The following is a 52,050-nucleotide window of genomic DNA, read 5'->3' on the forward strand; positions in this document are numbered from 1 at the left end:
TTAGCACCGGCATTTACTGAGGATTGTGCTGGGGTGGGATTCAGGTCTGGGCGCTTGGCCTCACTCCTGCCTGCCTTTCCTCCAGTCAGCCAGCAGACATGCCTGAACTCCTGCTGCTGGGGCCCCATCGCATAATGAGACAGGGCAGAGATCTGTTGAGGGCACCGTGGACGGCAATAAGAAGCCCCCAAACTATCGAGAGGTTTCCAGAAAGGGGGACCAGAAGTGAATCTTAAAGGAATACAAACTGGTTAAGTGCAGAGGGGGCAAGCGAGGATAGAACCGCAGAGACACAGGCGGGACAGGAAAGGACATGGTTTGGGGCTGGGAGAGCCTGTGCCCGGGAGCTGTGTGCGGAGGTGTCGGGAGGAGGCAGGCATGAGAGGACAGCCCGAGCAGGAGGCAGGAGAGAGGCTGCTCTTTCCCCAACTTCAACCTGTTTCTTCCCTGCAATTAAGTACGTTACTTCTCACACCGATTCTCAAACCAGCGTTTTATGATGCATGACCATGTTTTCCAAGCCAAGGTAGGAGCCAGTGATCCAGAATAGCCTGCCCGGGGGGCCGAGGGGGGACAGCCTGACCGCGGGGTCATGGCCAGGATGAGGACAGGCCGTTGTGAAGCTGGGACCACCTTCTCCAAGTGCCACGCTGACCACCGAGCAGGTGCACCAGCGTGTGTGGCGCTGACCAGGCGAGTGGCCCAGACCCCCAGGCTGCGATGTTCTGACTGAACCGACAGCCGTGATGAAACACGCAGAAAGCGGCGATGTCCTGACCCGCAGGAAGCCACGGTCGGAAGGCAGAGACAAGAGGGATTCTTCGGCCAACAACTGCAGGCAAAACCAACACAGCGGCTCCTGTGCCAGTGCAGGTGGACACTTGGCGGCCCTCGGTGCCTCTGAGGAGAACAGCCGAGGAGCCGCCCCCGGGCGCCACGGGCCGCCAGGCGCCTCCACCCTCCCTGTCCGGCCTCCCCAGGCTGCTGCCCACAACCAACCCCAAACAGCCACCACTTCTCCCCGGGACTCTGCCCTCTCCCCAGCACTCCCCTGCGCCCCCCACCCCTCCTTCATCTGCAGCCAGTTCTTCCAAACAACTTACCTCCTCTCCCTGGAGCCCGGAGCGGGAGGGCCCGCGACTCCCGCCTCCGTCTGGCAGCTCTGGCTTAATGACCCCTTCCTCTGGGATCGCCCTCAGCTGTGAAGGCTGTTCTTTGTTGTTTAGTAGGAAAGGTTCTGGTTTGGGTTAAAACTACAACACGTGCTGAAGCTACTGATTGCCACCCTACAGGGCACCGGGCAGAGGCGGGCTCTCTGCACAGCTCCCGGCCGTTCCCTCTGCAGCCTCTGCCCTGGGGCTGCTCCGCCTGAACCGTGTGGGGCTCTGGGTGGAAGTGCCGTGGGAACAGGGAAATGCGCTGCTTCCTAACCTGAGGGAAGGCCTGACGTTGAAGGGCCGGGTGGGCCTGGACTAGCACGGGGAACAGAGGATTGGACTCGATCTCAGTGGCTCCAGGGCTCAGAACCACAGTGAATGAAGAGGCCACGTTTGAAGGAGACACCTGCAGTTGAGTCTGAGGAAGACGCTGTTTAGCACAGATGGCTTGGCACTGGGTTGCTTTCAAAATGGCAGGCTCTCTGTCCCTGAATTCAGTTGAGCACAAGTTTTCATGTCCCCCAACCCTGAGGACCCAGGATGGATGGTGCAGGCTGGGGCCAGTCCCACTCCCTTTTGGACTGGGAGGCGGTGCTCCTGGAGGGGAGAGGGGCCCCTAAGATTTGAGCGTCTCCTCTGATTCCTGATGCCTCCACCTGGCACCCTGCTCCCGTTAGACATGAGCCCATTTGTGTGTCTTACATTGGATGAGGCAGCGCCAGACCCGCCCCCCGGAGCTCCCTGCCAGGCCCCCTCGGCAAGCCAATGGGCATGAATACTAAGCTGGCGAGTGGACGCAAGGCTCTGCACTTTCACCAGAGCCTGGCCGTCACCCAGAGCCCCAAAATAGCAGTTCCGAACATCCACCAGGAAGGTTTCTTTTGCTGAGTCACTTTCCCCTCTGCTTCTCCTGCAAATCCTGGCTGCTCTCCTGAGTTTCATGTTGATCACAACATCTGATGCCCAGCAATGGAACATTCCTCCTCTGCAAAGGGAGCTGGGAGGAGGAGACAGGAGGGAGGGGTGTCCTCTTCGGCTACCTCCAGGCTCCTGGGAAGCAAGGTTTCCGGTGGACGGACGGCAGCCGGAGCCCCGAATGCCGGGAAGGTGGCTGTTCCTCAGGCCCAGGCAGCTGACGGTCACAGGCGTCTCATGCGCTGCTTCCAGGATGAGCACCAGCTGTTTACAACCAGCTCCTCCCCAGCCCTGCCCAGGGAGCGGCCCTGCCCTGACCCCAAACCCTGGTTGTCCTGGCAAAAAGCCTTGGGAGGGTCCTAGCTGGTTTGGCTCAGTGGCTGGAGCACCCACCTGGGACTGAGGGTCTTGGGGTCGATTCTGGTTAAGGGCACATACCTGGGTTGCCGGCTCGATCAGGAGACAGCCGGACATTGATTCTCTCTCATCATTGATGTTTCTCTCTCTCTCCCCCTCTCCTTTCCTCCCTGAAATCAATAAAATAAATATTTTTTTGGGAGGGAAATAACAATGATAAAAAGAGGCCTGAGCTTGAGCTGAGGGATGGAGGAGGATCACTGATACTCCAGAAAAGGCAGAGACCCAACTGGAACTTTTTGCTTTTTAATATTTTAGAATGGCTTCTTTTTGCTTCATATTATGTTTGTTGTCGCAACAAAGCAGTTGTACATTATTGAATGTAGCAGGATATTTTTTCCTGTATAGTATTCTTAAAAAAAAAAAAAAAAAAGGTGGCAGAAAAACACAAAACGAAATTTACCCTCCCAACCATTTCCAATGTACAGCACAGCACTGTCACCAACGAGCACACTGCTGAGCACTGGAGCCCCAGACCCCCACCCTGCCTCTGCACCCACCCAGCAACTCACACCTCCTCTGCCCCAGGCCCCTGCCAATCGCCACTCTACTTCCTGTTTCTGTGAGATTGATACGTCCTAGAAAGTTTAAATACCTCATGTAAATGGAATTGTGCAGTGCGTTTTTTGGGACTGGCTGATTTCACTTAGCATAATGTGTTCAATGGCCATCCATGCGTCAGAATGTCATAGCATGTCATAGCATGTGTCAGAATCTCTCCTTTTCAAGCATGAATACGATCCCATTGTATGTTCCTACCACATTTTCTTTATCCATGTACCTATTAATGGACACTTGGGCTGCTTCCCCCTCTTGGCTATAGCGAATGGTGCTGCAGCCAACGTGAACTCTTTAGGTGCTGACCCGAGTCAGCAAACCAATGGGCTGTGGGCCTCAAGGAGCTGTAGGGAGCCAGGTCCCTTCTGGGGCACCTCGGGTTCGGTTCAGCTTGGGTTGGGTGCCTCGGGGCTGAGGCGCAGCAAGACAGGTGCAGCCTGGTCCTGTCTGTCCCGGCACTGGCTGCGGCCCCTTCCCATTGCTCTGCATTGCAGGGCTGAGCGCTTTGGATTGTGGGGACAGTCTTGCATCTGCCCCAGTTTGTGTGCAACGGTAAGTCCCACGCCTAGACACGGTGTAGCAGAGGATGTGAGGCCTCCCCCGGGATTGCCAGGAAAAATACAGGATGTGGTATTTGGAACAGATTTATACGAAAGCATTATTCATTGTTTGTCTGAAATTCTAATTTCACTGCGTGTCCTGTGTTTTTATTTGCTAAATCTGGCAGCCCTGCCACCTAACCCACTGACGGCCTCGCTGACCAGCCAGCACCAGGGCCTCTGCGTCCCAACCCTGGTCCCTCAGAATGATGGCGTGCGTGCTCCTGAGCTCCAGGAGGTCCAGCTCAGAGCACTGCGTATTGAGCACCGCCCTGCTCCGTTCAGCCGGCCCCTTCAGTCACATTCCTGGCTCCCTCTGACTCTTGGCAATGAGTCTGCCTGAACTCCAAAGACTGCCCTAAAATTCATATTTTATTATCTCATTTTTTATTGGGCAACGTGGCGATCATGAAACCTTATGCGCCTCTGCCTGAATCTCTCATCAGGGGGAAGAAGAGTGCGTGGCTGGGCAGACTACACAGATGGGGGTTAGTGGGGGAGGGCTGGCTTAGCCCTCAGTGCGAAGGAGCTGGCCTCCGTGGAAGCCCGTAAGAGCCTGGCAGGCGAAGCGTGGGAGGCCTCCTGCGAAGGGGAGGGCAGCTGTGAGACCATTTTGAGCAACCTGCATTTCCTGCCTCATTCCTGAGCTAGTCTCCAAGGAAAGGGGCCGTGGCTGCCTCCTCTGGCATCTCTGGGCGAAGACACAGGTGCCATAGGACTGAGGCCAGCCCCGGGAGTATGACTGAGGCAGGACTCTCCAACGCACTGCTGAGTCCTGCCTTTCTTTGGCAGCTGCAGGAAGGCAGGGCCTGGGTCTCCTTGGCCTCCCCTTCCCCCCAGGGTGGGGACCCGGCAGGCCTCAGCCGCTGCCTTATTCTCCCAGGAGGCCTCGGGCCCGTGAGCTGCCTCTGTGCCTGTGGCTGGTGGAGAAGATTCTCTGCCCTGGGAGGCGGCGTGCAGGGGCCGGGAGAGGCTGGAGTCTGAGGCGGGAAGGCAGGGTTGGCTCCGGCCCTGTGGGCTTCAGGACTTGGAGCTGGAGATGGCAGGGCTGGGGCCCAGCGGGCGGTAGAGGGCGCCCCAGATCTTAGTTGCAGGAGTGGCCAGAGTAAAGGAAGTTCAGGGAGGGCAGACGTTCCACCCTGCAAGCCTCACAGCCACTTGCCACCCAGTCTCAGTGAGTGGCTGCACGTTGCTTTGGGATGATCTGATTAAAGTCCGTCTCCCACCCGGGCCTGGCCTCTCCACAGGGGCTGTGTCATCCTGGAGGCCCCAGGGCCCAGCGGCAGGTGCTCAGTGGGTGCTGAGTCAGGCAGGCACGGCGGAAATGTGGGTGCGTGGACACACCCCCGGGAGCTGCTGGCAGAGCCTCCACTGGAAGCCGCCAGGTCAGCCTACACTTGCCCAGCCCTCGGGGGCTCTCCGGCGCAGGGACGGCAGAGGCAGCGGCAGGAGTGCAGGCCTAGGAGCGCCGATCAGATAGGAGACCCGGGCAGTCCAGGCACAGCTGACCGGCTCTAGGGCTGCACTGCCATGGAGTCGCTGTGAGCCACGTGGCTACTGAGCTTGAAATGCGGCTCATCCAGATGGAGGTGTAAGTTAGAACACAGTACAAACAGAATGCAAATACTTCGTTAATAACTGTTTTATATTAATTACATGTTTATGTGACCATATATTGCATATAATGGATTAAATAAAATTATTAAAATTATTTTTTTCTGTGATTTTAAAAATGTGTAGCACCTACTATTACTTGTACTATTATTTCCATTGAACATGGCTGCTTCTGACCCTCAGGAGCCCACATCTGTCAGCTGGGTGTGCTGTCAGGGGGTCTCGCAGGGCTGTGGGGGGACCTCGCCAGGCTCTTTGGGTCACTGTGGCATCGGCTGGCCCCGGGCGGAGGGAGAGGCCGGGGAGCTGAGCCCAGGGCAGCTGGCCGAGGGCCGCTCCGAATCACAGCTCCTGGGGCCTCCCAGGAGCCCCGAGCTTATTTCCAACGCTGTGCACTCACAGAACAGTGAGTCTGGAGGTGCCTCTGGGGACCTGCCTCCTATCGCACTGGTCAGAAAATGGGGCAATTTGCTGTCCTAAACGACTAAGTCAGCGGCTCCAGAAGCTAGATTCCCAATTCAATCCTTCCACACAGCAACCTTGGGCTCTGAGGTGTAAGACACACTCCTGCAATGTTTGACCCCTTTGCCTGTGCCGAGTCCTCTACCAGGAATGTTTCCTGTCCCTTCCTTCTATCCAGCTCTCTTTGGGCAAGCAGCTGTCTATTCTTCAGGTCCCATTGCCTGGAAGCTCTGAGGGCAGCCCCTGGTGACAGGCACAGTATACAACCCAGAGCAGTGGCAGAACCAGGTGTGTCATCAAATGGATCTTTGTTGAATGAATGACTGAATGAATGGTGTTACTTCCTGTATGCCCCCTCCAGTCCCCCGCACCATCAGCCCAGGCCTCCATGACTCCCATCCCCTCATGTCTGTGTTCCTGCTGGACTGTGAGCTGCCCTGGGAGGGACGGTGACACTTCCCATGCTTTCCAGAGCTTGGAGCGGAGTCGGTGCTCAGAAAATAATGAATGAAACACAAACCTGAGCAAAATTCTTCCCTGATGACATTGCTAAGCTCCCTCCCAAACCTTCCCACTGTCCCAGCTCATGGGAGTAAGAATCCAACAACCTGCCTGTGATGAAGGACTTCTCCTCCTCCCAGAGGTGTGGCTTTGGGCATATCCCTCTTCCGCTCTGAATCCTAGGGGGCCACACCAGTGAGGGCAAAGGAAATTCAGCTCTAGGCACAGCGGCGGGCCCGTCGACACTGCTACGATTCCCGAGGGGGCAGCAGCAGCTCCGTGGCACATCCAGTCTGCGCACAGGGCTCGCAGGCCCCGGGGCCACTCAGTGCAACGAAGCCTCACGCCAGCCAGCACGGAAAACATTGCTTTATTAACTGCGTTTGCCAACACATGAGGAGTGCAAAGGGCTCCTTGAGACACAGGCCCTGGTGGCGGCCAGGCCCGGAGGCCCGGGAGTGAGCAGGACAGGATGGGACTGAAAGCTACGTAGCAGTGGCAACACACGTCATGCAGGGCGCGGTGGGCGCTGGCCACACCGGGGAGGCCGTACATTCTATTGCTCATCGAGGGTAGCGAACACGGACAATGTACAAAAAGGAGAAATAGGTCTTTGCGTTAATGAAAAATACATTTTTTCTCTACAAAGGAATCTTTTCTAATACAAGAAAATAAATATTGCAACATAAGCCAAAAATAATTTAAAATTGCTCTTTTCAATATATTTTCAATATTTCTCTTGTATATTAACAAATGGCACATCACTTTCTTTGAAACAAAGACAGAAGGTGTGTCCCCTCCTGTGACATTCATATCATCCCCCCACCCCGAGCCGATGTGGAGCACAGAGTGCTGTCAGCTGAGGGACAAGGTGGCAGGAAGTGCCCTAAAGAACAACCAAAGGTCCCAGGCTCCAGCCCTGGCTCTTTGGCCAATGTGGCCAGCTGGGCCAGGGGCATGGGAAGTGGCCTCCCACGGGCCTCGCTGCAGGGCATCCAGACCGTGCTGCAGGGCCTTGGGCGTGAGCAGAGGTTGGCCACACCCAGCGGTGAGCAAGGGAAGGCCAAGTCCAGCTGTTGCCAGTGTCTGTGAGAGCCGGGCAGCTGGTTCTCTAGGAATCGCCCCAGCAAGTCCCACAGTGTGCCCATCCACACACGGGACACATCCACGGCCCAGCCCCCGTGTGGAAACCTGGGGGGCGTCTCCCTTACAAGCGCTCACACACGGTCACCAAGTTGGTGCTCATTTAACAAAATAAACCCTTCTTCCTTTCTCCTCCTTTGTGGTAAAATACATTTATGATCCATAAAAATACTTCCCTTGCGCATTATCCTTTCTCACTGTGATGAGGGGGACGGGGAGGTGGGCGGCTGGGACTGGGGAATGAGGACGACAGCCAGGACGGGGGACAGAGCAGCTTCTCCCTCCCTGAGGGCCAGTGAGTGTGGGTGGTGAGGTCGAGGGCAAGATCGGCCCCAGCCTCTGGCCTGGGAAGGCCTCTTCTCGTCTGCCTCCCCCCTTGACCTTAATCAGGGGTGGCAGAGCCTTCCCCACGACGACAGAGGCTGGAAAAGTGCAAAGGGCTGTGGCTAACGGTGGAGAGAAGTGGACAGCGGCATAGTCACCCTCCTCACGGCAGGTGGACATCCTGAAGTGGGCAGCTGCCTGAGGTTAGGGCCTGGCCTGGCCTGGGAGGGCCCCCCCAGCCGGCCTAACAAGCCACCACGCCCCAGGGGTAATCTGCCCAAACAAAGCCAGAGCCGGGAGAGAAGAGGGCCAGCTGCCCCGCCTGGGCCAGACCCACTGTGCTCCCTCCCAGGTCCTCTCCTGCCTCCAGGGGGCCCAGACTCTGCCTCAGGATGGATGACGGGGTCAGGGGGCGAGCACTGAGTTTCCCGGACCTAAGCCATTCCAGGCACGCCGGTCCCCGCACCCCGGGGGACAGTTGGTTGTTCTTTAAGCTCATCCCTTTGCTTCCTGTGAGGTCAGACTGAGCAATCCAGCACAGACAGGGCTGTGACGTGAAGCACGGCGGGGGTGGGGGTGGGGGAGGGGGGAGGAGGTCTGTTCAAAGGCAGTAAACAGAGAACGGGGCTGGGACGCTGCTGCTGACGCCGCGCTGGCCACCGCCACCCAGGTGGCAGGCAGGCTAAACTACGCGGTGGCTCCTGCCATCCCAGCGCCCGGAGTCCTGACGCCTGCTGGGTCCGTCCCCTGAACTTCGTCATCGTCCTCGTTTCCTGTTTCGCTAAGATTCACATGAAGCTGAGAGTCAATGACAGCGCCACTGTCGTACCTTGGTAGTTTTTGGACTTGGGGGCCAGTGGTCAAGCCGCTCCCCGTCCCGCCGATCCGGTTCGCGCTGTGTGCTGGTTCGCGGGCGGGAACCTCGCGGTTTCCCGCCGGTGTTCCTCCCCTCGGAGGCGGCGGCGAGGCTGGAGGCTCCGGCGGGCCCAGCCCAGGGTTTGAAACCCAACACCTGGTTCCGGTTTCCACAGTGGAGCAGCCGAACAGCATCCTCTTTCCAAGAGCTCGGGCTGGTCTCCTTGGGTGTGTGCGAGGAGCGTGTTTCTGCAAGTTGTCGCTAAAGAACGCCGTTGCAAAAGTCCAAGAGACAAGTTGGTAGGTCCCAGGCTGTGCTGTGTTGTGGTCAAAATATTCTTTGGCATCCACAGAATGATTCGACTGTCACTGGACTTCTGCACGGTTCTGGTTGGAGAAGTTCTGGCTTTGCCAGTGGCGGGAGTGACCCAGGAGTAATTCACAAATGAAAAAACACACACACGGTGTTCACTGAATTCCTGTTTGTTTGTTCCCTGAGCTATCACCCTGGGGCCACTCCACTAAAACCCTTCAGAACAGCTACCTGGACCTGGAGGGGAGGGGAGGCGGGAGAATGGGCAGGGGGGGGGGGGGAGGGCACAGCGGGGGGGGGGGGGGTGTTAAGGCTGGAGGGAGAGGAACCAGGAGCCTCCAGCAAGACTTCAAACAGCCCAGCAGCCGAGCCGGCCGCCTGGGCCCCGGGATCCCACTGCCAGTTGGAAGGAGTTTCCAGAAGGAAACCGAGGAAGCAGCTCGTCTCTTAGCAGGACTGGGAAACCTGAAAAGGCGATCGGCCTGGTCAGCGACCTGGGAGAGACCGGACTTGGGCCGAGACTGGCTCCTACGGAAGGAAGGAAGGTGGAGCCCGGAGCGACTCTCTGCCGCGGGCGGGTCTGAGCGCCCGCCCCCGCCTGGGCACTGGCCCTCCTGGCAGCCCTCGGCCGGCCTGGCGGGCTGCCCGGGGTCCCCTGAGTAAGTGGCACAGCTCAGGAAGGATTGTGGAAGCCCTTCCCGGGGCTGCAGGGCTGGGCGCTGGCACGGGCCGAGCAGCAGGGAGCGGAGGGCCGGGGCGGGCCGGCCGGCCCTGGGTGCGGGTTGACGGGAGCGGCTGCGGGTCCCCTGGAACCAGCGGGGCCCTCGGCGCCCCCTCAGTGCTTTCTCAGAGAAGCTCGTTGTGCTTGTGACAGTGAGTAGACTCTGGCTGGGGACCACGCATCAGAGGCTTCCTTGGGGATCAGTGGAGTGCAGCAGGACCCCCCGAATGGACTCCAGTGGAAGTGGAGGACAGGGTGGGCAGGCCGGGGGCTGGCCCGCCTGCCGTGAGATAATGCCCAAACGACATTCTGCGTCACCCGGTGGCAGCGGGCTGGCGTCCTGAACTCTCCTTCACCCGGTCTGCAGCTGGCCAGGAGCCCGTGGACCGGGCGGGCGCTGCCGCCACGGGGTGCTGCATGGGACGTGGCCGGTCCCTGCGGCCAGGGCTGTGGGAGGGGTCTAATGTCCTGGGCCAGCACGGAGGAAAGACAACAGTGTAGTGAGAATTCGGAACTCTCTCTGTATTAAAAATAAAACCACAGCGGAGTGGCAGCGTTGAGGGTCTGGGACACTCAGCGGATTGGAAATGGCAGTTGTGACTGGGCTGAGGCCTCGTGGGGTGGGGGGGGGGGCGCCTCGGGCAGGGCCTGAGACAGGGATGGGGGGCTTAGGAGGCCAGAACCCCCATGCGGACCACCTCCTCAGCCCCTGCTTCGCGGGGGCCCCGCTGTACCCCGCTGTCCTCGGCCTCCGCGTCGGAGTCGCTCATCTCCCTATCAGAGAAGAAACCAGCAGTCTCAGGGTCCAAGTGTGAGCTGACCTGCGGCCTCTCGGCCGCCGCGGAAGGGGGTCCCGTCCCGGCATCAGGCCCGGCGCCCGCCGGTCTCCGGGCGGCCTTGCTCTCGCGGGGCGGCCGCAGCCGGCCGGAGGGCTTGGGGCTCGCCGCCGGGCCGGGCACTTGGACGCTCGCGTCGGCGGCCGTGGGGGCCGCCTCGTCGGGGGTGCCGGGGGCCAGCGGCGCGGGGCTCCTGGGAGCCGCGGGGACCGGGCAGTCCCCGGCTGTCGGGCTGGACGGCAGGTGCGAAGGTGCTCGCCGTGGTGGTTTCCGGGTGGGTGGCCCTTGACCTGGACCCCCCTTGCCGCCGCCTGCATCCTGGCCCCAGGGCTTCTTGGGGGGCTTGTCCGGAGCCGTCCGTGCGCCGGGCCCGCCCTGCGGCGGCTTCTTCTTGGCAGGCGGGCGGGCGGCGCGGCCGCGGGCCTTCCTGGCGGGGTCGCCGGGCCGCAGCGAGGGGTCCCGCATGAAGCTCAGCAGCGTCTCCTCGTCTTGCAGCAGCTCCTCCGACAGCAGCCCGGGCGCCGGGTCCTCGCGGTGCCCGTTATTGAGCGACCATTCGCTCATGGCCATGTTCTCCGCTGTGATCTGCACCGACTGCGCCAGCCAGCTGTTGAAGAAGGTGCCGTCGATGGGGAACGAGGTGGACAGGCCTGGCAGCGGGGAGAGACGAGGGATGGTGAGATGCCAGCAGGTGCAAGTCCCACCCTCTCTGGAATCCCTTTCTGGGCCTCCCCAGCAAGCTCTGCAGGCTCCCCGTTCAAAGATTACTATTGGGAATTTTAAGGTGGCCACAGCAGAACATTAAAACAAGCAAGGGCCTTTGACCCTGCACCCCCATGAGGTGCAGGGAGCGGAGGAATGGAGAAAAATGCCCTCAGGGCACCAGGGGGCGCTGGATTTCTATGCACCTTGTCTCCCAGAGCTTCCAAAACAAGGAAGTTGGATAAGGGTGTCAGGCGTGAAGAAGGTGGCAATGTATCAGGGTATGAGGCCCCTCTTGGATGTCAGTGCCTGCTCTAGCTGTAGGCCATCCCTTCTTTACTCAGGTCTCGGGACAGCTAGCCTCCCATTAGACACCCAACTTGTCCCCTTTCTGAAACTGAGGGGAAAACTGATGACGTGGGGCTTCTGTGCTGGAAGTGAGGTCTTGAAGGGGACTCTGCCTCCACCCCTGGGAAGTGCTCCAGGGGAAGCACACAACCTCCTGGGAGAGGAAGCCCAGTGCTGAGTCCCCTCAAGGGCAGCTTGGCTTAAGGGGGTAGCAGTAAGGAGGTCTGTGACAGCGGAGGTGGGTTGGGCCGGTGTCTTTGGCCACTCCGTTGGGTCTCTGCCATGAAGGTTCACTGGTACTGTGAGGGCCCATGTGGAAAGGTTCTGGCAGAGTGGGACAAGAATGGAGAATCCCGGGACCCACACCTACCTTCAGGGCCTCCAGAACCCTGGCCAGTGGACTGAGCAGTCAGTTCCTGAGCTGCTGGACACAGCCTCCAGGTCTACAAAAGGGGGACTTCTCGGGATGGCAGCCCGGGCTCTGAAACCCTAGTCTCTTTTATGACCAGGAGGTGTGAGTGCCTGGGCAGAGAAGGGCCCCCACTCTGGGTAGGTGGGAGCTGATGGTCCCAGCCGGCCTTCTATGGGGCTGCAAGTGGAGTGTGAGCCTTGCCAGTCTGCCCGGCCAGCGTGGCCACTTACCCAGCTGCCCCAGGACTGAGTCGGGCCCTGCCTTCATTTTCTCTTTCTTCTCAGGGCTGCCCTTTGGGCCTTCACGGCTCTTCCTTTTCGAGTCGCTTTTCTTGCCCTTTGGTCTCCTCCCAGACCGCTCTGCGCCAGGAAAGAGAGCAGGTGGTTATCCTGACTGCCTCAGCCAGAACCAGAATCCCTGCCACCCCAAATCCCTCCTCACCGCCCTGGTGCCTCACCCTGCTCTGTACCCCAGCTCAGGGCCTTGGGGGCTTGGACAGCGGAGGCACCTGTGAGTTCAGGGCCAGGAGGTGTGGGAGAGTGTGGTCACTGCCCACTGCCGCTCTGGCGGGGTTTGGGGTGGGCACAGGGCCTTGAAGTGGGTGGAGGGCCACCTTGCAGCATCTGGACTGCAGCCTGACCTGCATGGCCTGCAGGTCCTGGGAGAGGCCTGGTGTGTGGGAGGCTGGCTGGAGGTGAGTGGGCAGGGCAGGGCCTTGAATGCCAGGCCAAGGAGCTGGACATGAAGGTGGACAGAACACTATCTGAGGCGTCGAGAGGTTTTGGTTAGTCCCCTGGAGCCGGTCTCCTGCCTTGGTCTGCTGGTCTGCTTTTGAGGTCAGACAGGAGATGGGAGACCTGGCTGCACAACTGGCCTTCATACCCCTTCAGTCCACGGCCATACAGGTGCAGGGAGCCACAGAGAGCACATGGGCAGGGAGGGACCTACGGAGGGGGAGGCCCAGTTGCCAGGAAGATTCTCCCAGCTTCTCAGCTGCAGGCCGAGGGCTTCCTGAGTAAGGATTTAAGAAAATGCTGGGGGGTGTGGGCCCAGCTCTATAACCTTCCCAACTTGGCTGCTGATTCCCTGTGCACCTCCTGCTGGGCCTCAGTCTCCACATCTGTAACATGGGACCAGGGCCCATGTACTTTGAAGGCAGGCTTCTGAGGCCCCACCGTCCTCAGCGAACCTGCACTCCTTCTGAGGGTCACAAGGCCTTGCATGGCCAACCTTGGCACCCCCTCAGCCTCACTGTGGACATCATCCTTCCGCTCTAATCCCACTGATGCCAGCAGCTCCCTTCCTGTTTCTTTAACAATAAGCTCTGGTCTCTGGGTCTCCAAAAATGCCCTTTCCTTGGCCTGATCTTTACCTGGTTCAGCTCCAGCCTAAATACCTATCTCTGCCAGGGGAAGCCTTCTCAAGCCTCTGGCCAGACAGGCCTTGGCAATGTGCCTGTAGCCCATGTCCCACGCCGGGGTCAAGCACACAACACCCAGGGCAAAGCTTTGGGCAGAGGAAAACCAGACTTCTGCCCTGAACAAGGGTTGCCTGTTGTAGCCACTCAGCTCTGGGAGCTGCAAACATTGCGAGTCTTAAACGTGTTTCCGGAATCCCGTGCCTCGGGCACTGCAGGTCCTGCCACTCTGCGGCCTCGGCTGCCTGTCCTGCAGCTGGACGTGCTCACAGTGCGGTCCTCGGAAGCGGGAGCTTCTGCAGAATCACTGCCGCCGCGAAGCCTCCCTCGCCTCTCTCCCTGCACCAGCACCGCCGCGGTCCCCTGGCCACCGCTTCCCTTTGTCCTTCCAGATGGTGAGCTCCATCAGGGCAGGACCTTGTCGGTTCAGCCCGCAGGCCCAGCATGGGGCCCGGCCTCCGTCCACGCTCAGTTAGTGCTCACGGAACCAATCACAGCTCAGTTAGTGCTCACGGAACCAATCACAGCTCAGTTAGTGCTCACGGAACCAATCACAGCTCAGTTAGTGCTCACGGAACCAATCACAGCGGAGAGGGAGCTGGGAACACTCCGGAGCCAGGAAGCTGTCTCAGTCTTGAGGGTGCACGGCGAGCTCCGAGCTCTGCACGGCTGGGACCCACGGTCGTTACTTGGCACCCCTGGCTTCCTGGGCCAGATAGGGTGGCGACCCCAAAGTGCAGACGAGGCAGCTTGGCTCTCAGGCAGGGGTGGCCGGTCCTCAGTCATCAGCTCTCGTCTCTGTCCACTCCAGGCCCCGCCTGACCCAGAGCTGAGCTGGCAGGGGCAGCCCCTGGCTCAAATCCCTTTCCATCCGGCTATTCCTGCTGCAGGGAACCCAACACGAGCGCGCCATTTGGGGGTCAAGCACTGCCCTCCTACACATGTGAAGACTCCAGGAAGAGCCCCATGTCCACACAACTAACGGATAAAAGCAATGCCAGAGCTTCCTGGGCCTTTGATTTCCAAGTCTGTTACATGCATGCGAAGCAGGAGAGTAAGAAGAAGTAAGAATAGCTTCTGGCACAGGGCCCGAGTCTTCGGAGCTCAGAGAAAAGGGCCTCTTCCATCACTGGGCGGCCGCTCTCTTCCGGTTCAGCACTCAGGCACACGAGTCAGGGAAGCTCGCTGGCTCTGGCCCTTCCTGCCCCAGCGCCAGCCTGGAGCTGCTAGGATCTGGTCCGCACCTGTGCACATGCAGTTCACTACTTCCCACTGTGGCCCTGGCGCTACCTGGGTGTCCCTAGTGGATCAGAACGCTCTCAGAGGGCAGGCCTGATGCCCGCACTCCCGTCTCTGGCTCCTTGCCTGACAATACAGACCCGGGACCCTGGGGAGGTCCCTTCTTGGCTCAGGTGCTGAGTGACGGAGGGTAGGGGTGGGGGCCAGTGGCCCCGGGCCCCATGCACATGCCCCAAACCAGGCTCCATAGACACCCTTCCTGGAACCCAACCCCTTGGGTGTGTGCCCACTGAGGCGGCTGGTGTTGGGCAGGGAAGGCGCCTACCTCGACACAGATCCTGTTCAATAAGTTTCATCTGCAGGTGGAATATCTGCTCCTGGAGTTTGCAGAGGGCGTGCTTCGTTCTCTCGCGCCTTGTCACCATGTAGCACAGATTTCTAACCTGAGGAAACACAAGGGACATGTTCCGCCTTACCCAAGGGTGACGACCCCTGACCTTCCAGCCCTGGGGGCCACCACTGCCTAACCTGCCCAGGACATCCGGGAATCGATTCCCAGACCACGAGTGTCCTTAGCCCTAAGCCACAATTCCCTGATACAAAACATGGGCCGAGAACAGCCTTGACCCGAGACGCTGGCTGAGCCAGTGAACAAAGAGCATCTGGGTGCCCAGGCTGGTGACTCTGCCCTCCTGGCTGAGTCAGCCACACTGCTGCCCAAGGCCCTTCTAACACAGTTGCCCTCCCCTATATCCACAGTGCGCCAAGCCTCACCGGGCCTCGCGAGGTCACCAAGTCCATCCCTCTGCCTCCTGTCCAAGGTCTCTTTCCCACCAAAGAAACTCTTCAGCCATAGCAAAAGCCACCGCCTATCCTGAGTCGTGAAAGGCCATGGTGCATGGAGCGAGAGAACCCCAGCAAACAGGCAGTCTCCAACCCACCTGCGCCTACTTGCTGCCCTAGGATCTGAGCCAGGCCCACACCTGCACATGCCAAGGCCCCTCGTCCTCATGGCACGTGCATGTGCTCAACATGAGGCAGAACTCCTGGAGGGCAGGGCGGGGCCCTGGCCTCCTAGGGCCAGAGAGGAACAGCCTCCTGCCCTGCTCTGGAAGCGCCTGAAGGACGGGCCATTTTTGCTCTGTTTACGTTACGGCTTTCTCCAGGGTGTCCACCCTCACAAGCTGCTCTCTGAGCCAGGACCAGGCCCCTCCCCGAAACACTTCCTTGTCATCTTCAGTTTAGGTGAGAACTTCCAGTGGCAGGGACTGGCCAGGGGCTGCTGAGCTGAAATTCTGGGTCCCACCAGGGTCTTTCCAGCTAACACTAGTTCTCTATCTCCAGTGGGGTTCCATCTTCAAGTTCAGGCTGCATGTCCTTAAACTGCAGGTCCTTAAGCTGCCTGGGATGATCTCTTGGTTTTGGCGCCCCTGGCCTGTTGTCATGGGCACCATTCTCCGGACCTGGGGGTGGCCGTGATCAGTCCTCGCTGTAGGCACCAGCATCCTCATCTCCCTCCCGGGCCTAGGTGTGAAGGAGGATCCAGAACGCCTGCTTCCGTCCTGGCCTTGCAGGAAGACTCTCAGTGGCACTCACACTGGTGAGCGCACCAGGATAGACGGGGAGCACCAGGCCACCCTAGCGGCCAGTACCTCCAAAGAGGGCAGCAGGGGCCCAGTCTGAGCACTCTTGCTCTGGCACACTGGCCTGTCTGACCTCCTCAGGGTCTCTCTCCAACCCATCTCCTCCACATGTCCCTGAGCACAGGCCGTAGCTCCGGAAACTCCCGTGGTGCTGGGTCCTGGGCTCAGCAGTGAGCAATGCCTTATGGGTCCCTTTCTTCTCAGGATTTGTAGCCCCGGTGGGCAGACAGATGCTGACCAAGTACTAACAGGACTGGGCTTCCTGGAGAAAAGGGCAGCTGGGCGGGAGGGGGCTGATCACAGAGAGGGAGACAGGCTCGTATCCAGAGAAAGGCCAGCCCGGGGAGAGGCAGAGTGAGGCCTCATGGCTAGAGAGTGAGGCTGTGAGGCCTCGCTGAGGCAGGCCAAGCAGAGCTGTGCAGAGATTTTGATGGTGGTGTGTAAGTCCTTAATGACCCAGCTCCTCCTCCTCTGCCCCATCGCTGATTTGTCAGCATGCCCATCAGTCCTTCCCGGGGATGCGACTCCTTGCCTCAGTCCCCTCGCCGCTCAGTCACCCCCATCATCTTCAGCTGGACCCCTCTGCCATCCTAGAGCAATCCTATGAAAATCCAAATCCTCCGTCGGCGTCTGTATGGAACCTCAGGTGTAATTAGTTAAGATGAGGTCATAGTGGATACGAGAGCCCTAACACCACCAAGTCCTTGTGAAAGGCCATGTGATGGCACGCACAGGGAGAATGCCATAGGACAGCAAGGCAGAGAGCTAGGAGAGAGGCACGGAACAGATCCCCCTCGGAGCCTGTGGAGGAAAAAGCCTCGGTGACCTCTGGCCTCTAGTTTGTAGTACTTTGTTACAGTTGCCCCAGGTAACAAATATAGCTTCCTTCTATCACAGAGAAAAAACACAGCCGAGAGCCTGTTGAGTCTGATCCCGCCTGATCTCCTGTTCACTCTGATCCAGTCACCTCAGGGCCCTGTCCCAACGGGCCTCCAGGCCTGCCCCACCTCCCGTCACTTTCTGCCTGTGTGCAGCCCACTTCTGCCACGGAGCCTTGGTGTACATCCTACTCTTCCCCCAAAGCTGGACCCATATCACATCCAGAAGGCCTTCCTGTCTATGGCAGTCCAACACTATCTCCTTGTATCCCAGTCTGTCTTCTTCCTGGCGGTCACATGATCTGACATGTGTGGGATCAGTGAAGATGAAAAGAAGTGGATGGATTCATGGCTACTTTGGAGGCTTTAAAACAAACCAGTCGATATAACTGACTTCAAAACAGATCAGTCAAGGTCCTGCTTTTGGAAATTTTCTAAAACATTCCATTCTGGAGTTTTCTCACACTTAAACCTAACCCCTTAAGGTAAGAAGCCAGATGAGGTGAGGCTCAGAGTTATAGATTTCCCCCCAAAGTATACTTAAATACTTCCTATAAAAATCTACCAGTAGTTTTGTTTCTTGTCTTTCATCCGAAACTCTGGAGGCGTGTCCAGAGAATTACTAGCATCAAACACCTAGGCCAGCTGATTAAAAACACAGGCGCCGGGCCTGGGGGCCTAACATACTCTCTGGGGGCAGGGGTCCTCAAATCTACCTCTCATAAGCCACCGTGAAGCCAGAAGGACTGCTGTTGGCCAGCGGCCTCAGGGTGAGCTGCCCAGGCTGTTGCATAGATGGTTCATTACAGGACAGGAAGAGACCAGTAGTAGAACTTCTACTGGCATATTTTTTTTATCCTATTAGAAATCCTGAATATGTTTGTTTTATAATAAACAGTGGTAGATATGAAAAGATATAAAAAATACAGGATATTACAGATAAATGCTCAATTTCCCCCCCTGATCTGGCCACAGTACACAATCAATAATGTCTGGACCACAGAAAACAGGACACTTCCTTCTGAGAATCCCAACTATGCCAACATTCTTTGGTTGGTACCCTAACCCTTAACCCTATTCCCACTTCACCCTGGAATCATCAACTACTTCTCTAGTTTCTCCCAAGATGCTCGCTCGGTACAACAGCCACCTGTGGCGGAATGCCGTAGGATTCCTCTCCCGGGATGGCTTTGGGGGACAAAAGTATTGAGGCCACTTTAGAAGCTCAGCCAGGCTGTCAGGCTCCTCATACTGTCCTTATTGCTTTTTTCTGGTTATAAAGATAAAATTCTCTCTTAAAAAACAATCAAGGAACAAAGTCCTCCAAAACTAGGGCAGAGATTGGTAATAAAGGCAGGTTTTACATTTTGATGAAATTGTTTTGATGTCAGCAAATTTTGCAGAGAGAACCTGGATGTGGGCTGAGGAGAAAGGAAGAGCAGGAAACTAGAATGGACCAGGGCTGGAGGAATTCATGGAGATGGAGGCAGCGGGAGGAGCAGCCTTGGACCTGTGGGCATGCTGGGCATGAGGTGCTGGAGCTCAGGAGGAGGGGTGGGCTGGAGTCCTTCCGATGGGGAGCAAAGCTGTGGAGCTAATGCAGCCTTGAGAGCCCAGGCCGAGTGTGGCGGATGCTCACTAGGACCAAGGAGAACTCAGAGAGGGAGAGCGAACTGGGGTGTTAAGGGGGGAGGGGAGATCTGGTCAGAGCATCAACAAGAAGTCACTCAAGAACAAGGGCATGATTGACTGTGGCGACCACTGCCGAGAGAGCTGGGGACAGGATGGAGAAGGGACTGTGGGACCTTGGGAGACGGAGGAGGCTGGAAGGTTCTGCAGTGTGGTGGTGGCAGGAGCATGGTCAGACTGGGAAGCAAGGAAGTGAGAACAGTGAGGAATGATGGGAAAGGAGAGAAGGATGTGATGGAGAAACCCACGACTAGAGGGAGGTGGGAGGGAAAGATTTGCTTTTGAAATTGGGAGAAGGTAAAATAGATTCAAATGCTGGTGGAATCCTGGAGACAAAGAGGGGGGAAGAGAAGAGAGACTTCTGTGCTGCAGGGCGGGGGCTAGAAAGGGACTCTTGGGGATGGGAGGAGAGCAGGCGAAGGGGCACAGAGGATCGCCTGGCACAAAGGTGGAGGGTTCTGGTCTGAGGAACAGGAAGTGAGGTTGTCTGCGATCAGATGGGGGGCCCTGAGTGAGTTGGATAGGGGTAGAGATTGGTGGATTGGGGAGCCCAGAACGTTGCTTGCCCAGACTGGGGGCAGGCATCTTGGGGGACCCACCTTCTCACTGCTATGGGATCGATCCCGGTGGGCAGAGTGTGGCTCCTACTGGCGGGGGCTCTGGCAGGGGGGTGGCCTTCATACAGGGGCAAGAGTACAGGCAGCGAGCTAATGCCAATGAAGAAAATAAGGGACAGTGAAGGGTAGAAGGCCCAGGAGGCAACTGAGCAGGGAGAACAGGAGGCTGTGGGTGAGGGGAATGTGGGGATTTGGAGGTGGTGACAGGGTTTGAGTGGGACGGGGGCACGGATGGGTTGGAAAGTCCAGAGATGGAAGATGCAGGGATTGAGGAGCCAGAGTGCGGGAGGCCACGGCTGCTTTGGTGGGCAGCCAAGCAGACGGCAGTCCAGGCACTGAGGACACAGAGAAAAGGAAGCAGGTGTGGGGTCTGCCTCTCGGGGGAGAGCCGTGGGAAATGAGGCCTGAGGAAGGGGTTCCTCACTATTATCCTCCGCTGGGGTGTGTCTGAGAGCCGCCCCTGCCCGCTAAGCACCGCTCAGGCCAGGCCAGGCTCTGGAGTAAACCCCTGGTAACCAGATCCAGGCCCACAGCAGCAAAGCCCTGCGCAGCCGGAACTGCCTGCACGGTTGCTAGGGGACACGCGAGCGGCGCGGCGCACTTGCTGTGGGTGCTGCAATGCTTTTGTCAGCTGTGAATAACTCTGGGCGGCGGCGGTGGCCACGCCTTCCCGAGCAGCCTACCAGGGCGGAGGCCCACGGCTACAATGTTAGAAAAGCACATCTTCCATGGCGGCAGCACGGCCCCAGCTCTTGCTTCTCTGAGCAAAACTCCTGCCTGGCCGTGGGGACAAATCAATCAGGGAGGATGCCCTGCGATCCCAGGCACTCGGCCAGCCTTTCAATTGTCCATGGAGCCCCCCACCCCCTGGGAGCCGGCCACCCTTCTACAAGCCAGAGCGGCAAGGATAACCACCACTAGCGGGAGGGCACTGTGCTAGGTTCTGTCCCCAGTCTTCACCCGGACCCTGTGGTTAGTGCGAGCCTTATCCCCTTCTACAGACAGGGGAACTAGAACGCAGAGGAGTGGAAACTGAAACCCAGAAGGCCCAGAGCTGGGAAGTGATGGTCTGGGTGCAAACCCTGGCTACCCAAGGTCTCGATCTCTTGGTGGGTCCAACCCAAGCTGGCCTGTGCACAGTCACAGGCTGGATACACTGTCCCATCGGCACTGGGCCCTGGGCAGAGGCTGGACCTGCTGGCCATGCCATTCATGGGTCTTTCCAGAAAGCCTCCCTGTGGCACAGTTCTCGGCTTTATCACTCACTCACTCACCCACGCGTGGCTGTGAGAGGCCCCGAGGCTGGACCTGGAGGGGCATGGCTTGCACACCCTCACTTTGCTCCCAGCTGGAGACGCAGCGTTTTGCCAGCCTCCTGGGCCTAAGAAGCCGCACAGATTGGAGCCGGGCCTGCCTCCTTCTCCTGGAGGAAGGGTGGGCTCACTCTGCAGGACTCTGTTCCCCGGCCAGAGGGATCCGGGTGGCAGCTCTTGTTGCCCCAGGACTGGCATCCTAACCCTTGGCAAGGCTGACCCTCGGAGCACCTGTACCAGCTAACAAGGGGGTGGGGGAGTTCGGGGACTGACAAGAGGATGCTTTTGCCCAGGACATGTACAGAAGAGAAAATGAGCCAACAACCCTCTTTCTGACAAACCCCTCCACAATTCAGGTCTAAATCCAACTCTTGGAACACACGGTCCTCTGAGGCTGCCTGTCACTTCACCTCTCTGAGCCCCAGGCTCCTCCCCTGCTCATTGGGGCTGAGAGCGCTGATGATGAAATCAGCGAGCCCACCCGCTGGCCTCCCCACACAGCCTCCCCACACAGGGCCCCCAGCACAGACCAGAGAGCGCAGATCGGATGGAACCGTAGGAGTGAAAGCGGTGTGTCTGCACCGGGGCAGCTCTGGCAGTAGCTCTGAAGGGTTGGTACCTGATGGCCCTGCCACAAGAGACAGGAGGCGAGGCTGCCCAGGAAGTGGTGACTGCAATGTGGGTGGCCTTGCCCTCTGCTCTGCTGGAGCCAGGGACGTTTGGTGCCACCCCCTGCACTCCTCTCCCCTCTGACCTGGTGGCAGACTGGCTGTCAGGCAGTAAGCTCCCTCCCTCCACACGGTTCCCTTGGACCACATGGAAGGACAGATGAGTGGGCCGAAGGTGGAGAAGTCCAGCTTCAGAGCGTCCGCCTCATGCCCGCTCCCGCCTCCCCCACAGCACACCAGCTGTGGAGCTGCTCTACCCATTTTATAGACTTGCCAACGGAGCCACTGCCTCAGGCCACACAGGCCCTCTAGAGTAGGGGTGTCGAACTCAATCAGAGAAGGGGCCAAAATCTAAAATCCAGCCTAAATCGTGGGCCGAATGGTTTACTGAACAGTCATAAACTGTCATTGTGATGGAAACGCAGCGGAGTGCAGTGATGACAGCGCGGTGCGGGCCACATTGCAAGGCCTGGTGGGACGGATTTGGCCCGCGGGCCTTGTGTTTGACACATGTGCTCTAGAGTCTAGATGCTTGCACCAGGGGTGTTTCCTCACACGACCTAGGGAAAGGTGGGCAAGTGTGTCTGCTGTGCAGGACACCGGGCCACCATCCCACATGGCCTGGAACCCTGAACTGAATGTCCCACACAGGGCACCAGACCAGCAGCTGGGATTCAGAGGACTGACCCAGGACCAGGACATCCCGTTTCCTCCTTGGGCTGCCCCCCGCTCGGGGTGGCCCTTCGTTAGCTGGAGGTGGAAGGGAAGGCGTTCCAGAAAGGCCATGTTCCAGGACCCCTCACTTTCTCTCTGGGGGTTTAGGGTCCTCCAGGCTCTTTCTGCTCCCCAACCTCTATAGCTCAGCCCCAAACCACAGAGTCTATACCCCTCTGTCATCTCACTGGGTCCCCAACGCTACCACCCTGGACTAAGCCAAGGACACCAGTCTCTCAGCTCACAGCTGTGGGTGTGTGGGGGGGTGGGGAGGGGTTTAGCCAACCCGCCCACTCCCTCCAGGCCCTTAGATCCCCCCTCGGGGTGAGTGTTTGGAAGTGGAAGTCACAGCAGGGCAGTGTCTGCTTAAAATCCTTCTGTAACTTCTAGGCCACTTTAGCCCACCACCACCCTTTCACTCCACAGAGGTGAGCCCACTCTCACCCTCTGCTCACTCCATTCCTCTGTCCGGCATCCCGGGGCACCATGGTCACACCCGTCTTCCTTGCCCTGGCTCAGCACATACTTGTTGGGCTGCTTTAGCTCACTCGGCATTCCCAGTTCCTCCCCGGCCTCTGACTCTAAGCAGGAGCTTGTGTGCTGCCCCCAGGCAGGACTCAGAGGCCACAAATGGGGCGGGAGCCAGGGGAGCTGGACGCCTGGGTCCTTGCCCCAGCTCCAGTATCTCCAGCCTCAGGACCCTTCACCGGGCCTTCCAAAGGGTTGGGACCTGAGGGACTCAGACCCAAGAGCTGGATCCTTCCCAGTTCCACCAAGTCAGTAACCTCCTCCGTGTCTGAGACCTGGAGGCCCTCAACCCCTGGGCGAGAGGTCACAGGGGGAGTCCTAGTGAGCCACAGCTGCTCAGGGCAGTGGGCAGTGGCCTGCAGGCAGGGGGGCGGCAGGAGCACTCACCCGCTCCAGGTCCTGCCGCAGGTGTGTGAAGAGCTTCAGGCGGCGGTACAGGACGTCCTGCTCCTGCTGGGCCAGGTTGTCCACCTCGTCGGTCTTGGGGGTGAGCAGCGGCTGGTTGGCATTGGCTTTCCTCTTCAGCTTCCAGTACTGGTAGATGAAGTCGACCAGCGCCTCGGCCAGGTCCAGGCGCTCGGCCACCTCGGCCGGCTCCACCAGCTCGTAGAAGTCCTCCTCCAGCTGCTGCAGCCGCTGCTTGCGCAGCGTCACCTTCTCCAGGTCCTCGCCGGCCGGGCTGGGCTCCACCGGCTCCGATGTGGGCTCCACCCTCGGGCCCCCGTCGCTGTGCTCCTGGCAGAACGACTTGAACTTGACCTCGTCGTTGTCTGCTAATATAGTCCGCATTTCTAGGCCATGGTCAAAGGCGCATGTGACGTGGAATGCCGTGATGCAGGAAGGCATGGAACACTGGAGGGACAGCAAGCGCAGTGTCAGACATGGAGGGAGCCCTAATGGGAGGTGAGAAAGATGTGGGCACCCCCAGGGTTCCAAGAACGAAGAATGCGGTGAGACCCTAAGTAGAATGGCATGGCTCCTAACACCCTGTAGGGCAGTGTTTTTCAACCTTTTTTGGGCAAAGGCACACTTGTTTCATGAAAAAAATCACGAGGCACACCACCATTAGAAAATGTTAAAAAATTTAACTCTGTGCCTATATTGACTATATATAAAGTAATTCTCTTGAATAGGAATCAAATAAACACAAAGAAAGTATTTTATAATTACTTTATTATGAAATATTAAGTAAACAAAATAGTGAAAAATTATAAAATTCTTGTCTTGTCTGCACCTACGGCATACCAGGCAACACTAGTGTGCCGCGGAACAGCGGTTGAAAAACACTGCTGTAGGGTATGGAGGGAGCTCTGGCAGTTGGGAAGGGGGTGCTAGGAAGGAAACAGGGTTCGGCACCTTAGACCTGGGAAAGACAACGAGCAGATGACTGGACAACCCCTCCGTGGGCAAGCTGCATGCCTGTGTGGGCCAAATGACTTTAGAGTCAGAGGCATCGAAAGAGACTGGTGAGGGGTCACTGCCTTCTCTGCTCCTGCAATGTCAGGGGAGCTGTACCCGCTTTGACCTCTGGGAAGAGGGATTGGACTTGGACCCTTTCCTTCTCTTGCCCAGGCAGCACCTGCCCCTCCCTCCCAGCCTTGGATGGTCGTGGGCAGCTGATCACTGTCTCAGCAATAACCCATCCAACTCTTAGTGGCCGTCTCCGCTGCACTCACAAGCCTTTCTGAAAGCCGTACAAATGGGCAGAGGCACAGCTAGTGTTTGCAATGACAACTGTTCCTGGAGAGACGCGGGAGAAACAGGATATCCCTACCTCCCAGCCTATAGACCAGGAGCAGTAGTATCACCTGGAACTTGCTAGAAATGCAAATTCTCAGCCCCACCCCAGCCATCTGTGTTTTAACAAGCCCTCAGGTAACGAAGATCACACTAGGATTTGGAACGGCTGCCATCAATGGACTCCTGCAGCCCTGCCTTGTGCAGTAAGAGCCTAACTTTGATTCCCACGCCTGCTACATAGAATGCTTGATGCCAGAAGCCAGGCCAATGTACTTACTGAGCACAAAAAAACCTGGTCATGAGCTTAATAAGTCAAAGTCCTCAGCACTCTAATGGGATGGTAAGCCTTGGCTCCCAGACCTGCCCCCCCCCCGCCCCAAGTGGGGTTCTGACTGTCCCAGTCTCAGCTTCCTTGGCCCATTAGTGGCTCTGTGTGTAGCACCACAGGGTGGGTGGAGGGGGTGGCACCTGGCTCCTGCATGGGCTCCCAGGCAGCAGCGAGGTGAAGGGGCCATGTACCTGGATGCAGGTGCCCGTGCACTCCTTGCACAGGCTGCAGGACAGAGCCCAGCGGCTGGCTGGGATGTGGGAGATCTTGGTGATGGGCTCCATCTTCTCGGGGCAGCCGATGCTGACCTGGGCAGGACACAGGGAGCTACATCAGGCCTTTTGTCCTCATCCTGCCCCAGGGACCCCCACATGGGGGGGCTGACTGCTGACACCAGCTGGGAGGCAGACAGGACAATGGGAGAACCCCAGAATCCCAAGTCCTCCCTGACTGTCCCAAGGTGACCACTGGGTGAGAGTGGGCTCACCTGTGACAAGCCTTACGTTGTTTGTGACTGTGAGACAGTGCACATCAGTAGTGCAACTGAGTGTGTGTGCCTACAGTGTGTGTCCCTCAAGACAGAGATATGTGTGTCTAAATGAGTACATGCAAGGTCCCCTCTCTTCTGCACCCCAGCCCTGTGTCAATAGCACCTTCCGAGTTATCATCATCATTTGTGTTTATTTTATTATTTTTCTGGGCAACAAGTAATGGTCTCGGGGTCAGGGTAGCATCTCTTCTTGGAGGCCTCCAGGGCCTTTGCTTAGGCCCTCCTGGGTCTCCTGTGGGGACTATACCCATGTCCGCATCTCCTGGGCACTGCCCCTCTCACTCCCCCTTGCCCATGCCTAAGGATGGCAGAGCCCCTGCCCAGAAGTCCTAAACCGAAGGGCCCCCACTGTCGCAGGTGAGCCCACACTCACTCCGTGGTCAGCTTGGGACAGTCAGGGGTCCTTGCTGGTGCTCTCTGTCCCAGGGCATACTCAGTGGGAGCAAGTGACCACTGCTGACACAAGCACCATTATCACAGAAGCCTGCAACGCGGGTCTCAGCAAGGACCTTCAGACTTGGAGCCCAGGAAGGTGAGGGCTACCTGGCTTGCTCCCGGGCATGGCAGCATTGGAGTGAGGCCTCATTCCGGGTCATGGCACATAACAGGGCTGGGGCTGAAAGGCCAGATCTCAGCATTTCCCATTTTAATTAAAATGGGAGCCCAGGGCCTCTGTGACCTCACTGTGGATCTAGTCTGTAAACCCACGGTCCCTCCCCACCTAGACTCAGACCCAGGCCACCCCTCTAGCTAGCCACAGGCCCAGTAGCAGGCCCACTATCCGACTTTCATTTAGGCTTGCCACCCAATTTCCTTTCAGGACAGCTGGCTGACTTCTGTTTTAACAAGGCAGCTTGACTTTGGTTGGAAACACTGCCTCGATGGGGTGGACCCCCAGCCTGCTTTCCCCGGTCAGCTGCCTGACTTTTGTCCAGCTCTCAGACCTACAACTGGATTCCCAGGGTCCATTTCCCCTGGACACCACCACATGAGTTCTGACCACGTCCATAGCAAAGTTCCCAGGGGCTCCAGTGCTCTCCAGCTCAACACCTGAGATCCCATGTTATGTGAACCACCTCCCTCCTTTTCCTGAGCTCTGTCCCCGGAGTTCTGAGCTCCACACAAACCCACTTCCCCCAGCTCCTCCCCCGCCCCCACCTGCCCACCTCAGGAATCCACAGAGCGCAGCTGACGTGCACCCACTTGGTCCCACTTCTGGTCGGCTTCAAGGCTCCTCCTCGCTTGGGGCAGAGCAGGCACTTTGGCTGGACACCCAGGGCACACGTCCGGCACAGCCAGCTGCCTGTGGGCACCTTGAGGATTCCATAGCAGGCCTGGGAAGAGAGCAGGGTGGTCACAGTCGGAGGCATTGGTCAATGTGCATCTGGTCAGGAGTCAGCTGTGACTGTCCTAGGCCTACCCGGGCTAGGAGCTACAAAACTACCCTACTACCAGGCTCTGGCAAGGAGGACTCGTCTGTGTGGTGTGCCAGAAATGTCACCATTTCAAGCCTCTGTGAAAGGGCTCAGGTCTGCCCTCTGCTGGGAGGACTGTCACTTTAGCCCGAGGGTTCTAATCAGTGAGGGGCCTCAGAAGTGTCCATGCAGCCACTGGTTGAGTGTGTTTTGGTGTGCATACTGCCTGAGGACAAGGAGCAGACCTTCCATCATTTTCACAGGCGTCTGTGAAGGGGGTCCTCCTAGTCATGCGAGGTTCGTGAAACTAAGAGCTGCTGAGTATAAGGGGTGTGGACCAATGGGGTGTACTGCCTCCCCCCACCGGCCAGGGGAGGCCTCTCTGAGCTCCAGGAGACAGTCCAGCAGCGGTGTGTGTGTGTGTGTGGAGGACAGACGGGTGTCAAAGTCAGAGCCAGAGTGGGTCCATTATGTTCTAGTCAGGTCTGCAAACACGGCCCAGGGGTGCCCAAGGTCCAAGGGGTGGGTCCGGTCAGGCCAGACGCAGTTTATATCAACAACGGTAACAAACACTTCGAGCCCTTATGATACTGTTCGAAGCCAAAAACTCTGACCTTACTGCCACTTAATCTGATGTACCGCTGAGGAGAGAGAGGTCCAGAGGACTTAAGAAACTCACTCTAGACAATAGAGCTTGTAAAGGGCAGAGCCACAATTTGAAACTAGGCAGCCTGGCTCCAGGCTCTGCTCTCGATCACTGCACTGAACTGCCTCTTTGTGGTACAGGATGGTGAGAGGCAGAGGAGGGAGGCAGGGGCAGTGTGCTCGGTGGGGAGTCTGCCAGGGGAGGACAGAAAGATCACCAGACGGGCCTTTACTCAGGTCTGGCTGATGGAGCTGGCCCAGCACCACTGGACAACCATGGCAGTCCCTTCCTCCCAGCTTGCCCTTCCGAGGAGCCTGTGCCCACAGTGCTGCTACGCTCCCAGCCAGGACGACCAGCTCCAGGCTGCGTGCGAGGACCCCGTGTGGATAGGGGCCTCTGGGGGGCTGGCCACCTGGTGCACGCAGACGTTGCATTTGTCACAGAAGACCATCTCGTTGCCGTCTTCGCCCTCGGGGGAGCGGCACACGTCACAGACGACGTCCTCGTCGTACTCGATGCCCAGCCCCTCCTGCGTCTCAATGGCCCGCGCCATGTTCTGGTGGCACAGGGTCTCCAGCTCCTCCAGCACACGCTCCAGGGTCAGCTCGTCCAGCGCTGGCCTCTCTGTGAGGACGACAGGGGAGGGGGTGAGCAGTGTGGCTTTTCAGGGCAGAGGGATGGGAGGGTTTCCACGCATCTGGCGTGACCTAGGAAAACAGGTGGGCGGTCGTGGGCCTCAGCTCCATTGTCTGAGAACTGAATGGGCTGGACCATCCGAGCTCAAAGGCCCTGGGCCCTGTGGTGGTGCTCTGACACTAGACAGCCTGCCTGCAACCACACACATGACGTGTCCATGCAGACAGCATCTCCGGGATGCGACTGGCTCTGTGAGGAATCCACTGCTTGAGCTGTGTGTAGGGGGGACCTCTGAAGGTGGCCGGATATGACAGAGCTGGCCCTGCTACATGCTAGTGGACTCCAGCCGGGAAGTCCATGCTCACTCTTCATGTAACAGTCACGTTGACTAACTCTGTTCCCAAGAACTGTCAATTACATGCTAGTATCACCCTCACCTGACAGTTACAGAAACTGAGGCACAGAGACACCTGTAAATTCTCCAATCAGTAATGCTGCAGGGACTGTCACCCAGATCCATTCAGTGCAAAAGCCCAGATGTGGCTGCTGTCCTTCGGAGGGTGAGGACGCTGGGATTCAGAAGAAAGTCCTGCCTGGCCTGCCCCGATCCCATGCTCGGCCTGGCAGGTCACCTACCCATCTCCTTGAGCTCCAAGTTGATGAGCTCCAGCCAGTAGGCGTCAATCTCGTCCAGGTCATAGCGGCTGCCCCCTGGCCAATCAGGCTGGGAGCCCTCGCCAAGTTCGGAGCTGCTAGGGGACACCTGGGAAGGGGGGCCTTCCAGCGGCGGGAGGATCCTAGGAAATCAAGAGGGGGTGGTGTCACGAGGGGAAGGACCCTCCGCCTGCCACCCTTGCTAGGTCTGGAGGCATCTGGTGAGCTGGCCAGCCCAGCTGAGGACCTAGTGAGACTTTGATCCCAGCAGTGCCCACACTTCACTCCCTTCTTATACTTCCATCTCCCCCCTGCCCACCCTGCAGTCTCAGATGACTACGAGCAAGCAGGGAGGAAAACAGGGCTGTGGGCAAAGTGGAGGATGAGAGTGGGGGCTGACCCACAGCCATCCCTCCATACACATCCATTCTGCTCAGAGCGGGCACCTGGGCCTTAGCTAAAGCCCCACAACCTGGATCTGCTCTGCCCCTGCCCATAGGAGACATTCCAAGTGCTGTCCTAGGCAACTTCCCGTGCCTGCCACCCTGGGACACGTGGAACAGAGCCAGGCGGGCTCCAGACCCTTCAGCACCGCCCTCGAGGCTGCGGAGAGGCCAGGATTGCCCTCACCGGCCCTGGTTCCTCCTTCACCACCAACCCGAGAAGAAATGAGGCTGTGTTTCCTCTGGGCGGAGCGGAGCGGAGTCCTCTCCGGCTACATTCTTGCAGCCCAGAGAGCAGTGCTGTCCACACACCTCGCCCTTCCCCCTCGACAGAATGTCACCTGAGCAGCGAGTCTGTCCACAGGGCTCCCCTCACCCCAAGGGGACACTGCCTCCCCTAAATACTAAGAGGCACCTAGACTTGGATCAGTCCCAGATCACACTCCGGGAAACCCTCCCGCAGGCATGGTGCTGCCTCTGAGGCAGCTTGGAAGGGCCCTGGCTGCAGAGTGGGGACTCAGCCCTGCTGCCCCACTCAGTGGGTACTTCTGGGCAAGCCACTTAACTTCTCTGTGACCTCATCCAAACAGCGGGCTGATAAGAACAGTATTTACTTTCCATGGTTGATGTGAAGAGGAAATGCATGAAAACCTGTAAAGCCCCTAGAACAGTGCCTGGCACACAGTACGCCCTCCACGTGTCTTTTAAGACCTCTGGACATCACTGCGCTCCTTCTGAAATGGAGCAGAGCGCTTTTGGCCTTGGGAGGGCACATGCCCCGTCTTGGTTCAGCAGTGTGCTGCCCCTCAGTTCCTGATACCAGTTCAAAATGCCAGCTTTCCCCCTCTCCACTGCCCCCTCCACACTGGTTGCCATGGTTATGGCTGTGGAGCCTGGCCTCTGTCTGGCCAGCCCTGCCTGCGGGGCTGAGAGGCCTCTCACTTGCCCAGGAGGCCTCCTGGGGTTGGAGACAGGGCTGCCAGGGGCTGTGACTCAGAGCAGACAGGAGAAGAGGGCAGGGCCCTGGACTCCAGGAAATGCCCTGGTGTCAGCAAGAGGCAGGAAGGATGAAGGAGGCAGAAGCTGGAATGGCCTCCAGTCCAGGGGGGAAGCCCAGAGGCAGTTGAGGGGGCAAGGAGAAATGAAAGGAATGGTGCCACCTTTCCACACAGAGGCCCAGATTAAAGAAGGCTGTGGGTGATGATGATGATGCTGGCACAACTCCCCCAATTCCCCTAAAAGGTCATTTAAAAATATATATATTTTCATTGGTTTCAGAGACAGAAACATCAATGATGAAAGAGAATCATTGATTGGCTCCATCCTGCACGCCCCACACTGGGGATCGAGCCCATAACCTGGGCATGTGCCCTGACCGGGAATCAAACCTGTGACCTCTGGGTTCATAGATCAATGCTCAACCCCTGAGCCACGCCGGCCGGGCCCCCACAATAGAAGCAAGATGAACACTCTGTCCTATAAAATTACGCCTTTCCTAATGAGGCTCTTATCTGAATTAATACATTCTTTTAAAAGCACAGACTGATTTCTGTCATGACCCTGCTTTTTTGTGCCCACAGCATATGCTTAGTTGGGGTTTTGGATAACTTTTGCCCAAATGCCCACCCCCTACCGGCATAACTGTCCACGCCTTATACCCAGGCAGTTGCCACCTGGCCAGAGCTCTTGGGGCCGATATCACATTCCTTTCTCTGGGAAGCTGGGATAAGAGGCTCATCAGAAAGGCATTTCCTGTGCTTCCTGGGCCTCACCTTCATCCGTTTGGCCTCTTCTGGCTCTGGCTAAGGAGAAAGCTCTCACACCAGGCATGGACCAGCCTGACCCTAGGCCAAGGTCTCAGTCTCAGCTGCAGCCAGCTGTACTGAGGTCAGCTGGGAGGAGATGGGCGGCTGGTTTGGGATCTGGGAACGGGGAGGGGTCTCTGCTCCAAAAGACCAAACAGACACCAGAGGTTGGTTCAGCCTGGGGCTGAATCTTTTGGACACATCGAGGGAGCTGAGTAAACCTTCACTCAATTCATGATCTGGGGCCATGACAGATTCTCATTACCCAGATACATTTCAGACCATGAGGTGAGCAGACCTGCCCAAGGGCCAGGGAAGATGGGGGAAGGAGGCAGAGACAGAGGGGCCTAGGGGAGCAGCCAGGGAGGGCGGTCAGAACCTACATGCAGGGTGACCAGGGCGCAGGCTCTCTCTGGGCCTCACAGAGGTAACTCAGGGCTCGTTCCCAGGGCCTGTGATTTCCTGGCCCAGCCCTCTAGGCCCTGACAGTCATGCAGGGAATTCCCCAGAATTTCCCAACTTCCTCTTCTATAAAATGGGGACAGTAATATGTACTTTATAGGGCTAATATGATAATTAAGTGAGAAGATGAAGATAACAGGCTCAGCAGAGCTAGTTCTCAGGAGGAGAGTTCCTGTGAGAATTTTGCCTGTAGTGGCTGCCCGCTGGCCTCCAGGCGAGGGCTGTGCAGTAGGAGGTGCTGAAGAAGGTGGAGGGAGGCAGGGGAAGAAGGGGCATGGAGATCTCTCCAAGAGCGCACCTTCCCCTGCCTGCAGTCTATCCTCTTCAAAGAGCATGGCCAGGCCAGGCTGCCTGGCTCCTGTCAGCTTACAGCACATGCATATGTGGGGAATGCACCCAGCAGAGCCAGAGCTGCCTGAACACGTGCTCTCCCTCTTGATGTCAACAGATAAGGCAGGCTGAAGCCAAGCTACTGGTGTGGAAGCATCTGCAGTTAATTACCCAGGCCAGCGATGCTTCCCGAACCACCTGACACTGACATCAAGGAGAGGGGACAGACTGCTGGGCTGAGCCTAATCAGGACTCACCTCTTTCCTCCCAGCTGGTGCCCCCAGCTCATTACCCTGGGCTTCTGGTCCATGTTTTCTCATTCAGCCCTCACCAGCACACCATAGGGCAGGTACCGTTCTTAGCTCCATTTGACAGAGGAGAAACGGGCTCAAAAGGGCAGTAGCATTCTTGTCTGCAGAGGGGCGGGTGTGGAACTGGCTAGGAGCTTGCCCCACATTTTTGGCCCTGGGCAGGGGATGTGGAGAGGAAGTTCTTCCTCCAAGTTCTCACGTGTTTTTCCCAGAGACTCTGAAGCCCCCTGATTCTCAAAGGCCCCAGACCAGACTGGTAGGCACTCAGCCCTCGGGAGCCACAGGAGGATGAGCCCTGCGCAGCACCCAATCCTGACTGAGCACCTGCACGGGGATTAGCTTTGCCTCTATAATCCATGCCCAGCACAGGCCTGGCACCAAGAGGGCACTGGGTGTCTGTGAGCCAGTCATGGGTGTGGCTGCCAGGAAGCAGCAGTGCCAATGTCATGGGAGGTGGCAGCTGTGATCTTTGCCCCAGGCCCAGTCAAATGGGCCTGAGCAAGAGCTCTGGGGCTGCCAAGGCCAGGAGTGGACTGCTAAAACACAAGCTGTCCAACCCTGGCGAGCTGGTGGGCGGGGGAGGGCGGGACAGAGGGCCTCTCTGCCCCAAGACATGACTTGGAGGGTTTCCCAGGAAACAGAAAGAAGCACTTGGCTGAACTTTGTTGCTGGAGGCATGGCCCAGGGCCACGAGGCCACCTCCTGACAAGAGCACCAGGGGTCTCTCTGACCCACAAGCCCAGCGGACTCAGCCCTGGCAGGGGGCCTCCCAGGCGGCTGGTCACAGCAGCTGCTTCCTGAGCATCCCTCCCACTAAGAACTCCTTACAGAGGTTTAAGAAGTCAAGAGCATGGCTTATCCCTGTCTTAAGGAGTCATTATAAGACTGCCGATTTCCCTGATTAAGACGTGCTTGTGGGACCCAGTTTGGCTCGACATCAGGCTAATCCGGGCCAGTTTTTACTGAATACTTGTGTGCCAGACCCTGTGCCAAGTGCCTTTCAGGCATCATTTCCCTACATCAACTCCACCACCATAGGAGGTAAATAGTATTGTCACCATTCCCATTTCACAGACAAGGAAACCTGAGGCCCAGGGAGATTATATTTCTGGCCCAACATCATCCTGACGGTGAATGGCTATTTGAACCCTAGGCTGTCTGGCCCCACAGCTGAGCCCAAGCCCAAGAGGTTAGTCTCAAAGGTAAACTGCTAGTATTTCTGGAATGTTTCAATGATTATGGGCTCAAAAAAAAAATCTAAAACAAAATAAAGCTAGGCTAGCAAGGAATCCCAGGACTGGTGGATCCCATGTGGGGTCCTAGGCCCTTCCCCCCCCACCCCTTCTTCCCCTGCCTGAGCCCCTAGCCTGGGCTGCACGGCTCACCTCACCACGGGTTCTGGAATGGCCTCTGCCCCGGCGGGCACCTGCACACCTTTCTCCCATTCCTGTCGCCACGGATCCGCCAGGATGTAGTAGTCATCCGGGCTGAGCTGGTATGAGTCTGGGATCTTCATCGCTGTGATCAAGTCTGTCCGGAAGACCTGTGGGGAGCAAGGATGGCGGGAGTGGCTTCAGACTGCTCCCCAGGCAAAGGGAAGAAGCGGCAAATACAACTCAAGTGGGCTTTCTGCCCACTCCTTTAAGGTCAGAAGCCAACACAAATGCACTAAGTGCAATAATGCATCTTCTCTAAACAGTGCTTTGCACACAGCAGGTATTCAATAAAATGTGTTAAGTTGAATTCATATGTGTTCTGACCTGCTAAAGGACAGTGATGGATGGGAGTGGACTTCAGAGGGAACGGGAAAGGATGGGAAAGAGAGAAAAAAAAGAAAAGAAAAAAAAAAAGAAGCCTCTGTGAATGCAATACTGCCATTAAGAGACTGGGGAATTTCTGTCAAATGCTTAAAATGATGCTTGTAGTTGCAAACACAGTGCTACAGCACAGTGGAGATGTAAAGACTGCAGGGCACCGACCAGGGCAAACAAAATGCCAGGACCTTATGCGAACAGCTGAGGGGAGGTGGGGTTTGGGGCAACCCCAAAGGAACACTTCCCCCGGGTCAGGGTCTCTAAGGTCAAGGACGCCAGGTCCCTGTTCAGCAGAGGCTCCCCAGTCCCATCCTGTGTGTGTGATGGGGTAGGAGGATGGGATTGGATTCCTTCTCAGTCAAGCCCACCCAAGGCCCCTCAGAGCCAGGCCATTGAGTGGACACAGCCTCATGCTTTGGTTTTCTCTGGTCACTCAGGAAGTTGTTCTTCCCAGCCTTCTGCCTGCTGTGCCCAATCTCCCCAACAGTCTCTAAGCCCAGCCCGTGGCACTGGCAGTGACTCTTGTGCCCTGGTTACCTGACCTCCGGTGGCCTCCCGGGAAGGGCTGCTGAGGGACTTGGTAGGCAGCTCCAAACGAGGTGACTTACATAGGTACCAGCTTTCCCAGCGATCATCACATGAGAATCACAAGTTAAAGAAGTGATTGCGTCGAGACAAGAGAAACCACTTCAAGGAGTGCTCGAGGCCTCTGACCAAACTTCAAAACCACCCCTCCCTGGAAAAGTCAGCATCTGCTGGCCTTTCGGAGGCTCATGACAAGCTCATTCACGGCAACCTCTGCCTGCTGGGGGCCCACGTCGCTGGTTGTGAGTGTCTCATTTGAATCGAGGGCCAGAACAGCAAGAAAACAACTGAAATGGGTGCACCAAGGGGGTTTGAGGCAGCGTCTTGCCGAAATCTAATTAACATCTGCATCCAGCTAGTGAGGGCCCTGGCTTGAAAAAGGTCAAGTTTCTTGAAGATTCTATTTGCCAATATAAGTTAATTGTTAAGAAGAATACCCTAACATTTAATTAGTGTGAAAAAATTAAAATGAGATTACAATTAAATGCTAATTAAACAGAAGATGGAATGTGGTGAAGATTTTACAGCCCTGGTGATTTGCATATCTTATTAGCAAGCAGTAAGCCAGCTGATCCAAGAACACAAACTCAGGTACTCAGTGCTTTTGTGGGAGCCCTTCCTAGCTGTGGCCTCAGCCGAGCCCAGCAGGGCTGGGGCTGCAAGACCTGGTGGGCGAACTGAACCCACAGTGGACTCATCACTGCCTCAGAGCTCTCCCAACCCAGGCAAGCCATGGGGCAGGAGGAAGCCCTGCTGTCTGGAGCCAAGGGGGCTGCCCACCTGGACAGTCCATCTTCCTGTCCCAGAGAGCAACCCTTCAGGAACCCAGTGTCCCTGTGAGCCCCTCCAAAGAGGCATGGGTGTGTTTAAAATCTCTTGCTGTTCCTTCATCCTGTGGAATAGTTTAAATGCCACCTCCTCCGGATTCCTTCCTTGATCATCCCGACTCAGGGAGCACCAAGTGCCCGACAGAACCACTTTCTACCCCAGCATCCTGCCTCACTTCCCAGTACTTCCAACTCTGAAGATGAGCTGGTGCGTTCATGCTGCCTGTTTCACATCCTCTCCCCTAACACACTGTTCTGGTCTCTGCTGCATTCTCGGTGCATGGCGACTGGCACGTAATAGGTGACAGAGCAAATGAATGAAAGGGCTTCTCTGAGGGATTATCTGATGAATCTGAGGCTCTCAGCAGTGCTTTTTGAACCCACAGTAACAGGGTGAGACATCTTGTAGAAACACCCAAAGTTGAACCTGAACAAAGCAACACAGGGTTCAAAGCCAAAGGACCCGGGTGCTGCCCGAGCTGGAGGCCAGAGTGCGAAGCCACACCAGCGGGGGAGAAGTGACTCTGACCTAGGAATTCTGAGTGTTGAGAATTCCGAGCAGGAAGGGGTCCCGGGCTCAACTCGGCGAGGGAGATTCAGGAGAGAGGAGTCTGATCTCGAGAGAGTTCTGTTTCGTTCTGGGTCCCTCAGGGAGCAGGTGGCAGACTGGACACCAGTGGCCCTTTCGGGCAGAGGACTCATGTAAGCACGGTAAAGCAGCACTATCATAATGGTAAAGAGTACTGTGTGCCCAGTACCATGTAAGGGCTGTTCTTGAGTTAATTTATTATCAGGCCCTATACCAACTCTGAGATGGGAGCTACCAACATTCCTATTTTACAGCTGAGAAACCTGAGACTCGGTCTAGTTAAAGAACCTTTACAAGGTCCCACGTGTTGGAAGTGGCAAAAGTACCCCGCACCAAGACCATTCCGACATCATCCGCACTCCCCCACAGCCCCTTTTGGCCACAGGGCTCACTGTCAATTCCCTTGAGTTAACCTGAAGTCAAATCAAGTGGCTTCTGCTAGGACTCGACTATGCAAATCAGGTGGAGGCTTTTGCAAGTTGCAGCTGCCCTCAGACTGAGCTGCAAGGCCTACCAGGCCCCGTGCCCGTCCAGATGCAGTATCCAGAGCACTTTTCACTTTCTCCCTGGGCACATGGGAGGACCCACGGGACACACGTCTCCCTTGCCAAGGCCGGGCTGGCCTGCTTCATCCTTCAGGTCTCAGTGCAGCCCACATCTGCCTGGGAAGCCTTCCCCAGTCCCAGGCTGGGTCCTGGGCTTCCTCTGCACTCCCACAGCCCCAACAGGGGAATCTCCTGGTTTCTTGCCATGTCTCCCCATAAGGTGATCTCAGTGAGGTCTGGCCGGGCAGGAGGTTGGAGCCCAACAGTGGACAGGGCCTGGCACATGCTAGGTGCTAACCAAAGTTGAAGGACTCAAGAACCTCCCATGGACTTGCCACCACCTTGCTGCCCAAGGCTACCTGCAGCTGAGCCCTCTACCTTTCAGAGAAACTTCTGTACATTCACATAAAACCTGGCCAGTGCGGCTCAGTGACTGAGCGTCAACCTATGAACAGTAGGTTATGGTTCGATTCGTGGTCAGAGCACATGCCCAAGGTGCAGGCTCTATTCCCAATGTGGGGCATGCAGGAGGCGGCTGATCAATGATTCTCTCACCATTGATGATTGGTATTTCTCTCTCTCTCCCTTCCTCTCTGAAATCAATAAAAAATATTAAAAACAACAACAAAAAACCCGTCCACAAACATGGCAACCGAGCTGTAAACCAAATACCTTGCTTTGAGTTGGCAGAGGTTAGGTTTGAAAAAAAGGCTCAATTATTCTCTTAAACTGCTTCTGAATTATTTATGAAAACTAAATAAAGAATAAAATGGCCACCGATGAACTGGAAGCTTTGCCGTGGCAGGAAAGTTAGAAGCCGGAAAACAAGTGATTTTCTAAGAATGTGAATGTTTACTATTTTTCTCTCTTTTGGCAGAAATTGACAAATTGTTAAAGGTCTGCTGCCTAGCAACCAAGTTCTGCTGAGCTGCTTAGGAGATGTGAATTGCAGTTTCTCCAAGCAGTATGAAGAAAGTTGAAAGGTCTAAGATTTTAATTTAATAACCAATCTGAGTGCCAGAGGTACCGATGCAACTCCGGAGGGAGCCGAAGACCCCGCTCTGCCTGGAAGTAGGGGCGGTTCATGACCTTGCCTTTCACAACCATCTGGCTTTCTACACCTGTTTCTCCAGGGAGAACCAAAATCAGGCTCTGCCAGAAAACATCAGCGGAGTCTGATGTGACCTCCAAAAGCAAATAAAGCAATGACAAAGGGCAGCTTACCCAGAGCCATCCAGTGAGTTCTCATGTATGGCCACAGACTTGTGGAAGTTATTTGGGTATTTTGTCCCAGGTCCTGGGACCCTGTACTTCCTCTTCTCAAGGTGAATTATTGTATCATAGTCTATTTCAGACCAAGAGGCACCAAGGGGAAGTTTAGTTACTTAAGGAAAGGCTCCAGCACTTACCACAATTACAAAATAAGATTATTGGGGTAATGATTTGTTTAATGTCCATCTCCTCTAATAATCAAGCTGAGAGCCCTAACAGGTTTGGCTCAGTAGATAGAGCATCAGCCTGCGGTCTGAAAGGTTCCAGGTTCGATTCCGGTCAAGGGCATGTAACTTGGTTGTAGACACATCCCCAGTAGGAGGTGTGCAAGAGGCAGCTGATTGATGTTCCTCTCTCATGGATGTTTCTAGCTCTCTGTCCCTCTCCCTTCCTTTCTGTGAAAGAATCAATAAAACATATTTAAAAAAAATAATCAAGCTAAGCGAGGCAGAGGCTACATGTGTACCGTTTTATCACTATACCTGTTTACGGCACAGTGCCTGGCACACAACAGGTGTTCAAGGAATGTGTGTGGTACAAGTGAGTGAATGAACCTCAGGATTTATCTGAAGTTTGGTAAACCCTGAAACTTCCTGTCCTGCTTGGCAGGGGTTGGTCAAAAGATTCTTCAGGGGACTTGGGTAACTGGTCTTGGTCACTCTCTCAAAGTCAGTGAGAATGGCTCTGGCCAGGACTGCCTCTCCATGACCTCTGTCCACGTGAGGAGTCCCAATGCAAAGCTGGGAGTGGCACCCTCCCCGCCACCCTCCTAAGGATATTTGAGGGTATGTCCTGAAAGGGCCAAGTGAAAGATACCTAATTTTTTTGTTTTAATTTTTAAATGTATTTTTATTGATTTTCGAGAGAGGAAAGGAGAGGGAGAGAGAGAAACATTGATGAGAGAGAATTTTGACACCCTCCTCTCTCCGAGGATCAAGCCCACAACCTAGGCATGTTCCCTGACTGGGAACTGAACTGTTCATAAGTCGATGCTCAACGAATGAGCCACACTGGCCTGGCCCAGATGCCTCATTTAATGCATTTTTTCCTGAGCACTTCTCAATTGCTAGTAGTGAAAAGTAATTGTCCTGTTGTGACATGGCAGGTGCTATGCTAAATGCCTTGCATATATAATTTCACTTAATTCATATCCCCCCATCCTACAGATGTGCAGACTGAGACGCAGAGAGGTTAAACCACTTGTTTGAGGTCTGCATTGCCTTTTAACCACTGCAATACTATTTGCAAACCAGTCATATATTTCTTCTTTAAAAAAAAAATATCTTTTCACCCTGGCCGGTAGCTCAGATGACTGGAGCATCGCCCCAATACAGCAAGGTTATGGAACCAACCCCCAGTCAGGGCACATAAAGGCAGCAATGGCTGAATGTATGAATAAGTGGGACAACCGCCCTGGCTGGCATGGCTCAGTTAGCTGAATGTCGTCCCATGCACCAAGAGGTTGCCAGTTGGATTCCCAGTCATGGTACATGCCCAGGTTGTGGGCTCGATCCCCAGCAGGGGTTGGCAGGAGGCAGCCAATCAGTGTTTTTCTCTCTCTCTCCCTCTCACTTCCTCTCTTCAAATCAACAAAAACATTAAAAAAAAAAAAAGTGAAACAACAAGTTGATGTTTCTCTCTCCCTCTTTTTCCCCCTCCCCTCTCCCCCTCCAATCAATAAATAAAAATTAAAAAGAAATCTCTTTCCTGAGCTGGAACCTGATAAAAAGTATCACATACAAGAGCAGAGTTAGATACTTAAAATTAGGCATAAAACACCAGAGAAAGGCTCTGCCTAGTCCCATTCAAACTACCACATTTGGTCGCACGTTTAAAACACAGACACACACTCCCTCTCTCTCAACATCTTTCTCTTTCACAAGGATAACAGCACTTCCTGCTCTTAAAGAGAATTTATTACACACATTTCTTTTGCAAGACAAGTCCCAGAGGCCAGGAGGCCTTTCCAGCTGGCGGGAGCAGTGCTGCTTCTGACTATACGAGGCCCAGAGGAAGGCAGCGGGAGGCTCAGCAAGCAGGCGTGTAGCCCCGGAAAGGGCTCTCCTCCCGCTCACTGCCTGCTCCCGGAGAGCAAAGGAACTGCTGGCTAGAATCAGGGCTCAGAGCCACTGGGGCAAACTCAAAAACTCTTTTTAGGATTCTCCTGCTTTACCTCTCAGGTCTGTGGGTATGTTACTGCAATATATGTCACCATTTTTTTAAATATAAAATAGACTGTGTTGCCCAGCCAGTGTGGCTCAGTGGTTAAGCATCAACCCACGAACAAGGGAAGTCACAGTTCGATTCCTAGTCAGGCACATGGCCCAGGTTGTGGGCTTGATCCCCAATAGGGAGTATGCAAAAGAGAGCTAATCAATGTCTCTCTCTCATCGAAGTTTCTATCTCTCACTCTAAAAGGAATTTTTAAAGGTAGTTAAAAATAAGTTATGTCAAACATCGGGGTAGCACCTCTGCTCCTCTAGGAAGGCGTCGTATTGATCCTGTGGTTTTGCACCCCAACACAATCTGGCCACCCCCGCCTTCACCCAAGGTAGAAGGGTCTCGTTTTTAAAAGCAGTGGGTCAAACCAATGAACTGCCTCCTTTCTCTGCACTTGTTGAATTCTCACTAACACTGGTCTTGGGGACACCCCAATGGGGGGAGAAGCTGTCCATAAGGGTCACCTCTTCCTCCTAGGCCTTGTCCCCAGGGGCAAGAGGCTGAGCACTGGCGAAGGGCCTCTGTGGAGCTGTAAATAGGCCCCATTCCCTCCTGTAGAGATATACCAGTTTGCCCCCAGGGCCCACCAAGGAACTGATGGTTGAATCTCAACTCCCACCCACCCTGTGCTGGGACCATCCAAGCTTCTGTCCCGGAGAGGCCAGGCTCCTCTCCCCTCACTCTGGGATCACTCCCTCTTCCAGGCTCCCCAGGCCTCGGGAAAGGAAGTCACACCCACAGAACAGAACCTCCATGGCAGGGTCTGAGGCTCAGAGAGAAGCCGTCACTTGCCCATGGAGACCGAGCTCCTCGGAGGCAAAGCGGCTGCACCTCTCGTAACGGACACTTTCCTGTGCAGCACCTGCATCCTGCTGACAGCCAGAGGACACGCTCCCCGGGGACAGAGCCGCATCTTTGGTCCCCCTAGCAACGGGCAGGGCCTATTAGGTGCTGGCTGAGTTTAGTCAGTGTCCCTGCCCACTGGCTGGGTTCTGGGGACTCTGACTTCCTAAAAACACAGCTTTCGACTTCACGACAGCCTGACTGGGGGAATCCCCTCCAGGTGGCCTGCCCTCCCATCTGCCTCTCTGCCCAGCCGAGGAAGACACTGCCCTGCCGGGACAGAGGGCTTAGCAAAAACCTGCCAGACCCCTGCTGCCGCTGTGGGGACGGGGGTGAGCTGGGTGATGGCCCCACCCCCTCCCGCTGCCTTTTCTTAGGTCCCAGTCCCCTCTGCAACCTCAGGATCTTCCAGGGAGGCCCAAGCCAGGAACTCCTGTCTTAGCATATTAGGGAGAAAGGGCGATGACAGCAGTGTTTAACCCTGGCTTCCAGGGGGCGGGGACAGGCTTTGAGAAAGTACAGGGACCCTGAGGCCCCACTCCAGACCATTTAAGTCACAATTCCTGGGGGTGAGGTAGGATGGGCGGTAGTCTCTGATCTCCATCAGATTCACAGAGATATTGACCCACAAAGAGTTAAGCACCAACAATGATGACGCCTTTTGGTAAGACAGGTCCACCAGAAACTCAAAGCCTGAGCAAGATTTATGCACTAATGCCACCTCCCCAGGACAGGCTAACCCCTCCTCCTCCCTCAGGACTGGCCTGGCTGACGTAGGCCCCAAGCGTTAGACCTCAGCTTTGTTGGGGTACTGCAGGCAGGCAGAGCAGAGGAAGGCCGACTTTTCCCTCCACTGCCAAAGCGAATTCTGGGGCCACCCCGGGACCCAGGCCTGTACCCCGCTTTCACTCTGGCTGAGGAAGACCACCCGCTGGTTAAGGGTGGATGAGAATCTGGGCCTCAAGGCCTTGGCTCTGTCCAGGGTCCTGACTCCTGATGGGAGCACTTTTTCTGCCTGGGGCACCTCACTCTGGTGTAGAGGGCATCCCTTGATTTGCACCCTCAGGGTGCACTGGGAAGGGTGGGCCTTGGCACGTCATCAGAGCGGCAGCCCCTCGGTTCCCTAAACCCAACTCCAGTCCTTCCCACAGCTGTTGGCTTCACCATGGACTAGTGGTGCTGCTGGGGATAAGGATTTGTGGTCCTCAAAAACCCCAGCCCATCACTGTCCACATTCAGAGATGAAGCGAGGAAGTGAGCCACAGAGCCCCCAGCGAGGGGGCTCCTGCACCACACACATCAGCTTGCAAACATTCTGGCTGGGAACTTGGGTCAGACTGGGAGCAGACCCTGTGACCAGCCTGACAACCACCCCCTAGGCTTCTTACTCTGGGGGGCTGGGCAGACGGGACTCCCAGTCCCCTCTCATCAGGGGGTCCAAAGCCCTGCACCCAGGCCCAGCAGACGAGAAGGGCCCTCCTCTCCTCACCATTCACAGAAAGAGAAGGCAACAACCCAGAGAGATTTAGTGCAAATGTTCTGTACCGCCAAATCCTCGCTTTCATCTCCGCCTTCTCATGAGCCAAATAATTTGGAAGCTTTCATTGACGGTTTCCTTTCTGCCCCAAGATAGCTTGGAATTTATGGTGGCTACGGCTCAGCCTCCCCACTTAGGGGACGAGGGAAACCTCACAGGCTGCTCTCCAGCAGGCTGCGGGAGGAAAGGCTGTCCTTGGCCATAGATCAAGGCAGGGAAGACTTCCTCCGCTCTCTGGGAGCCCAGGCCTTGAGGTCGGGCGTCTCCCTCAGGCTGCACACCCCTCTGAGAGGCTCCTGTGCTCGAACCCAGGGCCACGTGCAGCCAGTCCCCATCAGGGCAGGGTACCAACACCCTTACCATGACTTGACTATATTTTTTTTTGGGGGGGGGGGCAGGGAGGAGGTTCAAAGGCTCTGAGCTGGAAAACCCAAGAAGCAGGGGAATTTTCAGCACTATGCAAATCATTTTCTCCTCGGCCTTCGTGGACACCTGTTTCCTCCCAGCCCCCAGCCTATCCTGGGTGTCGATGGCAGCCCTGGCCTTGGGATCTCTGCCCTGAGAGCTGTTCCCTCCTCCTACAGGTGCTGGGGGGAGGGAGAGGGAAGAGGAGGGCGCAGCCAGCCCTAGGAGCTCCCCTGAGCTTCCCCACCTTTCTCCAAAGCAGCAGGCTCCTCTGCTCCAAAAGGGGCTTGGCAATTGCTGCCTCCCAGGACCCGCAAGATGTGTGAAGGTGACTAATGTTTTACTAATTCAGTCACAATTGGGGAGCCCCTGCAGGTGTCAAGGTGGGGTGGGGAGGGAGAGGGGGCAGTGGAATTGAGGAGTGGTCCCCTGGGTTCCAGGGCTTTAGCACTCTGCTTCCCACTTCCCGGTGCACCCACGGAGCAGGGCTAGTCCAGGAGGGCACTAACAGCCTCAAGAACAGAATCGTCCCAGGCAGGCTGGGCCCAGCCCTAACTGCATTCTGGAAGGTCTCTCCTTCCAGCTCCTCCCCTCCTCCACGGGGCCAAGGGAGGACAATCGGTTGGGGGTGGAGGTGGGAGGCATCAGGTCTCAAAGGCTCCCCACTCTCCACAAAGGGGGGGTGTTAGGGTCAGCCAGCTCCAGGAGGAGGCGGGAGTCCTTTTTCAAATGCAAGTTCTGCGGAAGACCCCCCTAGGGGCTGGCTAATGACAGCTGAGCCAAGATGGCTCCGGTGGTGAAAGGGGAGAGGAGGGCCCCAGGCACAGTACACAGATACTGTCCCCAACCCCAAGCCAAGGGCTCAGCCCCGGAACTCTGGGCCTTCCTACCCTGGGCACTGTTAGGCCCCAAAACTTCAGGTCTTGGCTATATAACTTTGGGGACCTCAGTTTCCTTATCACAGGACTGAGGACTACTTAAAAAAATTTTTTTAACTTTAAAAAATATATTATTTTTAATTGATTTCAGAGGAAGCGAGGAGAAAGACAGAAACATCAATGATGAGAGGCATCATTTATCAGCTGACTCCTGCATGCCCCCCACAGGGGATCGAGCCTGCAACCCAGGCATGTGCCTTGACCAGAAACTGAACTCCTGACCAGGAATCAAATCATGACCTCCTGGTTCTTGGCTCGACATTTAACACTGAGCCACATGGCTGGGCTCTGGGCTACTTTTAAGGATTAAAAAACTAAAGTGTCCATCACTCTAAAGTGCCAGCTATTCTGAAGGCTGCAGAGCAGTGCCTCTCCGGAGGGCCATGTTCACCCCTTCCACAGACCTTCCTCCTCTCAGCCTCTTGCAGCCTCATCTGTGCTGGGGCCTCTTCTGCTTTGAAGACCTTTTCTCCCCCCATGTCCCTGCCCCCCCTTCACCCCCATGCTCTTCTCCACAGCTCCAGAAGCCAAATACCTCTGCCTACCACAAAAAAATCCCAGGTCAAACAAAGGAGGGCTTAAAATGCAGGCACTGTGAACTGTGCATAATAAGGAGCAGATGATTTAACTGATGACTGGGGACCCATCCTCCACCCCTCCACCAGCAATCTTGTCACCCTTGCTCAGCCTCCAAGTGTCCTGAACACCACCGCTTCTTACTTCACTGCCAACCCCAGGCTCTAAGCCGCCATCATTTATCTCCTGGTCAGTTGCAAAAGAATCGGAATCCTTCCTGGTCCCACCTGTGTCCCGGCATGCCCTTCTCCTCACGCAGCCAGTGGGACCTCTCGTTAAAACATCAGACGGCCATTACCTCGCTTATGATCCTGGAAAGGCTGCTTCTCTCACTCAGATCCTCAGAAACATCTTTGCATCAACCTACACCCCCGCCTTCCTTTCACTCGGCCACACTGGCCCAGCGTGGCCATGACTGTGCCCTCTGCCGGGAGTGCTCTTCTTCCACCATCCGCAGAGCTCAACCCCCAGCCCCGGGCCTCTGCCCTGGGACCTCCCACCTTCTCTTCCCCTTTCTTCAGGACATTGGCCGCTTCTCACCTCTGAGGGCTTCTTTTCGTTCTGCCGGGGCCAGCCCGGCTTGGTGCTGCTGGGCAGTTTGGAGCATCTTGAGGCAGATGTAGTGTGGCCTGCAGAGAGAACACAGCCCGTGAGGGGCCCTGGGAGGCCGGGAACACAACCCACCCACACCCAGGGGTAGAAGGGAAGCTCCAGCCTGAAGGTCCAGGAGGTGGACATCTCTGTGGATTCCGGGTAGATTGTCCCCTTCCACCCACCAAGCCGAAGGGGCTTGGGAAACAAAAGGCAGTGACCAGGACTCAGTGTTAGCTTACTATGTGAGCCACGGCAAGCCCCTCGCCCTCTCTTGTCCTCTGCTTCCTCCTTGGTGTGACGCCCTGGGTGGACAAGAGGCCGGGCAGAGCAGTGGGAATGACGCTGCTCTAAAGTAGACCCACAGACCAGGCTTGAGCCCTGGCTCAGCCCCTTACTGGCCTGTCACCCTGGGCAAATAACTAAGTTTCTCTGGGCCTCAGTTTGCTCTTCTATAAAGTGGGGGCAAGAGACTAACTAACTGTCTTCAAAGGGTTGATGTGAGAACTAGATGATATCATGCCTGTAGTCTTCTCAATAAGCATTCACTATTATTATGAGGGTCTAAGGCCGTTGCTGGACTACAGGGCTGTGGCTTCTATCCCCACGGGTCCAAGGAGCTGCTGGGAAAGGACAGTGCATCAGCCTGGCCCAACTCCCAGGCAGCTGCAGGGCTCAGCTGCCCAGAAGCCCACCTCTTGCAGGTGCTCTGCCCACACGGGCTCCTCTGCATGCAATAAAGTTAGAAGTAGAGGATGTGGTCCTCCTTGGCTCTGCAGAGCCAGGCCACCGGCAGTGTGGTTGCAGCCGCAGGAGGCCAGACGCTGTGATCTCCTGCCACAGGGAGGAAGGGGCTGGCCACGTTAGACACCAGAGCCCCGATGAACCCACAGACCCCCAACGCACAGGGACTGGGACCAGACCCGCCATGGGGTTACATCTGCCACAGGCTCTGGGAGGAAGGTATGAAACTTTGGGAGTTCTCAGGGGCCTTGGAGATCTCCTTAATCTCAGGGGCTCACCACCTATGTGAACAAACAGCGGTCTAGAGTTGCAGGGCTCCAGGCCCAGCCTCTTTGGCAATGCAGCCTCTTTCTCAGCCTGAGCTTCCACCAGTCACTCCACTGCGTGGGAGCCACTTGGTAGTGTCTTTCCTACAGGGCAGAATGCAGCTCCTGACTTCAACCAGCTCATGCTGGCCCAGACTCCTGGGCAGCTAGGAAGAGCTGCCTTCTACTACTAGAGAAAAGCTCTCACCTTACACACACGCCCCCAAATTTCAGAAGAGGCTCCCTCAGCTCTATCTTCTCCTTGACAACATCCCTCCCCCATCCCCAGACATCCAAACGACACCGCCACGCCATACACTAGTCTACCCATGAAGGTAGACTGCTTCATTCATTTCTTCAGCAAACATTTACTGAGCACCTATCTAGCTGGGGATAAGTCACTGAGTAAGGCATGATCTCTCTTATCAGGGAGCTTGCCAGTGGTTAGGAAATAATACTTATCAGGTAATTATTGCAGTGACAGATTTTCTCTGGGTTGTGTAGAGACCTCCTATAGTGCCCTGACTCCACAGGAGAGCCACAGGGAGAGGGATGGACTCCTAATAGCCAGGAGTTACATATCCAAAGGCCCAGAGGGGAGCAGACCTGTTCCAAACAGAGCAGAGCAGGTGGGACTGAGACTTGAGGGTAAAGGGGTGGGGGAGGGGGGTAGAGTGAAGAGAACAGCGAGGCCTTAATGTGGGGACTTTCTTAGGAGCAGAGGGACCTGCTCTCACTTATGCCTTCCCCAGCATAGAGACCATGGCAGCCGCTCCCCATCTGTGGGCCTGATAATTATTCACATGCTTTCCCTGGAGGAGCCCCAAAAGGAAGGCCTTACTGTCAGTGGTGTCAGAGTTGTCGCTGCTGATGGAGTATTTTCGCCTCTTCTCTTCCATCTGCAACAAAAGGCAGGCCCCGTTATACACACAAGCAACCTGGGAAACCCTCAATCCTCCAGAAAATCACCAGTAGCCTCCCTCCATCCCTCCCCACACTCTTCCAGCTACAGCCAGCCAGCCCCACTCGGCCCCACCCCCCCTGGGTCGGAGGAGGGAGGGGAGAGGAGGGTGCATCCCCACCTCCTGAGCCCAGAGCCTCAGAGGAGCAGGAGTCTAAGGTGAGGGGACCTGCCCAGGGAACTCAGGCTCACCAGAGAACCAATCCAGTCCCAAGCCAAAGTTGCAACTGGTGCCTCACTGGGTGTGGAGAAGGGAAGGCAGTAGGCCCATCCTATCCGAGTTTAAGGACAAGCCAGCCCTGCCTGCACTGAGGACACATCCTGAGGGGGTGCGGCCAGGAGTGTGGAAATGGGGGTGAGAACAGGGAGGCTCCAAGCTGGGTCTCTGAGACACACCAGGCCTTGAGTGACTGGTCCTGGGCTCTCCAGATAAAAGTACAAACCAGCTTTATCCTGACTACAGGACTTAACTTCAAGGTAGGAAGGGCAGCTCTCCCATGCTGCGCTCATCCCTCTGCCCACACTGTCTCAGCGACCTCCACTTCCTAACAACCGGTGAGCCATTTGCATCGTTTACTGGGGAGGCTCAGTGCCTTGTCCTGCGAGTAACTGTCTGAATGGGGATTTGGATGCCTGTGGGCTGATCCCTGAGCCCACACTGAGCGGCCTTTGTGCCCTCCTCGGCGCCTGCCTGTGGGAAGTGCTTTCCCACCCACCATTTCCTCTAATCCTACAGCGACCTGGGTGGCAGCGCCCGCTCCTGTCCCCTTGGAGGGGAGCACGCCCGGTGGCTTGTTAACCTGCTCTGGGTCTTAGCTAGTTAGTGGCTGAGTGCTAATGTGAGGACAGATCTGGGGCTCGGGGCCCAGAGCACTTTCCACCGTGTTCCTGTTCCTGGGAGGCTGGACCCTGGGCTGCCTCACTGCCCACAGCAAACAGCAAGGAGCCAGTGTCAGCAGGGAAGAGCCCCACGGCCCAGCCCAGCTGCGGGCCAGCCAGGCTCCCGACCGCGCCTGTGATCCTATCTACTATCTGCCACCACCCCAAATCTGCCCTTGCCAGGCCTGGGGTTCCCCTTCTCCTCCCGTGGTCCTGCGGAGACCAGGGAGCATTAGGCAGGGGAGATTACCCAGGCCTCTGAGCTGACCGGGAGGACCCGCCTGCCTGGAGCTTGACCAGAACCAGGAGCTTCTCTCTGCCCCCATGTCCCCCTACAGCAGGATTAGGATGACAGGAGGGTCCATTGGGGCTGCTTATTGCCCAGCTCTGGAGGTGTGGACAAGTGGCCTGCAGACGGTGTGGAGGGATGGAGGGATGTCTGCCGGGTGTGAGGTGCATGGATGACAGGAAGGTGGGAACAACTCAGTGCAGCAGGGGAGGGGGACACCATGGACACAGGGCCCTTACTAAGCCCCAGAACAGACCTTTGGTACAGATGGGCAAGAAGGCTCCTTCCCTTTTGCAGAGGAAGAAGACAAAGCCAAGAGGTTAAGTGGTTTGCCCTGGATTGCAATGCTTTAAGAAGTCTGTCTGATTCAGGAGACCATGCACTTGACCATTAACGACCCTGCCTCTGTGCAGCCTAGTGCAAGCAGGCAATAATGCTCCACCACCTACAGCCGCCCGCCCTCCCTGTCCTCTGGGATCTGAGGGTGGCTCTAAACCAGTGGTTCTCAACCTTTCTAATGCCGCGACCCTTTAGTACAGTTCCTCGTGTTGTGGTGACCCCCAACCATAACATTATTTTCGTTGCTACTTCATAACTGTAATTTTGCTACTGTTATGAATTGTAATGTAAATATCTGTGTTTTCCGATGGTCTTAGGCGACCCGACTGCTTTAAACGAAGCCCTCTAACCTACATCTTGCTCACCCAGCCCCATCACAGGTGGGGAGAAGCCAAAGAGAGGTGCTGGAATTGCTTCCACCTGTTTCCCCCTGCAATGGGCTGTCCGGGAATTGCATTTCTCTTCATTTCTAGCAAAGAGGTCACTCCCAAGCCAGGCTCTCCCATAGCATAAAAGCCACAGCCCCCAGTAGACCAGGGGCCAGGGGAAAGACAATGGGGTCTGCGTTTTCACATAAATCTCCCAAACTGAAAGTGTTGGCAGCTGACTCGGGATTTTAAAAACACATTCGGGAGGCCAAACTAAACACCTCTGTGGGCCAGAATCAGCTGGTGAGAAGCAGTGAGAGCAGCGTAAAGCTCTTGGCACAGCGGCTGGCTCTCCACAGAGATGTTAGTTAATCCCATGCAGCCGTGGGCCAGGTGAGAGACCTCCCGCCAGTGCCCACTTGAGGGGTCCCCAGAGGGAGCGGTGACCCTGAACAGTAAGGAAGGTCCTCTATGACAGGACCCAACGGCGACACCCTTCTAGGAACCTGCCAGAATGCAGCCCGGCACCCCACCCTCACCCAGGCCCCTGCCCAACCTGCCCTCTGTGGAGCAGCCCGAGTCCTCCTGGGCGGGGTGTTATTACGGGTGCAGGTTTTGTGGTGGTTTAATTGAAATAATAACTAGGCTTCAGAGGACAGTCACCGTTTGTAAGAGAAGCTGCCTTCCTTTGAACCATGCCTCTTGCCAAGGCCTGCCTGCCTCAGGTAAGCCTCCCCTGTCCATGGCTGATGAAGCAGCAGTGAGGCCCCGGCTGGGCGGTGGGGCAGCCCTTTGTCCCCTAGGATCCCACTCTCCACCCCAGCAAGGGGTACAGGGAAGACTCCTTCACCAAGTTGAAGTCTAAGACTGCAAACAGAAGTGGGGCGGGGGGAGCTGAGATTTGATCTCGGCTTCTGGGTTTTCCCTCTCCACTGCCCCTGCCAATGTCTCCCAAAGCAAGGTCTGCTCTGGGAGAACACCTCGGTGTCAGAGGCACTTTCTTCTGGAGACAGAAACCCCACCTACAAAGGAGACTAGGAATGGAAGGGTCACTTTCCCTCCCATTTGCACCTCCCACACCGCCCCAGCATGGAGACCCAGATCGGAAGCTCTTGGGGAGTGTGGGTGTCATAGGGTCGCCTCAGGGAAGCAGCAGCCCACAGCCTCTCAGCAACCCTCGGCAGGTGGGCTCTCCCTCCAGCACAACCATGAGTCCCGCACCTTCCCCCCATTTCCACTGCTACTTCCTAGCCACATCCTCTCTTGCCTGGACTACTGCTCCCTCATAATCCAGGATTCACACAGTAGCCAGAATGATCTTTAAAAAGTGTAAGTCGGGCCCTGGCAGTGTGGCTCAGTTGGTTGGTGGGCATCATCCTGTGCACCGAAAAGTTGCCCGTTGGATTGCCCGTCAGGGCATATGCCCACGTTGCTGGTTTGATTACTAGTTAGGGTGCATACAGCAGGCAACCTGATCGAGGTTTCTCTTTCTCTCTCTCTTCACATTCCCCTAAAGTCAATAAAAATATATTTAAAAATAAAATAAATTATAATGTATACACTTTAAATGTCCCTACATAAAACCTTTCGAAGGCTTCCTACTGATCAAAGGAAAAAACTCAAGCTCCTAGCCACAAGACCCCACATGATGTGCCTAACTCAACAAGTTGGTATTGACCCCCAGCCCTGCTCCAGCTACACCTGCCTCCTTTCATTTCCTGAAGCAAGCCTGGCAGCCCATGCTTTGAGACCTGTACACAGCCTGTACCTCTGCCTTGTAATGGTCTGTGCAGCCTATGCATGTCTGACTTTTCATTTTTCAAGTTTCAGCTTAAATGTCACATGTGCGGGGGGTGCCTTATCTAAAGAAAGCTTCCCATCCTATTATTCAGTGTCTTCAGAACATTCATCATAATGTGTGTTTGCCAATCTACTTGTCCAGCATCCTTCTCCTCCAGAATATATGTTCCATGAAAGTAAGCCTGATGGACCGCTGCTGGGCCCCAATGCCCTCCTTGCATAGTATTCGGCACAGAATAGCGACCCGATACGTGCAGAGTGCTGAGTGTATGCTTGTCCCCTCCTTCTAGAAGTGTGGGGACCATACGGCCCAGCTGGCCTGCCTGTAGCTTGCAGGAACAAACACCCCAGCCCAGAGATCCGTCCTGTTTTCACAGCCCTCTTCCCCATCTTAACCTCACACATTTTCCAGGACGCTTTATTTGGTTGGGCTCCTGGCTAATGATCAATGTCAACTTAGTAATAGGGCAGCAATTTGGTGGCAGATGTTTTCTTGGCAGCACTAGTCACTGGCCTTAGTGGGGGCCTCGGGTCTGGACTTGAAACGTCAATGCCCAGTGCCAGCCCCCTTTAAAGATTTCTCTGCAAATAAACTCAAATAAACACCCTGGGCTTCCATTAACGCCCTTCCAGCTGACCCGGGAACAGTGGGCCTTTCAGGCCTGCTACTGCAGCCGCTCCCTGGGCAGTTAAAACACCCCAACCTGGCCTCCAGCCTCTCCTCTCTGGGGGCCACCAGGCCTGCCCTGACAGCCACCACACACAGCAGGATTTCGTCTTCCTCCTTAAGAAAAGGGAGTGGGGGAGGCTTGCAAGCAGGCAATTTACCATTCCAGACACAATCTTTCAAAGAGAAACAAAAACTCTCCCTGTCTGAGGCAGACCACTAAGGCGTGTGTGTAATAAGATGCTAATACAATTTAATGATATTTCGGCTGGCAAACCTGTCCTCAGAGCCTCCTTGTGTCGGGAAGGCCAGACATTCAGAAAACAAGAGCTGCATACTCTTAAATGGCTCTAAACGGGGGTCAGAGCCCCACTCTTTCCTATCTCTCATTAACTTTAATGCCTTCCCGGGGACAGTAATTGCCGTTACAAAAACGATTTTGTGCGCGCAGATCCTCAGACTTGCTTCTCCAAGCGCAGGGAAGCCTGAGCTCTCCTCCGACACCCATCAGCGCCCACCTGCAATTCCGAGTGGCCCAGAGTGCACCCGGCTCCCTAGAACGTACTGCCCACACCCCCCTCCAGACCCAGTTCTGGGCACATACCAAGGGGATCCTGGGAGAATGAAAGGGGCTTTGTCTATTTGTCCTTCAGCACCTCTCACCCTACTCTCCACCTCAGAGAGGGCAGAGCTCAGTCCACTGGCTCCCACAGATGGTTGCCCATTGGCAACTGCAGGGTCCTTCTGATCCCTTCTTCAGAGAAGGGAGTTGGCTCTTCAGACTACCCTAAAGGGGAGAGATCAAAGGTCAAAGCTGCACTTGGACCCTGTCCAGGTCATTAATAATAATAGTAAGAGTGACTAATACTAATCAAGGGCTTACCACATGCCTGGCTTTGGGTTTAGTCTTCTTTATGCAATATTGCTTAATCCACGTACCCACCGTGACATAGGTACTATTATTAACCCTATTTGTAGATGAAGAAACTGAGTCACAGAAACTTTCTGACTCCAGATGGTGTACCCCATCCCACTAGGCTGTAGTACACAGAC

The 52,050-nt window shown here is 56.1% G+C and overlaps 1 protein-coding gene across 3 annotated transcripts; it reads right to left on the reverse strand.

Annotated features, from left to right (window-relative positions):
- Positions 1-6,577: 6,577 nt before the first annotated feature.
- Positions 6,578-51,540, reverse strand: JADE2 (jade family PHD finger 2). Of its 3 annotated transcripts, XM_036425366.2 has the most exons (12): positions 50,408-51,535; positions 46,536-46,593; positions 44,595-44,683; positions 33,289-33,446; positions 28,535-28,695; positions 27,675-27,886; positions 26,368-26,535; positions 24,843-24,959; positions 22,971-23,435; positions 14,859-14,976; positions 12,108-12,236; positions 6,578-11,065 (listed from the first exon to the last, which is right to left on the reverse strand). In XM_036425366.2, exons 1-12 carry the CDS (start codon positions 50,633-50,635, stop codon positions 10,248-10,250), a joined length of 2,721 nt encoding a protein of 906 aa, XP_036281259.1. In that variant the 5' UTR covers positions 50,636-51,535; the 3' UTR covers positions 6,578-10,247. The 3 variants fall into 3 exon arrangements, with proteins under 3 accessions (XP_036281259.1, XP_036281265.1, XP_045432775.1); XM_036425372.2 differs by lacking the exon at positions 12,108-12,236 and having other exon boundaries at positions 50,408-51,540; XM_045576819.1 differs by lacking the exon at positions 24,843-24,959 and having other exon boundaries at positions 50,408-51,538.
- Positions 51,541-52,050: the final 510 nt, after the last annotated feature.

The sequence above is a fragment of the Pipistrellus kuhlii genome, unplaced genomic scaffold (genome assembly GCF_014108245.1).
Source record: "Pipistrellus kuhlii isolate mPipKuh1 unplaced genomic scaffold, mPipKuh1.p scaffold_m20_p_8, whole genome shotgun sequence".
In the NCBI taxonomy this organism is placed as follows: domain Eukaryota; kingdom Metazoa; phylum Chordata; class Mammalia; order Chiroptera; family Vespertilionidae; genus Pipistrellus; species Pipistrellus kuhlii.

Bases quoted from the DNA above. Each gene is read 5' to 3' on its own strand.
- JADE2 (XM_036425366.2), bottom strand. From the start codon at position 50,635: ATGGTCCCCACACTTCTAGAAGGAGGGGACAAGCATACACTCAGCACT. The intron at 26,536-27,674 runs GTGGCCAGCCCC...CTCTCTTCCCAG, and splicing joins GCAACGTCTGCGTGCACCAG to GCCTGCTATGGAATCCTCAA. The intron at 24,960-26,367 runs GTGGGCAGGTGG...TGTCCTGCCCAG, and splicing joins GCGCTCTGTGGATTCCTGAG to GTCAGCATCGGCTGCCCCGA.